Here is a 51,299-nt window from a genome sequence, read left to right as displayed (position 1 = left end):
AAGGGTGGTAGCTAGTCTCCAAATATGACCACTAAACAATTCCTCCATCCCCGTAAGCCAAAGAAAAGACATGGAGTCCATTTCCCCTTTACTTGAATCTGAGTAGGTAGCGCAACTTGGTTTTGTTTTTTTTGTTGTTGTTTTTTTTGTTTTTTTTTTGAGACGGAGTCTCGCTCTGTAGCCCAGGCTGGAAAACAGTGGCGCGATCTCGGCTCACTGCAAGCTCCGCCTCCTGGGTTCACGTCATTCTCCTGCCTCAGCCTCCCGAGTAGCTGGGACTACAGGCGCCCGCCACCGAGCCCGGCTAGTCTTTTTGTACTTTTAGTAGAGACGGGGTTTCACCGTGGTCTCAATCTCCTGACCTCGTGATCCGCCCGCGTCGGCATCCCAAAGTGCTGGGATTACAGGCATGAGCCACCGCACCCTGCTACGCAACTTGTTTTGACCAATCGAATGCCGAAGAAGTGCTGTTTGGAGACATCTGAGCACCGGCCATAAGAACGCTGGCAGGTCTGGCTTTATCCTTCTAGGAAGCTAGACAATGCACCTTGCTGTAATGAAGTGCCAGATTACTGCGTGGTAAGAGGCCACATAGAGAGGGACTCTGGAATGTTCCAGCCTCAGTTCAATGAGCAGCTGAAAGCAGTCACATAGAGCAACTCCAGTGTACACCACTACTCCACTGAGCCTGTCAGACTCCAGTGTTGGGCGGGGCACAGTAGCTCATGCCGTTAATCCCAGTGCTTTGGCAGGCCGAGGCGAGCGGATCGCTTGAGCCCAGGAGTTCGAGACCAGCCTGGCAAATATAGTGAAACCCCGTCTGTATTAAAAATACAAAATTGAAGCCAGGGCGCGGTGGCTCACGCTTGTAATCCCAGCACTTTGGGAGGCCGAGGCGGGCGGATCACGAGGTCAGGAGATCGAGACCATGGTGAAACCCCGTCTCTACTAAAAATACAAAAAAAATTAGCCGGGCGTGGTGGCGGGCGCCTGTAGTCCCAGCTACTCGGAGAGGCTGAGGCAGGAGAATGGCGTGAACCCGGGAGGCGGAGCTTGCAGTGAGCCGAGATCGCGCCACTGCACTCCAGCCTGGGCGACAGAGCGAGACTCCGTCTCAAAAAAAAAAAAAAAAAAAATTCAAAATTGTCCGGGGGCAGTGGCTCACGCCTGTAATCCCAGCACTTTGGGAGGCCGAGGCAGGTGGATCACGAGGTCAGGAGATCGAGACCACCCTGGCTAACACGGTGAAACCCCGTCTCTACTAAAAATACAAAAAAATTAGCTGGGCGTGGTGGTGGGCGCCTGCAGTCCCAGCTACTCAGGAGGCTGAGGCAGGAGAATGGCATGAACCCAGGAGGTGGAGCTTGCAGTGAGCAGAGATCAGGCCACTGCACTGCAGCCTGGGTGACAGAGCAAGACTCCGTCGCCAAAAAAAAAAAAAAAATTTAGCCCAGCGTGGTGGCGCACGCCTGTAGTCCCAGCTACTCAAGAGGCTGAGGCAGGAGAATCCCTTGAAGCCGGGAGGTAGAGGTTGTGGTGAGCCGGGATCGCACCAAGGCACTCCAGCCTGGGCAACAGAGCGAGACTCCATCTCAAAAAATAAAAATAAAAATAAAAATAAAAGCCGGGTGTGGTAGTTCATGGGTGTAATCCCAGCACTTTGGGAGGCTGAAGCAGGTAGATCAACTGAGGTCAGGAGTTCGAGACCAGCCTGTCCAACATAGGGAAACCCCATCTCTACTAAAAATACAAAAAAAAATTAGTGGCCAGGCGTGGTGGTTCATGCCTGTAATCCCTGCACTTTGGGATGCAGAGGTTGGCAGATCACTTGAGGTCAGGAATTCGAGACCACCCTGGCCAACATGGTGAAACCCCGTCTCTACTAAAAATACAAAAATTAGCTGGGCTTGGTGGTGGGAGCCTGTAGTCCCAGCAACTCAGGAGGCTGAGGAGGCAGAATTGTCTGAAGCCAGGAAGTGGAGGTTGCAGTGAGCTGAGATCATGCCACTGCACTTCAGCCTGGGAGACAGAGCAAGACTTTTTTTTTTCAGACCCAGTCTCACTCTGTCGCCCAGGCTGGAGTGCAGTGATGCAATCTCGGCTCACTGTAACCTCTGCTTCCCCGGGTTAAAGCCATTCTCCTGCCTCAGCCTCCCAAGTAGCTGGGATTACAGGCACCTGCCACTACACCTGGCTAATTTTTGTATTTAGTAGAGACAGGGTTTCACCATGTTGGCCAGGCTGGTCTCCAACTCTTGGCCTCAAGTGATCTGCCCACATCAGCCTCTCAAAGTGTTGGGATTACAGGCATGAGCCCGGCCAAGACTTCATCTTAAATATAAATAAACGAATAAGTAAATAAATAAAATGGCGGCTGAAATCTCAGGACAGCAAACCTGTGTCCCAGCAACACAGGCTTTATTTCTATTTCACTGGCTCCCCTGAGAGTCTCAGCAGAGCTCCTCATGGGCATTCAGCCTGTGGTGACTCCTGCTCATGGCAGGGGCTGGTGTGATGGGCAGCAACTCTGACAGAGCAGGGAATTGAGTGGCTAGTGGGGACTTCATGGTGGGTCACTGTGGCCCACGTCCACAGAGTGGCTGACCGAGGCCTCCTCTCCAGGCTCTGGGAGGCTCTGGACTCCATCCTCATCCTTGTCCTCATCCTGGTCCTCATCCTTGAACTCATCCTCATCTTCATCTTCAATCTCAGCTTTATCACGGCCCTCATTGTCCATGTCCTTGAACTTGGGGGGACTGGAGCCTATGCCGGTGCGGGCAGACACTGAGAGCTTCGGATCCAAAGGGCTGAGCTTCCCGGCTGGCTGGCAAGTTGGTGTAGAGGGAGCAGCAGGGCTCTGTGGCCTGGTCCTGGGCAGTGTGGGTGGCCGGTTCCTGCTGCACAGAGGGTGTCTCTGTGCTGCGGTGGGAGGTGCTGAGCCGGGAGGCCTGCCGGGCCCTTTTGGCCTCCTCCAGTTTACGCAGCAGGCAGCTCCGGTGGGTCTCCGAGGACAGGTGGATGCGGGAGCCTTTTCACCTTCTTTAAGCCCAGGGAAAGGTCCCTGAGCACGTGGGTGACGGGGAAGGAGAAGAAGCCCAGCTGCTTATTGAGGTCCTTTTCGAACTCGTACTTGCAGATGACCAAGGAGGCTGCCTGCTGGGTCAGGAAGTCGGTGAGCTCCTCATAAAGGCGGTTGGAGAAGTGAGACATGCTGGACTTCGATGAGATGGAGGGCAGCGGCTTCTTCTTCGTGAACCTGCTGCTGCTGCGGGGTTCTGCATAGCAGCAGGGGAGGGAAAGGGACACATGTCACACCTGCCAGCCCCATCCCTCTGTGACACCCCTTCCAGCCACTGTGCCCTCCTCAGAGCCCTGCCAGCCCTGCCCATCACAAACATGAATGGGTACTCTTAGTGTGACAAACACACTTGCCACACAAAGGGTACAGCCTTGCCACATCTGCTATGATGCTGCACTCAACTGCCCACTCTCATGCTCACTTCACCATCACACCTCCTACAACTGTTGGGCCTGGGGCAAGGGCAGGGACCTGTCACAGGGTAAGGCTAATCTGAGTCTTGACAACTGGATTTGGGCAGGGTCCTGCAGGCCTGTGCCCAGAGATGCCTGCAGGGGCCTTGATGGCTGAGGAAATGGTCGAGGGACCATGCTGGAGACCCACCAGTGTGAGTCTTGTACCTACGTCTTGTACACATCCTCCCTGGGCAACTTCCCCTCGGCAAAGTCCAGAGACTGGAGAGTCCTGCTTGAGGCAGCTGGATTCAAGGGAGCTAGACCTAGGAGGCAAGGCCCTGGCCGGGCTAGGGCTGCTGTCCACAAGGGACGGGACCTTCCACCCCCATGTAGGAGCGTCTCTAGATTCACATACAAACGTTAGAAAAAATACCCAGCATAAAAAATAGCCTTTATTTATCTGTGACAACACCTGGTAGTAGCTAGGCCAGGATTCATGGGCCCCCATCAGCTTGACCCCTGCCCAGGAGGTTTCCACAGTGCAGGGCAAGAGACCTTGACCTTGAGCACCTGCCAGTGACAGTGGCTGCTAGGAGTGATGGGTCAAGGAGCCCTTCTCCTGCAAACTCATGGCCGGTCCTACTTTCGAGGAGGTCACTTCTGGACACAGTGAGGTGGGAGATGAGGAGGCAACTGGGGAGAGTTCAGGGAGAAGGTAGCAGGAAGAGCCGGGGTAGGGGGAGGCAAGTGGAGGTGTGACAGGGCCCCTGAGGTGGCCCTGGCTGCAGGCCACCTCCACCACAATCCCGGGCACGGGCAGGGTGAGGTGCAGGCCCTCTGGCTGGAGCTCAGGGAAACAGGTGGGTTTTGTAATTTGGGATCTGAGTCAGGTGCCTCCTCCCTGGACTGGAGTGAGGGGCTGGGGACATTGGGCTTCTCCGTGGGTGTCACCTTGAGCTTGAATCTGGTGGCCACCTGGGCACTAGACATGGAGGGGGAGCCTCCTCTGTCCTTGAATTTTCTCTGAAGCGTCTTGGGGCTGGAGACTGTGGGGCGGGGGGAAGCGTGGGGCTGCCCGCCATTGGTGGGTTTAGCCGGCTCAGAGCCCAGAGGTGGCAGATTGCGGTCAACCTGCAGCTCTGAGGTGGGCTTCAAGCTGGTGGGGAACAGAGGACGGCCGTCGCGGCAGCGGGCGCCACGGAGCTTATCCACAGCCTGGCTGACCACGTTTTGCAGGGCGGGGAACAGGCGGTGGTCAGCCAGGAAGTTCAGCGTGCGATGGGGCTCACGGAGCGGACAGTAGCCAGGCAGGTCGAGGGACTCCAGCTGGCTCAGCAACGACTTGATCTCCTTATTGAACTCTCGCTTGCAGAAGACTGGCTCCTGTTCTCCAGGCCTCGGCTCTGATGCTTCAGGCACGCCAGAGCTTGAGCCCAGCAGCCCTGAGAACCAGGACAAGGGCTGCTCCTGGGTCCACTGAAAGCTGGTCTGGCTACCCAGCGAATCCCACAGCAGGGAGTCCCTCTGGGAGCAGGACTGACTGAGGCCTTTCTGCAGAAAGAGGGTGACTCTGAGAAGTGTTCAGGAGCAGCCAAGCCAGGGCTGACCCTGGCCCTGGGCTCTCCGTGGGAGTCCACCCCCCCCAGCCATGGCCCCAGCTCTCACCGCTTTTTTCTCCAGCTGTAGCAGCCGCTTGAGGTTCTTCTCCAGCAGGAGTTTGTCCCTCACAGGTGGCAATGAGCCTAAGCCTTGTGCACCTAGGTCACTGTCCCAGCTGTGGGAGCCCAGCCAGCCGGCCATGAGGCTGCTATGGCTGTTGGACATGGAGCTGGAGCTGGATGGGTAGTTGTTGGGGTGTCCAGTGCAGAGGGTCGGCCGTACACGGTGCTGGTGTACGGTGCTGAGGCTGGGCCGGGCATGTGCCCGCCGTCTACCACTTGGCACCTCCACTGGGTCCTGCACCTCCACAAGTGGCACCCCAGCCTCCGTCTTCATGGCAGCCATGCGCTCAGTCGCCTTCTCCACCACTGTCTCCAGGCTGTCCAGGACCTGGCTCTCAGTTAAGAAATCCAGAAAGTGGCCAAAGGGCTGAGTGTGCCTCTTGTTTCGGCGTTGGCCCTGGAGTGCTGAGCTGCCACATGTGGATGGTGGGTGTCGCACATGGCCCGGCCTGCAGGCTGGCCCCATTTCTGGGACCAGTGGCTTCTTGGGCAGCTGCACCTGAGCAGACAGGTATGTCACAGGGGGCAGGGGTGCCCTACAGGTGAAGGGTTCCCTGGGGTAACACTAGGACCTGGGTGGGAGTGAGTAGTGGAAGGAGCTGCATTTTGGAGTCTGGAAGCCCTGGGTTTGGACCCTGGCTCTGCCACCTACAGCCTGATGACAGTGTGCAAGATGGCCCCTCTTGAGGTCCAATGTCCTCATCTGCAAAGTGGAGGTCTATTCAGGGTCGCCCTGAAGCTTTCCTAACACCTACATTTCACACACACAAGTCCTGGCTAAGGAGTCTGCAAGCCTGGTTCTGCCCTGACACATGGCAGGATGAGCAATCATGAACCTCTCGGAGTCTCCCTCCAGCTTCTCATCTGTCCATGCAGCAGGCCATCCCTGTCTCCATGGCAGGGCTGCAAACAACATCTGAGGTCTTGAGTGCAGACAACACCTGAGGTCTTGAGTCCTGTGGTACCCGGGCCTGTTTCTCCAATTTGAGCCATAGGCACCTAGTCAACTCCATGCTCCCACTCTAGGGTCCCAGTCCACCCAAGCCCCTTCCGAGTCGCTGGAAGTCAGGAGGAAACAAGGAATGAAATTGAGTGTGACAGGGGCAAGCGGTGGGGGTCATAGGAGAAGTCAAGGCAATAAGGACTTCACTGAGAGGCCCAGAGAAGTCAATAGACAATGAGAAATGGGGGCTGTGGTCTTGGGAGCCAGCGTTGGTGAGGAACATCTTGTGGCCTCAAGAGTCAGGGCCCTGCTGGGCACACTTACCCGTGCACTGCACATGGAGTGGCTGGCCTCGTCGTCGGCCATGTAACCCGAGTGGTGGCGGCACCTGGCCATGTGGTCACCTGGCAGGTGACCGGGACTGCTGCCCACCTCTCTCTTCAGCTGCGCATTCCTCTCTGCGTGGGGTGGGGAGACAACCTGAGGGTCTCCAATAGGTCCACGCATCTGTGGCCCTGGAGTCTGCGGGGCCCTTGCTCCCGGCACCCCGCCTCCTTCATGCATCCAGCCCTTCCTCTGCTCCATGGCCCCCATGCGTCTGCAGGCAGGCAGTTTCCAGAGTCATCGGGGTGGAATCGCTGAGGACAATCCTGTCTCCGATCATCTTTGGATCTGCGTGTGCTCGACCCTCCCTCCTCCCAAACCCTGGGCAACCTGGCTTTCGCCCCAGCCCAGAATCAACAGACTCACCAGAAACACCGCCTTGCTCCACACAGGCCAGTACAGTCTGGGCCCTCACTGGAGCAGCTGCACAGTGCGAGGAAGTCGGCTGGCGGCCTCCACTTGCTTATTTGCATACCACATCCTCATTGGTTCTTACGGAGGAGCTCGTCCACTTCCCTCTCCGACACAATGGTTAGGGGCGGGGCCCACATTGGCCCCACCTCCAATTCTCTGGGCTCTGCCCTCCCACACTCGCCTGGGAGCCACAGGCTGAGGATGCTGGTGCCCACGCTCCCCGCTGCTGGGGACCCCCCACCCACCACCGAAGCTGGGGCTAGGCTCTTTGATCCGCTCCTGCCCCGAGGGGAGCCTAAAAGCCACGTATTCCACCGGTGACACAAGCACCTTCCTCGTGTCCTCCTTGGTCGCTGCGCAGCCTGGGCCTCCTGCTCCTGTTCGTTTCCAGGGGCCTCTGCCCTCTCCGCGGTGTGCACAGCCCCAGGTTCTGCCTTGAGACCTCTCCCCTCTGCAGTGGAAAGAGTGCCGGCTCTAAGTCACAGACCTAGCTTCAGTTCCTGGCTCTGCTCTTTCCTGCCAATGTGACTCAAACCTCTCTTAGCATTGGTCCCATACTGTAAATGGGCTTGAGTGTTCTTCCAGTATGGGAGTATGGGATTCAATAAAATCTCCCTACACGCACCCGGTACCCCAGTTGAGCCTTGTGTGTTCTTTTATTTATTTATTTATATTTATTTGGAGACGGAGTCTCACTCAGTCGCCCAGGCTGGAGTGCAGTGGCGCAATCTCGGCTCACTGCAAGGCTCCGCCTCCCGGGTTCACGCCATTCTCCTGCCTCAGCCTCCCGAGTAGCTGGGATTACAGGGGGCCCGCCACCACGCCCGGCTAATGTTTCTATTTTTAGTAGAGATGGGGTTTCACCGTGTTAGCCAGGATGGTTTCGATCTCCTGACCTTGTGATCTGCCCGCCTTGGCCTCCCAAAGTGCTGGGATTACAGGCCTGAGCCACCCGCGCCCAGCGGAGCCTTGTATGTTCTTACCTCCTTTTCCTCCTTCCTTTTCCCCTTTGCTCAGTAATACCTCACCATGGTGTCACTCTTCCAAAAAGCTTTTACTGTGAATTCTGCCACCCCCTACGCAATTCACAGTAAACCCATTCCAGACTCTACCATACCATGTTGCTACTTATTTTTCTATCAGATGGTGCTTCTTTGGGGCCAGAACTGAGGCAAGTCACCCTTAATTCTCTAATACTTTCAGTGTCTGGCACCAAGTAGGTGCTCAATAAATGTCAGTCTCCTCTCTTCCCATCTGCAGACCCTCGGGACCTCTGACCTTTCCAAGATCAGCTTCCAGTGGGAGAATGGTGGTTTGGTTGAGGTCTGACAATTCACCCAGTCACTATAACACAACAGTCCTTATGCCAAGAGCATGGTTGAAGGACTGTATGAGGCTTTCAATTCTCACATGCCTCATGAAATATTGTTCCTCTCAAGCTTTGCTCTGTCCTCTCAGCTCTGGCTACCCACTAGGTCAGGGACAGAGAGGACATAGCAGGCCTGGGTGCTGGCCCATGCTGTGAGGTTCAGTCTTAGCTCCACTTACTCCTGGCAGGACCACCACTTTCGCTCTCTGAACCCTAGTTTCCTCATCTGTGAAACAGGAATGACATTACCAATTTCATAGCCCGGACACAAATACCACACTTTCCATGGAAAAAATCAAGACTGCAATTGCAGTGGAAACTGGGGCCTGCCAACCATAATGACTATTTATACAGTCATGGGTAAGGGAAAGCTTTTCTGGACAAAGAGAAAACAGTGAAGTTATGAATGTAAAAGCTGTAGCCTGGGCAAGAGAGCTCAAGATGGAAACAGGAGATAATGTTTTCTCAAATGAAGCATTAGTGTATATGCTTTCTTTCATTTTCTTAGTGTCAAGAGCTCAAGAAAAAAAATCAACAAATTAAGGAAAATGCCTGCTCTTAGAAAAATCTGCAAAAGATCAATAGGCAATTTGAAAAGAATAAAAATAGCTAATATATGAAATTTTCGTTCGCACTGCTATCTAAGAAACTACTAGAAATGTGACCATTGATGTAATCATCTTTATGTTCTCAAACAACACACAAAAAAGTTGGGTTGGGGAGAAAGGGAGTTGGGTGTGTTTATTTGCTTAGAGAAAAACACCGGAAGGACACGACCCAGAAGTTTACAATGGCAGTCTCTGGAAGGGTAGGAGATTCTTTTTTTTTTTTTTTTTTTTTTGAGACGGAGTCTCGCTCTATCGCCCAGTCTAGAGTGCAGTGGTGCGATCTCGGCTCACCACAACCTCCGCCTCCCGGGTTCAAGCCATGCTCCTGCCTCAGCCTCCCGAGTAGCTGGGATTACAGGGGCGTGCCACCACTCCCGGCTAATTTTTGTATTTTTAGTAGAGACGGGGTTTCCCCATGTTGGCCAGGCTGGTCTTGAACTCCTGACCTCGTGATCCACCTGCCTCGGCCTCCCAAAGTGTTGGGATTACAGGCGTGAGCCACTGCGCCCGGCTTCCTTTTGGTATTTTACATATTAAATATCACTTTTGCAGTCAAGGTTCCGCGTTGCAATGAATCCATCACTGGGTCTGGTTAGAGAGGGAGCAGTTGCCGGGTCCTTGCAGGGGCACGCCGGACCGCTAGGTGCGAGAACAAAGGCGAAGTGCAGCCGCACCTGGGCGTGAGCGTCGGGGCGGGGCCTGGGCAGCGGTCTGGGGGCGGGGCCTGTCTGCCGGCCCACTCCCCTGGGAGCGCGAGCGGTGGACCCAAGCGGCCATGTCCCGCCCTCGCATGCGCCTGGTGGTCACCGCGGGACGACTTTGGTTACTGCCCGCGACGCGATGAGGGTATCGTGGAGGCCTTTCTTGCCGGGGCCGTGACCAGCGTGTCCCTGCTGGTCAACGGTGCGGCCACGGAGAGCGCGGCGGAGCTGGCCCGCAGGTGAGGGAAGGGCCCCTAGCAGGGCGGCGATCGGCTTGAGGCGCGCGGCTCCGCGGCCGCTAGTGCTCCAGCTCGCGCTCCGCCCTCAGGCACAGCATCCCCACGGGCCTCCACGCCAACCTGTCCGAGGGCCGCCCCGTGGGTCCGGCCCGCCGTGGCGCCTCGTCGCTGCTCGGCCCGGAAGGCTTCTTCCTTGGCAAGATGGGATTCCGGGAGGCCGGTGGCGGCCGGAGACGTGGATTTGCCTCAGGTGCGGAGCCGCAGCTACAGGAGGATGCTCGTGAGGACCCCAGAGCTCCGCCCGGAGGTACTGTGAGGCCGTTAGGAGCTGGCGGTGGATGGCTTCCTCATTTCAAAAACACTGGAGCCGTCACACGGAGCACGAGGAGGGTATCCTTGGCAGCTACTCCCGGTCGCTCAAGGTGTCTCTCGCTCGCCCTCTAGGTGCGGGAGGAGCTCGAGGCCCAACTAAGCTGCTTTCGGGAGCTGCTGGGCAGGGCCCCCACGCACGTGGACGGGCAACCAGCACGTGCACTGCTCCCAGGTGCGTGGTTAGTGATCCCAGTTTGGAGGGCGTTACTCCCAGGCGGGGCTGGGGTGTAGGGGAAGTTCGATGCCCCAGGTGAAGGGACGTGCTCCTCCCTGACCCGCTCCGCCCGCAGGCGTGTGCCAGGTGTTCGCCGAGGTGCTGCAGGCCTATGGGTGCGCTTTACGCGACTGCCGCTGGAGCGCGGTGTGGCTGACTGCACTTGGCGGAGGCCCCCGCGCGCGCCTTCGCCTGCGCCGTGGAGCGCGACGCCCGGGCCGCCGTGGGCCCCTTCTCCCGCCACGGCCTGCGGTGAGGCTCCCCGCCCCGTCTCCTACCATAGCTGCCTCCGTCCCTCCGCACTGGCTGTTCACCTGGCTAGCCGTGTCCATTTCTCAACCCGGAAGCGAGTCTGCCGTCGACCGCTGCCGCCACCCTAGTTACCCCTCCCGCCCCGCGTCCCTTCCTAGACTACCTAGCCTTGGCCGTGGCCGGCCTGGTCCACCGCTGATGTCCCGCCCCCCACAGGTGGACAGACGCCTTCGTGGGTCTGAGCACTTGCGGCCGGCACATGTCCGCTCACCGCGTGTCCGGGGCACTGGCGCGGGTCCTGGAAGGTACCTAGCGGGCCACACCCTGACAGCCGAGCTGATGGCGCACCCGGCTACCCCAGTGTGCCTCCCACCGGCGGCTGCCGGTGAAGGCCCCGACGCTTCTCTTGCTCTGGGGAGCGGCTGCATGAGCTGCGCGTCCCACCGCGCCCACGCTGCGGCCCAGCTTACCCAGGATGGCGTGCAGCTTTGCGCCCTCGACGACCTGGACTTCAAGAGGCCAGGGGAGGAGGTCCCCTGTGAGGCCACTCTGGAGCCCTTCCTGGAACCGTCCCTACTCTGACCCCCTACAGACAACTAAGCACTAATCCCCTTAGTACCAAGAAAGGGGAGCCAGGATTAGTCCTGGCCCAGCCCAGAGCGGGCCCTGGAGCAGGATCTGTTGACTTCCCTGGGTAGGACACTGCCACCTCTGGGCCCAGGTACTCATGGCTCCAAATGGCATCTAGAGTTGAGCAGCCTTCTTGGCTGCAGGTAGGCCCAGCCTGTGGCAGCGGGCTAGGGCCTGCAGAGCATTTGGTGCCCCTCCATGTTGCAGTGCAAACACCTTCACCACTAGGGCAGTGGGGAGAGATGGCTATATTAATAAAATACGTGTGTCTTTCAACTTGGGTGGTTTATCAGCTGTGCCCAGGAGACCCTCACAGAAACAAGCACGGACAAAGAGAAGCTCCCTCTTGGCTCAAACCACTCCAGGAAATGGCCCATTCTCCATTCCGGTTTTTTTCATGCTGCGGTTTTCTTTATTCCTTTTTAGGGTGGGAGTGGGAGATTGTCCTCACCAGCCTGCTTTTGAAGAGGCATAATACTGTAATCTCAGTATTGATTTAAGAAGTCACCTGTAGGCCGAGTGTGGTGGCTCACACCCGTAATCCCAGCACTTTGGGAGGCTGAGGCGGAGGATCACCTGAGTCAGGAGTGCGAGACCAGTCTGACCAATATGGAGAAACCCCATCTCTACTAAAAATACAAAATTAGCTGGGCATTGGTGGTGCAGGTCTGTAATCCAGCTACTCGAGAGGCTGAGGCAGGAGAATCGCTTGAACCCAGGAGGCGGAGGTTGTGGTGAGCCGAGATCACGCCCCTGCACTCCAACCTGGGCAACAAGAGCGAAATTCCGTCTCGAAAAAAAAAAAAACATCATCTGTTTAGATTTAAGCCATTCTAGGGGATAGGTGTGAGGAGACCCTGCAACCCTGTAGGAATACATTTAAATTTTCTAGGAGGAGCAGTCTTTCCAGGAAATGGGATACCAGGGTTCCTAACTTGACCTGGCAATGTAGGGATGCCCTGTGGACTGGGGCCCCATGTGGCTTAGGTGAAAGCTCCTGAGGTGCAGGAGCAGATGGGGAGGGCAGTGGAGTCCTCTGGAGCGCAGTCCTTCTGCACCACTCCGCAGGATGGAAAGGCAGATGGAATACCATGTGGTCCTTGTCTCATTTCATGAAATAGCATCTATGAGGCAGGCACCGATGTCCCCATTTTACAGGGGTAGAGGCAGGAGTGGCAGAGCAGGGCTTTGAAACTACTCATTCATTTATTTAACGTGCACTGGGCTCTAGCCTGGGCCAAACATGGAATCAGGGGCCAAGAGAGCTCTCACCCAGCCTAGGCAGCTTAGACAGACGTGTGGCTTTCTGAAGGGTGAGTGTGGGATGTCACTCCTCCTTCCTGCTTCTACCCACCCATGCCCCATCCCTTGACTGTGGCTTCAGTCCCTTTTTCTGGCTCCACACTCATCTTCCATCTTGACCTTCACTAGACTTGGACTCTCCCATCTGCAGCACTTTAACTGCTTTCTTGCAACCATGCCTGTGAGCTGGAATCACTGTACAGTTGCTCCTCCTGCTGCCTAGCCTCCACCTCCTCGCCTCAGCCTGCTGAGATCTGGCCACACTCCTGCAGGCTGCTGGCTAAGGCTGGGAGAGGGGTGGCCTGAAGTTAGCTGGGGGTACAGATGTAGCTCCCTTGAGGGGCTTCTGTTATGGAAGTGTTCTGAGAGGAGGAGGCAGCTGGTTGTGCAGCTCTAGGCTCAGGAGAGGTGTGGGTGGGCAGGAGAGACCTGGAGGTCTGCACAGATGCTAGATGAGTGGCTACTGTCACCCAGGCTGGAGTACAGTGGCACAATCACGTCTCTGCAGTTCTCCACCTCCCCAGGCTCAGGTGATCATCCCACCTTGGCCTCCTGAGGAGCTGGGAACACAGGCATGCCTGGTTCATTTTGTATTTTTTGTAGAGATGGGGTTTTGGCATGTTGCCCATGTTGGTCTCAAACTCCTGGGCTCAAGAGATCTGGTCGCCTTGGCCTTTCCTAAAGTGTTGGAATTACAGGCGTCAGCCACAGCACCCGGCTGACCATGAGCATTTGAGTGAAGTGAAGCCAGGCACAGTGGCTCACACGTATCATCCCAGCACTTTGGGAGGCTGAAGTGGGAGGATCACTTGAGCTCTGGAGTTCGAGACCAGCCTGGACAACATAGTAAGACCTCATTTCTGTTATTTAAAAAAGAAAAAATAATGGCTGGGCATAGTGGCTCATGCCTGTAATCCCAGCACTTTGGGAGGCTGAGTCAGGAGGAAGGCTTGAGGCTAGCAGATCGAGACCAGACTGTGTAACATGCCAAAACCCTGTCTCTATAAAAAATACAAAAATTAGCCGGGTGTAGTGACACGAGCCTGTCGTTCCATCTGCTCAGGAGGCAGAGATAGGAGGATTGATTGAGCCTGGGAGGTAGAGGCTGCAGGGAGCAGTGATCGTGCCACTGCACTCTAGCCTGGGTGACAGAGTGAGCCCGACTCAAAAAAAAAAAAAAAAAAGTGAAGTGAGGGGGCATAGACTGGTAGGATAATCAGGCCCACCTGATTATAATGAGGCCCACCTCACGAGGTCAAAGTGATAAGGACCTGTTGGTGTGGTGACTGGTGGCCCACAGGGGTTGTGGGGGCAGCAAGTGTCTTAGCCAAGTGGTTATCCACCCACTCAGCATTGGTGTCTGGAGGGTCCACTCTCTGTGCTAGGCCAGGGCTGGAGCTGAAATGGCCTGGTCTGCAAGGAGCTCCCAGTCTGGTATATACAGGGACAGTCATCCAGTGTCATCCAGTGACACACAGAGGAAGATGTAGGAGAAACCCGCAGCAACATGTGGAGCCACAGGGGGGTTTCTGAACTTGGCCAGCACTGGGTGTAGAATGCTCTCTGGAAGTGACTTCCTTCCCAAGGCCTCAGTTATGGCCTCTGCACGGTGGTCCTTTCCACTCTGATCCTCTGAGGCCTCCAGGGTTCCATAGGAGCCCTCTGTGAACAAGAACACTTTCTAATAATCTGGGAAATGGCCACTTACCAGGCATGGCCCGGGCTAGGCACTGCACTGCACTGGGAGCAATGGTACCCTCAGCTCCCCTCTGTTCTGGGTTGGTGCCCTTCCCCCATGCCATACCGGGAAGCAGAGAGAGAAGGAAGAGCTAAGCAGGACAGGGTGGGAAATGCTGAGAGCAGCTCTGGCTTCTTTTAGGGCTGGGTTAGATGGCACCAAATGAAAGGAGAAGCAGCAAGGGGCAGCAGGTGACAGAAGTCAGGCTGCAGCGGGTACAGGAGTGATGAAATGGATGCTTATTTCAAGCTGAACAATTAATAGTGAACAAGGCCAAAAATGGTGGCTGGTGGCTGTAGGGAAGAGGAAGTTGACAGAGGGGCTTAAAGGTCTCTGGCTTTGGGGAGGGTGGTAACTGGCTGTTTCTGGGCTCAGAGGGACCCTGTGGGAGGAAATGTGCCAAGTGGTGGAATGCAACAGGCTCTGCAGTCAGAATGTGAACAAAAACAGGCCAGGAGTCTTGGTTGTCTTTAAAAGCAGGGATAAAGATGCCACAGGGCTCTCCTGAGACTCAAGAGGGTAAAGTGCTAGGTATGTTAAAGGCTCGTAAAATGACACCCCAGGAAGCTTCCTTCCCCAAGACCTGCAGATCCAGCTGAACAGTGCAGGCCTGGTCTCAGCTGGTGTCAAATTCCAGGCAGGGAAGGCCTGGCCAAAAAAGTCCCGGGCCTGGCTGAGCCCTTGCTGAGTTAGCACCACTACCGCAGCACCCTGGCAGCAGGCCGTACTGGGGACTCAAAGAGTGTTTCTGGCTGGCACCATTCATGGACATGGCCCAGCTCCATCCTCAGGCATACCCTTATTAATTCTGTGACCTCTTGGGACCCCAGATTTGCCTCTTCTAAACATGCATTGTAACACTCCCAGGGGGCTCCAGGATGACCCACGCATGTAAGTGATGCACCCACACGTTAGTCCCTGTCCCCTCAAGGAGACGCCCAAGAGCGCCCTCTGCAGGCCCCGACTGTCTGGAGTCTCTGGCTTTCTTGTTGATTATACCTCATCTCCTTCCCTCTAGGGAGGCAGGAACACCTCTATGTGGAGAGGCTGGGAATGGGGAGAGAGATCAGAAGCCCCAGGACCTGGGCCCCAGCGAGCCCTCCCATCTCCAAGAGCATAGGCCCTTGGCACTGCCCACTCCCAGGAAGGAAGAAACCCACACGACTAACCAGTGTCTGAGAGCATTTTATTAAGGGCAGCAGAACGGGATCGCAGCATCTTAGAAAGCCTATTCTCTGCCGTGGTGGGGAGTAGGGAGCAGAGGGAAGGACCCGGCACACTTCAAGAAACCAGGCGGGTGTGAATTCCTGAGTGAGCTTGGGCAGCGGTGGGTGGCTGCTCCACAGCTCGCCCCTCCTCCAGAGGACCCAGCTTTTTGGCTTTGGAGCAGCCAGGGCTGTTCGCCAGCTTGCTCAGAGCCTACCCTGAAGGCATGGCTGGCAGGAGCAAGCCGCCCAGGCCCGAAGAAGAGACACCCACTGGCTCGAAAGCCAGGCCTCTGCTGATGGGGCCAACCCTGGGGTGCCAGTGCCAGGGCTGAGAGTCCCTGAGGGGCTGCCGGCACACAGGTATCCTCCCGTGGTGAGCAGAGCGCAGTGAGGGGGTGACAGGCAGGCAGAGCTACGTTGGCAGAAATACGAAGCAATGGGACAGTTTCCAAGAATGGCAACATTTCTGGATCCAGAGAAGCAACAAGAACAAATGGTGGCTTGTTTGGATAGCTTCTGACAGAATTTGGCATTTTATTACAAACTGGAGTGTGAGTGAAATAAAATCCATCATCACTTTTCTGCTAATGAAGACAGATGTGGAAACGCCAGCCCAGTGCCCTTGCCATCCTGGGCACAAGGGAGTCTCCAGAAACCTGCCTTTGGCGTACCTAGACAAAAGAAGCTGAGTTCACGTACACACCGCAGGGGCCACGCGCCTGAACAATGTTAGGCTGCCGAACCTGCCCATCACTCCCCACTTCTGCACAGACCAGACCAAGCTGTCTTACATGCCTGTAGGCCCCGGAAAGATCTCAAGTTATAGAATTAAAATTAAAACAAAAAGCAAAGTTTAAGTCATCTTCTCCACAGGATCTAGTCCCCCCCAAGAGCCAAGAAGGGAAGCCGCCAGTGGCAGAAGCGGGGTTGGTGACACATGGCATTTGGATCGTCGGCTTCCTTGGGGTGTCAGAGCAACATGGATTCTCTACTAGTGCGGGGACAATCCCATTTGCCTTGAAAAGACATTAATATTCAAATCTTTACAAGTTTATCTGATGATAAATTCTAAGGTCAATTTTTATTTCTACAAAAAAAGGCAGTCAAAACAATATAAAACACATTGAAAGGATATTACTGAGTGAGCTTCAAGTGGAGCTTGACTCTGCAAAGGCTGTGAGTCCAAAGGGAGAGGAAGTCCGTCTTGTTCCCGGGCTGGGCTGGCTGCTCTGGAGGAAGGGGTCAGCAGGGGCCCAGGCGACCCCAGACTGGTGCTTTAAATAGCCGAGTCCTGCTAATTCCAATCCTACAAAAGGTCAAAGTGTGCCGAGGGAGGGCTGTGGCAGGGCCGCTGCACGGAGAAGTGGAGAGCAAGCTCCGTGGCACATTCGGATGAAGCGTGGTGACAGATGAGCTGGGAATTTCAAATGGACATTCTGGCTGTAGCTTTGCCTGAAAGGACCAGCAGATCTTCTACAATGGCTGCAGGGAGAAGTGCCAACCTGGGACCTCAGGAGCCTTTCTGGCGAGATTCATCACACACAGTGTGCACAGCATCCTCCTGACTAGCAGGCTCCCCATTTCGGGGCCACCACAGACCTGTGATTATAGGGTTTCTCTGTGCAGGCCAGGCCAGAGGTCAGTTACACACACTGACATCAGGGCTTGCCCAATTAACTGATGTTACTGTGGTAACATCAGCTGGAGTTTCACACAAGAACTGAGGAGGACTGGAGGAGGGGTGTGGCTGTTTGTTTTTAAATTTTTTAAAAGGATGTTATAAACTGGAGTCAGGAGAATTTAAACCAACTCCCACACTGGGCAACAGTCCCACACATGCTAAGAAAAGCCACCAGGACCGCCAGGGCAGTCTCTTCTCCTTTGTGGAGGCAGGCCTGGGGTCTGGGGAAGTAAGTAAGTGAAAAATAAACTCGGTGCCAGAAAGTGGGAGTGGCAAGGGTAGGGAAGAAAGGGAACCACAACCTTTTTTTTCCTTTTTTTTTAAACCTTATGGGTTAAATGTAACTTGAAGATTTTGGATAAAATTGGACAAGAAAAGAAACACCATTCTTTTGAAGTAGATTGAAGCAGTGATTTTTAAAACAAAGAGAGCAGAACTAGAACATCTTAAATTTTTAATCCTTTCTTTACAGGTTACCTAGACCACTTTTGATTAAGAAAACTGTAGAAAGTTAGTAACTGCCACAAGCGAACGCCAGGCGGTGGCACGTGTCAATTTCCACAGAGTCCTGCTTTGCGGGGTGTCTGAATGCACTGCACGGGGTCTCTGCTCACACTTGCTGGAACCAATCATGGCAGATTTTAGTCCACAGGTCGCTTTTCCCCATATTTCTTTGTAAACTCTTCAGCATTCTTACAGAATTTTTTACGGTCCTTAGAGTATTCTTCAGCTAGGTCAGCCCGAAGCGGGTGCTCGGGCTGGGGGTCATTCACCAGTGCTATGAGGGACTGGATTACTGCCAAGAGAAGGACAAGGCATGGGGGGTTAACACAGTCTCAGAAATGGCACCACTAATCCCGGGAACAAAACTCCGGCTTTACCACTGGTTTACAGCTAATGTGCTTTTAAGCCAAAGCTGCCTCCTATTTATCCAAAATTCTGACAGCCAGAAAACTCATCTTTCCTCTGTGATTAGGAGACCTTGATGGACAACAAATAGCTAACACTACGGTGAATAATTGTTCACAGTGATGTGCTTCCGCCTCCAGGAAGCCTTCCTGACCTGACACCTGGGGAGGTCTTAGCCCTCAGTCACTCCCAGCCCTTTTTTCTTGGCAGGGGGTTGGGGAGGAGGGACAGGGGCTCACTCTGTCACCCAGGCTGGAGTGCAGTGGCACCATCTTGGCTCACTGCAGCCTCAACCTCCTGGGTTGACCTCAAGCAATCCTCCAGCCTCAGTCCCCTGAGTAGCTGGGACTACAGTCGTGCACCACCATGCCCGGCTAATCCAGTCCTCTTGTGCGCTCTGGAGATAGGAGGCCTAGTATTGAATTGCTCACTCTCACACATGCACACAGGGTCACTTTCTTCAGGGCAGGACTGGGTAGAACTTCCCTGCATCAGCCCAGCACCCAGCACCATGCTCGGCTCAGGGAAGTTTCGGTTAAGGTGACTGAGTGGCCACTAGAGAGAAGGGTATGTGACGGCGCTGCATTTGTCAATGCGCAACGACCCAACTCTGGAAGACCCTTAGGAGTTTCTGAACCCTCTAGAAAGGGTCACTGGGGCCAGCCAATGGGAAGCTGACAACTGCCATCGCATCACATTGTCAAGACCACAGGCAGATGTCACGCTGATGGCTCTGATGGGTGCCACAGTACTCCCCCTAGGTGCTGTAGCCCAGACGTGCCCCAGGGTGGAAGGACAGTGTAGAATCAGAAGCAGTTGCTCCCACACCTCCTCACATACTTTGCCACAGTTGCCCCCTGACCCTGTCAGGACCAGCACCCTCAGAATGTTCCCACTGTAAAACGGTGCCCCTCTTCTCCGAACTGCTGATGCCACAAATTCCTTTTTATTTTTTTTAGACAGTCTTGCCGTCACTCAGGCTGGAGTGCAGTGGCTCAATCATACTTTACTGCATGGTACCCTCAAACTCCTGGGTGTAAGTGATCCTCCTGCCTCAGCTTCCTGAGTAGCTGAGACTACAAGCACATGCCATCACGCCCAGCTTTTTTTTTTTTAACCCAGGCTAGAGTACAGTGGTGCAATCACAGCTCACTGCAGTCTGATCTCCTGGGCTCAAAAAATCCTCCCACCTTGGCCTTGAGAGTAGCTGGGATTACAGGTGTTAGCCACCGCTCCTGGCCTAGTTTTTTGTAGAGATGGGGTCTCACTATGTTGCCCAGGCTGGTCGCAAACTCCTCGGCTCGAGTGATCCTCCCGCCTCATCCTCCCAAAAGTGCTAGGATGACAGGCATGAAGCCACTGCACCTGGTCAGCTCCTTTATTGAGGGCTCATATTGTTCATTCAGCATTACAAGAAATGGATTAAAATGCTGATGCTAGCCAGGCAGATCACCTGAGGTCAGGAGCTCAAGACCAGCCTGGGCAACATGGTGAAACCCCGTCTCTACTAAAAATACAAAAATTAGCCAGGCATGGTGACCCATGCCTGTAGTCCCAGCTACTCAGGAGGCTGAGGCAGGAGAATCGCTTGAACCCGGGAGACGGCAGTTGCAGTGAGCCGAGATCGTGCCACTGCACTCTAGCCTAGGTGACAGAGTGAGACTCTGTCTCAAAAATAAATATATAAAACAAAATACTGATGCTGGCTGAGTCATATGCAAAGGCATAATCGTTCAACAGCACACACTAAGTGAGGGCCACAGCACAAAGTACTCCTGGCCTGGTGTCCAAAGCCCACCTGCCTAACCTCTGCTTCTTACTGTGCCTGGTGAGAACGGGAAAGAGAGAGCTCCTGTGACCACAGCGGGTAGAGGTGACGCAGTGGGGCAGAGGCGAGGAGGGCATGGTGCATGCAACGCTAACAGGTTCCACGTTTGTTGGGGCTGGGGGGTGGCTGGGCAAGGAGGGTGGACTGTGAACAGCAAGCAGGGGCAAGGGGCCTGGAAAGCTCTCTGCAGGCCAGGGTGGCCTCTAATTCAGTCTCCAAGCCTCCTCGGGGGTAGATGGTATCACCTCCCTGTACAAGCCACCTGTACCTCTAGAGGCAGTAGGCCCTGGAGGTATATTTTTATTTAATAAACGAAGCCCACCCTTGGCTGACTGGCCACAGTGTATTTCAGTGCACACCACCCTCGGTGTGAGACTGCTCCCTTTTCCTAGCTGTTCTTGACTTCAGGGTTGTTAATTGAGCCACAGTCGCCTAAGAGCACAAATAGGTGGCTCCCCTTCCTTTCCCATAATTAGAAATGGCCCTGTAACAGGAGAATTACCATCGCATTAGCATTTTAGAAACCTCCCTGGGCTAAGGACAGGCTGAGTACTTCGTTAGGGGCAAGCTCAGGAGTTTTCACCTCACTCTCTGATATGAATACTTAGGCTCTCTACTTCTCACTATCATCACCTTGGTAACTAATGCAGAGGTTGGTGGCTCACACCTGTATTCCCAGCACTTTGGGAGGCCAAGGAGGAAGGATCACTTGAGGCCAGGAGTCTGAGACCAGCCTGGGCAACATAGCAAGACCTGGCCTCTATAAAAAATAAAAAATAAAATTAGCTGGTCGTGGTGGTACATGCCTGTAGTCCCAACTCCTTGGGAGGCTGAGGTGGGATGACTGCTTGAGCCCACAATATTGAGGCTGTAGTGAGCTGTGATTGTGCCACTATACTCAGCCTGAGCGACAGAGCCAGACCCTATCGCAAAAAAAAGTAATAATAATAAATATATATATATTTTTTGAGACGGAGTCTCACTCTGTCGTCCAGGCTGAGTATAGTGGCACAATCACAGCTCACAATCTCGGCTCACTGCAAGCCCCGCCTCCCAGGTTCACGCCATTCTCCTGCCTCAGCCTCCCGGGTAGCTGGGATTACAGGCACCTGCCACCATGCCCAGCTAATTTTCTGTAATTTTTTAGTAAAAACAGGGTTTCACCGTGTTAGCCAGGATGGTCTCGATCTCCTGACCTCGTGATCCACCCGCCTCGGCCTCCCAAAGTGCTAGGATTACAGGCGTGAGCCAGGGCGCCTGGCAAAATAAAAATTAAAAGGCCTATTTCTCAGAAGATGCCATTTGTCTATTTCATTATTTTTTATAGTTTCACTAATTTGATCAAGTCTGAATTTTTTTTAATTGAGATGGAGTCTCACTCTGTCACCCTGGCTGGAGTGCAGTGGCACAATCTCAGTTCACTGAAACCTCCACCTCCTGGGTTCAAGCGATTCTCCTGCCTCAACCTCCTGAGTAGCTGGGACTACAGGCATCCACCACCACGCCTGGCTAATTCTTTGTATTTTTAGTAAAGATGGGGTTTCACCGTGTTACCCAGGATGGTCTTGATCTCCTGACTCATGATCCGCCCACCTCGTCCTCCCAAAGTGCTGGGATTACAGGCATGAGCCACCATGCCCGGCCTCAAGTCTGAGTATTTTTAAATTTACTTAGTAGTTCTGATAAGTATTTCATTCTTTCTCTGTTCCCTTGGGTGCATTTCTGGCTCCTTATCTAAACGATAATAAACTTCAGCTGAGCTGAACTTGTTTTGCTAGTAAGAACACTTGACAGATAATGTCTGCTTTACAAACTACAACTGTGGCCCTCTATCAACATTTTTCATATATAGGACAGCATATTAAATTATATTTTATAAACCATCCAGCCCTGGGTTCTTGGTCTCTTCTGTGACCCAAATGCTCCTCAGAAGTATTTTTTTTTCTGCAAAATGTAGGGGCTTAAAAACATACAACAGGCTGGGCGCAGCAGCTCACACACTTGTAATCCTAGCACTTTGGGAAGCCGAAGTGGGCAGATTGTCTGAGCTCAGGAGTTCAAGACCAGCCTGGGCAATACGGTGAAACCTTGTCTGTACTAAAATACAAAAAACTAGCCAGGCGTGGTGGCGTGTGCCTGTAGTCCCAGCTACTCGGGAGGCTGAGGGAGGAGAACTGCTTGAATCCAGGAGGCGGAGGTTGCAATGAGCCAAGATTATGCCACTGCACTCCAGCCTGGGTGACAAAGTGAGACTCTGTCCCCACAACAACAACAACAAAAAAAAACAAAAAAAACCCACACAACAAATTAGCCAATTTTACCTTTTACTCTCACTATATTATCATCAGAGAATAAAGCCTATAATATTTCCTTCCTTTTGTTTTCTTTTTTTTTTTTTTTTAAGACGGAGTTTCGCTCTGTCGCCCGGGCTGGAGTGCAGTGGCAGCAGCTGGAACTACAGGTGCCCGCAACCATGCCCGGCTAATTTTTTGTGTTTTTAGTAGAGACGGGGTTTCACCATGTTAGCCAGGATGGTCTCGATCTCCTGACCTTGTGATCTGCCCGCCTCAGCCTCCCAAAGTGCTGGGATTACAGATGTGAGCCACCGCGCCTGGCCCTTTTGTTCTTAGTAACAGTTTCTCTGCAATAGCGGATGTAAGCAATATTTGTGATTTCCCCTCCTTTTCATAAAAATCCAGGGATCTTCATTGTCAAAGAATAAAATGTCAATGTACCTTCAACCCAAGAAGATACGCAATGTTGTAGCCTTGCATGGAATGTGCTTAAAAAAAAAGGTTTTTGTTTTTTTTTGTTTTTTTTTTTACCTCCCAAGTAGCTGGGATTACAGGTGCCTCACCACGCCCGGCTAATTTTTTTTTTTTTTGGAGATAGTCTCGCTCCGTCACCCAGGCTGGAGTGCAGTAGCGTGATCTCAGCTCACTGCAGCCTCCGCCTCTCCGGTTCAAGTGATTCTCCTGCCTCAGCCTCCTGAGTAGCTGGGACTACAGGCGCCCGCCACCATGCCCAGCTAATTTTTTTGTATTTTTAGTAGGGACGGGGTTTCACTATGTTGGCCAGCATGGTCTGGATCTCTTGACCTTGTGATCCGCCCACCTCGGCCTCCCAAAGTGCTGGGATTACAGGCGTGACCCACCATGCCCAGCCTGGAATATTTTCATCCCCCCAAAAGAAAACCCACTCTCAGTAGTCACTTCCTATTCTCCTCCTCCTAGACCCTGACAATCACTAATCTACTTTGTCTCAATGGATCCACCCTAGTCTGAGCATCCCATATACAGCTGAATTTTATCTGTAGTGCTTATGTTCTATAAACTTGCCATGAACATTGAATTAATGATACTGAATCATTGCTCCTAAGGGAAACAGAGGTTTAGGTTCAAACAAGCCTCTGCTCACATTTTTCCCAGCTGATTAATATATAACTTTATGTGTGTTTAAAGACATCTTATTTAATAGGCAATATTGACTCAGTAGCACTATAACTCATGCCCAAATAAAGCTTATCTCACACATGTGTTTTCTCCAAAAGGCATATCATGACCTTCCTGTGCTCAGGAATACTAGAAAGCACTTCAGCACCACGTTTGGGGCCAAAACAAAATCACCAACAAAAAGCACAAAATCCAAGAAGTGTGGCATTAGACAGCCCACTTGCTTCAGTTGAGAGCTGAAACAAGAAGGCAGGGCATCGCACTGTTCAACCATACAACCTCAGCTGGAACACGTGCATGAGTACTTCAAATTTTTTGCTGCTCTGCACATGCACACATCTGTGATAGACCACAAGTGCCAAGAGTATTGATTTTGGGGCTACAAAAAACTTTAGTGAGTAGGCAAATTCGCAAACACAGACTCTATGAACAATGAGGCTCAACTACAAATGGAATCATACAATATGTGGCCTTCCATGGATGGTTCTTTCATTTAGCGTATTTTCAAGGTTTATGTACCATAAGACAGTACTTCATTGCTTTTTATGGCTAAATAATATTTCATTGTAGAGATACACCACTTTTTTGTTGTTTGTTTTGTTTTGTTTTGAGACAGAGTTTGGCTCTTGTTGCCCAGGCTGGAGTGCAATGGCGCAATCTTGGCTCACTGCAACCTCCGCCTCCCAGGTTCAAGCGATTCTCCTGCTTCAGCCTCCCAAGTAGCTGGGATTACAGGCGCCCGCCACCACGCCCAGCTAATTTTTTTGTATTTTTAGTAGAGACAGGGTTTCACCATGTTGGCCAGGCTGGTCTTGAACTCCTGACCTCAGGTGATCCGCCCGCCTCAGCCTCCCAAAGTGCTGGGATTACAGGCGTGAGCCACCACGCCCCGCTCACATTTTGTTTATTCACTCACCAACTGATGGACATTTGGGCTCTTTCCACTTCTTATCCATTGTGAATAATGGTGCTATGAACATCTGTGTACAAGTTTTTATTAGGCATACGTTTTCATTTCTCTTGGGTAGATATAGCTAAGAGTGGAATTGCTGGGTCATATGAGCATCTTTTCATATTACTATTTCTTCCATTATGCTTACTTTTCTGTACTTGTGGATGGCTAAAGTGAGCTAGAGGTTGTGAATTGAGGAGGTCAAAGAACTTCAAGGCTGGATCTGGGAGAAGCCATAATTGGGAATGCTGAATTTTCTAAGGACAACGGCAGGAGACAAAAATCATGAGCAGGTGCTCTGGGGACAAAGGAAGAGCGCTGGAAGATTACAGCAGGAGGGTGGCACAAGTGGCTTTCTCTCTTTCTTTTCTTTTGTTTTTTTTTTTTTTTTTTTTTTTTGGTACAGACGGGGTTTCACCATGTTGCTCAGGCTGGTCTCAAACTCCTTGGCTCAAGCAATCTGCCTGCCCCAGCCTCCCAAAATGCTGGGATTACCGGCATGAGCCACTGTGCCCGGCCTCAAGTGACACTTTCACTTCCCATATTTAGGAAACAAATGAAGGAATGGTGAGGCATTTAAAAAGGCAGGCTTTGCAGGACAGTGGCAGCTGAACTGCAGTCAGGAAATAGCACCAGAAAAACAGGGACACCCAACATATGAAGAATCAGGCAGGTGGGAGAAGGAATGGCATGTCCAGAAGAGCTGCCATTTGGGAAAAGCAGGCCCAAGTGGGCCTGAGGAGGCAGCAAGGGGACTCAGCATCCTTGCCTGCCTGTCCCACCTCTGCCATCATGTCTCCCATCCTGCATACTCCTCCCATCAAGAGCTGAAGTCTATTTTCCCTCTGTACTTTCCTCACCAAAAGAATCCACAGAAGTGACACTGTACCAGTTCTGTGCCTTCACCCTGGAACCCTGAGACCACCATGCTATGAAGGGGTCCAATCTAGCCTTGTGGAAAATAAGAGAACACAAAGAGAACCGAAGTGCCTTAGCTAATACCATTTCTGCACATGTGCACTATGCCTACCAGCACTTCCCAGCCAAGTTGAGTTCCCACCTCAATACAGCTGCATGAGTGACCCCAGGAACGAACGGTCAGCTGTAGAACCATGTAGCTGAGCCCAGCCAACCTCTAGAGTAAAAACTAATAAACTGGTGTTACTTTAAGCCACAAAGTTTTGATAGGGGTTATAATGCAGTAATAGATAACAAACATGGGAATGTGGCCGTCAAGTGCCAGGAACAACATTCTTGATGTATGTGAGGATGGAGATCAAGGCCATGCCACAATCTACATAATAATGTTCTAGGAAGGAATCCTCAACTGTCCTAAATCACAAAATAGCAATTCCGGTTCTGTCCATCATGGCACACAGAATAGCTCCTGTACCAAAATTTTTACCTTAAAAATCTCAAGTCAACAGTACTTTTCACAAAAAAATTAAAAGCTGCCCCTAAGTTATTTGGCTCTTGGGGGAGGGGGGGAAAGCAGCCACAGTCTGAAAAAGCAGAGCATTTTGGCAGTGCACCTGGATAGGAAGGTAAAAAGTGAATAATCCTGCCACAGCCTTCTATGCAGCAGCCCCATGAGAGGTGGCAAAGCACGTGCATCCATCTCCTGAGAGCCTCCCTGGCCCTAGCCCCACCCTCTCAGTCTACAGGTAAGGGAGGAGTCCCAGAACTCTTTGTAGCCAGAACCTGAGGTGCAGGGCTTTCCTGGGCAACCTGGCCTGGAAGGACTGCCACTCCCCAGGCACAGTGGGTTAACAGACATGACTCAGCAAGGACTCCAAGAATTATTGAACACTCTTGATCAAATGCAGCTACAGGCTTTTGACAGTGCTAGGAATCTGTATAGAAAAAAACCAGGCTCGCCGGGCATGGTGGCTCACGCCTGTAATCCCAGCACTTTGGGAGGCAGAGGCGGGTGGATCACCTAAGGTCAGGAGTTCGAGACCAGCGTGGTCAATGTGGTGAAACCCTGTCTCTACTACAAATACAAAAATTAGCCGAGCGTGGTGGCTGTAATCCCAGCTACTAGGGAGGCTGAGGCAGGAGAATTGCTTGAACCCGGGATGCGGAGGTTGCAGTGAGCTGCGATGGCACCACTGCACTCCAGCCTGGGTGACTCCGTCTCAAAAAAAAGAAAAGAAAAGAAAAAATCGGCTGGGTGCAATGGCTTACGCCTGTAATCCCAGCACTTTGGGAGGCCGAGGCGGGCGGATCACGAGGTCAGGAGATCGAGACCATCCTAGCTAACACGGTGAAACCCCGTCTCTACTAAAAATACAAAAAATTAGCCAGGCGTGGTGGCAGGTGCCTGTAGTCCCAGCTACTCGGGAGGCTGAGGCAGGAGAATGGTGCAACTCGGGAGGCGGAGGTTGCAGTGAGCAGAGATCATGCCACTGCACTCCAGCCTGGTGACAGAGCGAGACTCCGTTTCAAAAAAAAAAAAAAAAAAAAAAGAAAAGAAAAAAAAAACCAGGCCATGGGCACTGAAAAGAACTGTGTCGAGCTTTTATAAACATCAGCTTGTATACAAACAAGGACCAAGCCCACTAGAGACTGTTCTGCCCTGACTGAATGTTTAGCACCCACTCCTTTCTTCTACTCAGTGTGGGAGTCTAATGGGCACCTTTCATGGTGATTATTTCCAACAAGTGAGGCTTGATTTTTCTTGTGAAAGGCTTTGAACTCCACCTTCCAGGGCTTTTCTCAGTCACTGAAACATGGGACCTCCTCAATCCCTGTGCAGGTCAAAAGTTCAGCTGAGTTATTCCCACAGGGACTGGTGGGACCTCAGCCATACTTTGCGTGCACCTGGTAAGGTAGGAGTTCTCTGGACTCTGTCTTATCTGGCATCAGAAAGGACCCACGAGCCCCTACCCCAGAGCAGCACCCCCCAAAGAAACCCTCCACTTGCAGCCTCTCAAGTGCCAGCTTCATCCGCTCTAATCTAAACAGACTTTATACTGGTTTAGGTACTTAAAAGGAAGCCACCAAAATATGAGATTAGGACTTCAAAAGAAAGTCTGGAATTAAATGAAAACCAGACACAGTCCATAACAAACTAATCACTTCTAGGGGACAAAAGGGAGGACAACCACAATACTGATTCAAATATTCTTCCCAGAAGAATGAGCATGTTTATGTTCACACAGCCACACACAGACACGTGCACCACGCACAGCCACATCCAACTCCAGGGAATCCCAGGCCCACTAAAGCCAACCACGTGCCTTCATCTGGGAATACTGCCCTTACATCTGCCTCTGTCCCTCCCCTCACATCACCCGAGCCACTAGGCTCTAGCTCATGCCCTTTGTACAGCCTAGAAGGCCCTCTCCAACCTCCTTTCCTCCTTCAAGTCTGAGTTCAGGCACTAACTACTACAAGAGGCCACCTTAAATCCCACTCTCCCTTCCCTTGTAGGCAGCCCCACAGTCCTTCATCCAGTGCCTGCACCCCTCTGCACCAGCAGCAAGCCGCTAGGCTTGTCTGTCCATGTGTATTCCCACTGTGGACGGCAGCCCAGGGCTGAGCACTGGAAAGGCCTCCTCAATCCCTGTACAGGTCAAAAGTTCAGCTGAGATGAGCCATTCCCACAAGGTCCGACAGGGCCTCAGCTACATTTTATGTGTACCTGAAAGATTCTCTGGATTCTGTCTGATCTGGTATCAGAAGCCCCCACCCCAGAGCAACACCCCCAAAGACCCCTCCGAGGAAGACACAGGCACATGTCTTACCTTGGTCGGTTTTGGTTGCTGGCTTCCAGTTTTCAGCACTAATTACTGGCAGACAGACCTGCCCCTTTTCATCGATGTTCGGGTGATAGATCTTTGTTTTAAATGTGATCTTCGGTGGTTTGAATGGGTACTCTGCTGGAAAGTTGATTTCGATTCTGAAGGCCCCCTTATCATATGGAGGGTTGTCCTGGAAGGAAAGGGAGATCAAAATGAACACACCATGGTTCATAAACCTATGGCCAAGATAGGAATGTTTCAATTGCTTATCTGAAAAATCAATTTATTTCAAGGGATTCAAGTATCAACTGAAGCCCTGCCACCTTCAGGACAACCCAGCCACCCATTAGTATTTCTAGAGCAAGATATCTGCTAAACTGAGAAAGGGCTTGAGATTGATGTCCTGGTCTCTTCATACTTTTTTAAAAAATAGAGTTTACTTTACTCTTTACTATACACCTTTAGGTATAAAGCAAAACTGAGAGGAAAGGACAGAGAATTCCTAAATACCCCTGCCCTAAACACACACAGCTTTTCCCACTATCAGCACCCCTCACCAGAGGGGCAAATTTGTTACCATCAATGAACCTTTTACCTTAACACATCATTACCACTCAGCTTCCCTAGTTTATGTTAGGGCTCACACTTGGTGTTGCATATTCTATAGGTTTTGTGTGGTTATCAGACATGATAGCTGGAATCATGCAATATGTAGCTGCTATGTCTGAATGTATCTCCCCAAAAATCTTATGTTGAAACCTAATCACCAATGTGATGGTATTAGGAGTTGGGGCCATTGGGAAGTGATTAGGTCATGATGGGATCGGTGTCCTTACCAAAGAGGCCCCTGAGAACTGCCTTGCCCTTTCCATCATATAAAGACACAGTGAAAAGGCACCATCTATAAACCACGAAGCAGGCCCTCAACTGCCACTGAATCTGCTGGCACCTTGATCTTCAGACTTCCCAGCCTCAATAAGTGAGAAATAAATTTGCTGTTAGAAGCTATTTGTCTTTATTATCATTATTATTATTATTATTTTGAGAGTCTGTTGCCCAGGCTAGAGTGCAATGGCATGATCTTGGCTCACCGCAACCTCCGCCTCCTGGGTTCAAGCAATTCTCCTGCCTCAGCCTCCCAAGTAGCTGGGATTACAGGCACCCGCCTCAATGCCCAGCTAATTTTGTATCTTTAGTAGAGATGCGGTTTCACCATGTTGGCCAGGCTGGTCTTGAACTCCTGACCTCAAGTGATCTGCCTGCCTCGGCTTCCCAAAATGCAGGGTTTATAAGCGTGAGCCACTGTGCCCAGCCGTTACTTGTTTTTCTCCCCTTCATATTTACTTATTTATTTTTGTCAGGGTCTTGCTCTGTTGCCCACTGGATAGTGGCACGATCTTGGCTCATTGCAACCTTGACTTCACAGGCTCAAGCAATCCTCCACCTCAGCCTCCTAAGTAGCTGAGACTACAGATAGGCACCACCACCCCCAGCTAATTTTTTTGTATTTTTGTAGAGACCAGGTTTTGCTATGTTGTCCAGGCTGGTCTCAAACTCCTGGGCTCAAGAGATCTGCCTGTCTCAGCCTCCCAAAGTGCTAGGATTACAGGTGTGAGCCACTGCAACCAGCCTCATTTCTTCTTAGTGTTGAATGTCATTTGTCTAGATATACCACAACTTATTTATCCATTAACCCACTCAAGGACATCTTGGTTGCTTTCAAACCTTAGCAATTAATGAATAAAGCTGTTACAAGCATCTGTGAGGATAAAAGTTTTCAATTCATTTGGCTAAATACCAAGGAATGTAATTGCTGGGTCCAATGGTAAGACGTATGTTTAGTTTTGTAAGAAACTGCCGGCCGGGCGCAGTGGCTCACACCTGTAATCCCAGCACTTTGGGAGGCCGAGGCGGATGGATCAGGAGGTCAGGAGATTGAGACCATCCTGGCTGACACAGTGAAACCCTGTCTCTACTAAAAATACAAAAAAAAATTAGCTGGATGTGGTGATGGGCGCCTGTAGTCTCAGCTACTTGGGAGGCTGAGGCAGGAGAATGGCGTGAACCCGGGAAGCGGAGCTTGCAGTGAGCCGAGATTGCGCCACTGCAGTCTGGCCTGGACGAAAGAGCGAGGCTCCGACTCAAAAAAAAAAAAAAAAAAAAAAGAAACTGCCAAACTGGGCCAGAAGCAGTGACTCATGTCTGTAATCCAAGCACTTTGGGAGGCCAAGGAGGGAGGATCACTTGAGGCTGGGAGTTCAAGACCAGTTTGTGAAACATAACAAGACTCCGTCTCTCCAAAAAAAAAAAAAAAAAAAAAATTAAATATATTAGCCTGGGCCAGGCTCAGTGGCTCACACCTGTAATCCCAGCACTTTGGGAGGCTAAGCTGGGTAGATCACTTGAGGTCAGGAGTTCAAGACCAGCCTGGCCAACATGGTAAAACTCTGTCTCTACTAAAAATACAAAAAAATTAGCAGACCGTAGTGGTGCACGTCTGTAGTCCAGCTACTTGGGAGGCTGAGGTAGGAGAATCGCTTAAACCCAGGAGGCAGAGATTGCAGTGAACTGAGGCTGTGCCACTACACTCCAGCCTGGGTGACAGAGCAAGATTCCGTCTCAAAAAATAATAATAAAATAAATATATTGGCCTGGCATGGTGGCGTGTGCCTGTAGTCTCAGCCACTTGAAAGGCTAAGAAGGGTGGACTTCTTAAGCCCAGGAGTTTGAGAATGCAGTGAGCTGTGATCACGCTTCTGCACTCCATTTTGGGCAAGAGTCAGACTCAATTTCTTGTTAAAAAGATTTTATGAATAAATAAATGAAAGAAACTGCCTAACTTGTCTTCCAAAGTGGCTGCACCATTTTGCATTACCACCAGGAAAGAGTGAGAGTTCCTGTTGCTCTACGTCCTCAGCAGCATTTGGCAGTGTTCTGGATTTTGGTCATTCTAAGAGGTGCACGGTGTTACTTATTGTTGTTTTCTTATTATAGAGTTTTAAGTGTTCTTTGTCCTTTAGACAGTTCTTTATCAGATTATGTTTTTGCAAATATCTCTTGATCTTCTCTGAAGATAAAAGTAGAGTTGTACCAGAGGTGTTACAACCCAACCAGAATACACTGTGAGTACTAGATGTCCAAATAACGGCCTTGAAGCCAAGTCCTGGCCAGCTCAATCCTCCCAGGGTGGAAGCAGTAGTCAGTTCAATGGCTGGACCCTGGGGACCTGAGCTGGTCACTCAACAGGTGATCACCAGGCAGGGCCAGCACCATGCCCTAGCCCCTTGCCCCTAGAACCACCCAAAACCACCTTTGGGGTCTGGACACTCTGATGGCCCCAGAGCCTGAGAGATGACCCAGCAAAGAGCCTTTTGGTCTCTCCCCAACCCTATCTATCTCCAGAGCTGGGGAAGCCCTTCCCATTGTACTCCCTTTTCCCTCACCCAGGTCTGCCATGGCACACCCAACCCAAAGAAAGCCAAGCTTCACCGAGAGCCCAAAAACAATCTTTTTTTTTTTTTTTTTTTTAAGACGGAGTCTCGCTCTGTCGCCCAGGCTGGAGTGCAGTGGCACGATCTCAGCTCACTGCAACCTCTGCCTCCCTGGTTCATGCAATTCTCCCACCTTAGCCTCCTAAGTAGCTGGGATTACAGGTACCCGCTATCCTGCCCGATTAATTTTTTTTTTTTGGTATTTTTAGTAGAGATGGGGTTTCACCATGTTAGCCAGGCTGGTTTTGAACTCCTGACCTCAAGTGATCCGCCGGCCTCGGCCTCCCAAAGTGTTGGGATTACAGGAGTGAACTACCGCACCTGGCCCCAGGAACAATCTTGACAGTGCCACACCCCAGCCCCGTATCTTCAAGCCGTGGCCTAAGTACGCACTCCAGTAAACAGAGCTCCTCTGCTGGGGAGCAAGGCTGGCATGCACCAGTTCTCCCCATTCTCCTACATTCAAGCCCTGCCCTGGGAGGGGAGGCATGGAGCAAGGGCCTTAAAGGATGGATAAGATGACATAAGGCTGAGGAGCGGGAGAGGCCTCCCAGGCAGAGAGGACTAAAGCCTAGATGGCAGGGACTTGGAAGGAATAGCACAGAGCAAGACAGAAGGCTGCGGGCAGGCAGTGTGGCCCCAGGGCTACTGAAGCCACACATCCAGGTCTGAACCACCCTGAGCAGCTGAAACCACTGTCAGCATATTCATCTGTGGGGAGTCACCCAGGATGGAGTGCAGAGGTGCAATCACGGTTCACTGCAGCCTTGACTTCCCGGGCTCTAGCAATCCTCCCACCTCAGCCTCCCAAGTAGCTGGGACTACAGGCATATGCCACCACACTCAGCTAATTTTTTATTTCTTATAGTGATGGGGTCTCACTATATTGTCCAGGCTGGCCTCCAACTCCTGAGCTCAAGTGATCCTCCCACCTCAGCCTCCCAAAGTGCTGGAGTGCTGGGATTATAGGAGTGATGCACCATACCCAGCCAGCTTTTAGTTTTCAAGAGGAGAATTAAATGGTGGTGGTGGGGGGGGGGAGTAAGTAAACATCATTGTCATTTACACTGCTTGAGCCGTGTAAAAATAGCTTTCCCTCACTGGATGTGGTGGCACACATGTAGTACAAACTAGCTGGGAGGCTGAGCCAGGAGAATCACTTGAACCTGAGAGGCAGAGGTTGCAGTGAGCCTCACTCCAGCCTGGCACAGAGTAAGACACACACACACACACACACACACACACACACACACACACATACAACACACACACACACGCCTTCCTGCATGACTTTTGGTTGGTGAAATCTGCTAAAGGTCTTCACTGATTGTCCAGGACTGACCAACCTCCCCTGTTCCCCACCGCGGGCCAGGTCCTGTCTGAGGAGCTGGGGTCAAGCATGAACGAGGCCATCTGGCCCCAAGTTAGCAGGTCTAGCCTCAGACTCTGCCTCTTCCTAGCTTAAAGAGTCTGAGAATGTTCCCGTACATCTGTAAAATGGGAGTAGCAGCAGCCTGTACCCAGAGTTCATGATGAGAGATAAGGACTATAAAGTCCTACATGCCTGACACATGGGCAAAGCTCAAGAGAAGCAGATTTGGCTGGGTGCAGTGGCTCATGCCTGTAATCCCAACACTTTGGGAGGCTAAGGCAGGAGGATCACAAGAGCCCAGGAGTTTGAGGCTGCAGTGAGCCATGATCGCACCTCTACACTCTAGCCTGGGTGACAGAATGAGACCGTCTCAAAAAAGCCAAAAACAGACTGGGCGCAGTGGCTCATGCCTGTATCCCAGCACTTTGGGAGGCTGAAGTGTACAGATCACTCGAGGCCAGGAGTTTGAGACAAGCCTGGCCAACATGTGAAACCCCATTTCTACTAAAAATACAAAAATTAGCCAGGTGTGGTGGCACATGCCTGTAATCCCAGCTACTTGGGAGGCTGAGGCAGGAGAATCACTTGAACCTGGGAGGCAGAGGTTGTGGTGAGCTGAGATCGTGCCATTGCACTCCAGTCTGCGCAACGAAAATGAAAATTGGCCGGACGCGGTGGCTCACGCTTGTAATCCCAGCACTTTGGGAGGCCAAGGCGGGCGAATCACGAGGTCAGGAGATCGAGACCACGGTGAAACCCCGTCTCTACTAAAAACACAAAAAATTAGCCGGGCGTGGTGGCGGGTGCCTGTAGTCCCAGCTACTCGGAGAGGCTGAAGCAGGAGAATGGCGTGAACCCGGGAGGCGGAGCTTACAGTGAGCTGAGATTGCGCCACTGCACTCCAGCCTGGGCGACAGAGCGAGACTCTGTCTCAAAAAAAAAAAAAAAAAAAAAAAAGAAAGTGAAAATCTGTCTCAAAAAAGAAAAAAAACCCCATCTATACTAAAAAAAGGCCGAGGCGGGTGGATTACGAGGTCAGGAGATCGAGACCATCCCGGCTAACACGGTGAAACCCCTGTCTCTACTAAAAATACAAAAAATTAGCTGGGCATGGTGGCACGTACCTGTAATCACATCTACTCAGGAGGCTGAGGCATGAGAACTGGTTGAACCCAGGAGGCACCGGCTGCAGTGAGCCAAGATCACACTGCTGCAGTGAGCCAAGATTGCACCACTGCACTCCTGCCTAGGCGATAGAGCAAGGCGTTGTCTCAAAAAAAACAAAACAAAACAAAAACAAATCCTTCTGTAGAGACAGGATCTCACTTTGTTGCTAAAAATTTTTTTAAATTAGCTGTGCGTGCTGCTGGTGCACACCTGTAGTCCCAGCCACTCAGAAGGCTGAGGTAGGAGGACTGCTTGAGGCTATAGTTTTAAGTTGTTAGTTGTTAAGGCTGTAGCGAGCCATGATCACACTACTGCCTTCCGGCCTGGGAAAGAGAGTGAGATCTTGCCTCTTTTTTCTTCCAAAAAGACAAAGGAAAAAAAAAAGCAGTTCTGTTGCTACACGAGGCAGGCCAGGCCTCTCACCACCCAGGGAACTTGGCCAAACTCATCTGAACTTCTCTGGGCCTCCTTCCTAGTCTGGGGATCTGTGGATGGTCAAAGGAGTGGCTCAGGTGTGCACAAGTCACACAAACTGTGTGCCTGTCCCAGAGATTTTTGGTGAAAGAGGTGTGCAAAAATTAAAACATAAGATACACCTTCCAGGTAAAGGCCTACAGCTCTAAGTGAATTTCAAAATTAAGAGCTAAACTTGCCCTTTGGGAAGTCCACTCAGAAATAACAGGGATGTTAATGAAAACATGGTTTTGTTGTAAAAAATATATATATTATACAACACTGCAGAAAATTTGCCTCCAACTTAAGCTGCAACATTTCAATGTCAAATAAACCAAAGATTTTAGCATTATCTAATTATTTAGAGATGGAGTCTCACACTTGCCCAGGCTGGAGTGCAATGGGATCTCGGCTAACTGCAACCTCCGCCTCCCGGGTTCAAACAATTCTCCTGTCTCAGCCTCCCAAGTAGCTGGGATTACAGGCGCAGGCTGCCACATCCAGCTAATTTTTTGCATTTTAGTAGAGACGGGGTTTCACTGTGTTGCCCAGGCTGGTCTTGAACTCCTGAGCTCAGAAAATCCACCCATGTCAGCCTCCCAAAGTGCTAGGATTACAGGCATGAGCCACCACGCCCGGCTGATTTCAGCATTATCTTCACATGAACACGACTAGTGTTTTTCTGTTATGCCTGCCTTTATTTGACCCTCTTGTGCTCCCTAAGCTCATACTGCTGTATTGAGGAAATCATCTGAGATGTAAATTAATTCCTTATGATAATTTTACACACTCTAAACTAGTTCACAGACTTAAACTCCAGCACTTTGGAAGGCCAAGGTGGGAGGATCGCTTGAGCTCAGGAGTTTGAAGCTGCAGTGAGCTATGATTACACCACTGCATTCCAGCCTAGGCAAGAAAGTAAGACCCTGTCTCAAAAAAAAAAAAAAAAAAAAAAAAAAAAAAATCAAAAACACCTTTTCGATCCATGTCTAAATTCTAGGACAGACTTTTTATCCACTTGTCTTGTTTTTTTTTGAGACGGAGTCTGGCTCTGTCGCCCAGGCTGGAGTGCAGTGGCATGATCTTGGCTCACTGCAAGCTCCGCCTCTCATGCCATTCTCCTGCCTCAGCCTCCCGAGTAGCTGGGACTACAGGTGCCCACCACCCTGCCCGGCTAATTTTTTGTATTTTTAGTAGGTTAGTAGAGACGGGGTTTCACCGTGTTAACCAGGATAGTCTCGATCTCCTGACCTCATGATCCACCCACCTCAGCCTCCCAAAGTGCTGGGATTACAGGCATGAGCCACCACGACCAGCCCACTTGTCTTTTTTTTTTTTTTTTTTTTAGACAGAGTCTCGCTCTGTCACCCAGGCTGGAGTGCAGTGGCACGATCTCGGCTCACTGCAGCCTCCGCCTCCTGAGTTCAAGCAATTCTCCTGTCTCACCCTCCCAAGTAGCTGGGACTACAGGCATGCACCACAACTCCCAGCTAATTTTTTTTGTACTTTTACTAGAGACAGGGTTTCACCATGTTGGCCAGGCTGGTCTCGAACTCCTGACCTCAGGTGATCTGCCTGCCTCAGCCTCCCAAAGTGCTGGGATTACAGGTGTGAGCCACCGCGCCCAACCCACTTGCTATTTATAAAGAAAGAAAGATGCCGGTTTTAAAGTAGATTTTCTTTTATATATAGTATGGCTAACATTTTCCTGTATTTGCTTCTAGTTACTAAATGCATGCATGTAAATAAGAGTTGATCATTTCAACCTGGAAACCAATTTAAAAAAATCTGACCAAAGTTTCTCAAGTACTTAGATGCCAGGTGCTTTTCCATGCCATCTCCAGCCCATATTCCACCCCTCCTGGTCCCCTAACACCAGCCCTGGGAAGCCAGTGCTGCCATCACTACCATTTGGAAATGGAGCAAGTGAAGTACGATTGGGTGATTGGCCTGAGACCTCCCCTAAACTCAGCCTTCCTGTCCCAGAACACAACCCCCCACATCTGCAGGTATCCATCTGGGCCCATCCTCATCACCTTTGTGGGACACGGGGACGAGGGGAACTGGCCTTTTTCTCGAGTCTTCCACCAACATCCAATAAATTGGCAGGACACCTTTTTAGGTTGCAAGTAGGGTAAAAATCTCAGATCCTTCACAGCTCTTGATATCAACCTCCCATGGCACAAAGCCATTTTGTGGCAGCTAAGACTAAGAAGAAGCTCTTTGCCATATGGCACCGAACCATCTGGGGTCTTTCACCCACTTGTCCTAGCTCTAACCCTGTGGTCAAATCTAATCTTCCTTTCCCATGGCAACCTTTCAAGAATCCTAAAACCCCATTCCACTTCATGTTTTCCCTTCCCAAGTAAAGACCAAGAGTCCTTCATGCCACAGAAGTCACAGTCTCATGTCACTGCTGTGAAGCAGTGAAGACCACCATGCAGCTCTCTGGCAGCCACAGCGGAAGTCAAGGTGTCTTCTGGTTGTCTGACTCGGACTGCTGCTACATGGCACGTCCTTGTGATGTGTTCCTAGCTGGCTGTAGGACACCACAGACAGGACTCATGGCTGACCTGAAGAGCTAGATCCTAGTTTGGATCTAACTAGCATGCTGCTCCTTCTTCATGCCAGGCTTCAGATGGACTGAAGGGTCCTGTGCACTGTTGTCACTTCTGTCTAGCTTGGTGGTGACTCCACAGCAGCGTCCTTTCCCTGTGGCTAACCTTTTTCACCCAGTGAACTAACAAAGCTGAAGCTTTCCCTGCCACAGGGATGTCTACTCAGACCAGCCCTGCGGGCTGCCTATCCCTACACAGTCCAGTCCCCTGTTAAGAGAGAACAAGGAGACGCAGCCTGCCCTGCTTGGAGTGCCCCAGGCTGGTTGTTGGTTTTTTTTTTTTTTTTTTTTTTTTGAGATTGAGTCTCACTGTCACTGAGGCTGGAGTGCAGTGGCGCAATCTCGGCTCACTGCAAGCTCCACCTCCTGGGTTCATGCCATTCTCCTGCCTCAACCTCCCAAGTAGCTGGGACTACAGGCACCCGCCACCATGCCCGGCTAATTTTTCTGTATTTTTAGTAGAGACGGGGTTTCACTGTGTTAGCCAGGATGGTCTCGATCTCCCGACCTCGTGATCCGCCTGCCTCGGCCTTCCAAAGTGCTGGGATTACAGGCGTGAGCCACTGTGCCCGGCCCTGCCCCAGGCTGGTTTCTATGCTCTCAAGTCTTCATGATCCACTCTGGAACCTTGTCAAGAGCTGAGTTAGAACAGGCACAGTGGCTTATACCTATAATCCCAGCACTTTGGGTTGCTGAGGTGAGTGGATCACTTGAAGTCAGGAGTTCGAGACCAGCCTGACCAACATGGTGAAATCGCATCTCTACTAAAAATACAAAAAAATTAGCCAGGCGTAGTGGTACACGCCTGTAATCCCAGCTACTTAGGAGGCTGAGGCAGGAGAATCGCTTGAACCCGGGAGACAGAGGTTGCAGTGAGCTGAGATCACACCACTGCACTCCAGCCTGGGGGACGAGAGAGACTCTGTCTCAAAAACAAAAAAACAAAAAAACCTGAGAGTTAAGTTTAGGAGGTTAAGTTCTTGTGACTTCTGAACATGGAATATGTCCTTACTCCACGTTCGAAAGTCACAAGAACTTAACTTTGTAAATTGCCTTTAAGTATTGATTGATTGATTGATTGATTTTTCTTTGAAAGAGTCTCGCTCTGTCAGCCAGGCTGGAGTGCAATGACACGATCTCGGCTCACTGCAACCTCCACCTCCTGGGTTCAAGAAATTCTCCTGACTCAGCCTCACAAGTAGCTGGGATTACAGGCACCTGCCAGCACACCCAGCTAATTTTTTGTATTTTTAGTAGAGATAGGGTTTAATCATGTTGGCCAGGCTGGTCACAAACTCCTGGCCTCAGGTGATCCACCCTCCTCGGCCCCACAAAGTGCTGGGATTACAGGTGTGAGCCACCATGCCCTGCCTTGCCTTTAAGTATTTATTGTCTCTTCTGAAAACAGGCTTTTTGGTTATTTGAATCACAAAATCTGCCACATGAGATTCATCTTTTTCTAATATTGGTTTCTGAAGATGACTTCTTTGTACTGTTTTCAACAATTTGGTTTTGGGGATTTTTCATAATACAGTTCTTTGGCAACAAATATTTCTTTTTTTTTTTTTTTTTGAGATGGAGTCTCACTCTGTCGCCCAGGCTGGAGTGCAGTGGCGCAATCTCAGCTCACTGCGGCCTCTGCCTCCTGGGTTCAAGTAATTCTCCTGTCTCAGCCTCTCTAGTATCTGGGATTATAGGTGCCTGCCGCCACACCTGGCTAATTTTTATATTTTTAGTAGAGATGGGGTTTGCCATGTTGGCCAGGCTGGTCTTGAACTCCCGACCTCAAGTGATCCACCGCCCCTGGCCTCCCAAAGTGCTGGGATTACAGGCATGAGCCACTGCACCTGGCCGGCAACAAATACTCCAACAGTAAAGAGTTCAATCATATTCCCTTTGGAAGTAAATATTACTAGGAGTAAGTTTTTTTTTTTTTTTTTTTTTTTTTTGAGATGGAGTTTTGCTCTTGTTGCCCAGGCTGGAGCACAATGGCACGATCTCGGCTCACCGCAACCTCCACCTCCCGGGTTCAAGCGATTCTCCTGGCTGAGCCTCCCAAATTGCTGGGATTACAGGCGCCTACCAACAGGTCCGGCTAATTTTTTGTATTTTTAGTAGAGACGGGGTTTTGCCATGTTGGCCAGGCTGGTCTCAAACTCCTGACCTCAGGTGATCCACTTGCCTCGCCCTCCCAAAGTGCTGGGATTACTGGCATGAGCCACCACGCCTGGCCAGGAATAAGTATTTTAGAACTGGTTTTCCAATCTTTCATGACTTCATAATGTTCATAAACTACCTTCTGAATTATATGTACAATTAAAATCACAATCTCCATTAACCGAATTTGACGAAGACCTTTCCTTCCTTTGAGCTCAAATAGCCATGAGTACTTCTCATACATAATTCACTTTTCTCCCAAGAATGGAAAAAATACAACACTCACACCAAAAATAGAAGTGAAAAAAACAAAACAAACAAAAAACCCCACCAGACATCCCATTCCCCAGGATGCCATCAGGCCTCTGCTGCACAGCCCGAGAATATTCTCTGTGCATACATGGTGCTCTCAAAGGCCTTAATTTCTATACATCTATGCAAACTACACGTATGTCCTCACACTGCCTATATTTTTTCATAGTTTCTGCTCACACTGCCTTCCACTATGCAGTCCAGATGTTGTCACCCTCCCACCCACCACTGCCCCTCTTCTGTTTGGTCTTAAGTGCCTTGCAGGTGGAGCCACACTCAGTGCTTAAGAGACCATGGATTCCAAGAGGGTGGCTTCTCTGCGGCCTCTGTCCATAGAACCTTGTGTCTGGCTGTGATAGGAGCTCAACAGCCCATCAACGTAGGGGGATACTCTTTCTCCCAAAAACAACTCCAGTGTGCCCTCAGAAAACAGGGGTGCCCTCACTGGTCTCAACCATTACAGCTACAGGAGATGGAAGTAGGGGAGGGAGAAGGCAGAGTAGCACAATTAGCAGGAAGCAGAAAAGAACTGACAATTACAGGCAAGCGCTGAGCCCAGGGAGGCAGGATGCAGCTCCCATCAAAGGCCAGAGGGGCAATGCAGAAAGGAGGAATGAGGCATCTGGAGGGTGTGGATTTTAGGAGCAACGTGCTGTGCAAATAAGCTTGCAGAAAGAAGGTGAGAGATCTAACTACAAATGTAACTGCAAAATGGTGAAAGAGGCCAGGAGTTCAAGACCAGGCTGGCCAACATGGCGAAACCCCGTTTCTACCAAAAATACAAAAAAATTAGCCGGGGTAGTGGTGCATGCCTGTAGCCCCAGCTGCCAGGGAGGCTGAGGCACAAGATTGCTTGAACCCAGGAAGTAGAGGCTGTAGTGAGCCGAGATCACACCACTGCACTGCAGCCTGGGAGACAGAGTGACTCTGTCTCAAAAAAAAAAAAACCAGGAAATGGAACTAGGTGGGTGGGGGCATGGTGGCTCATGCTTGTAATTCCATCACTTTGGGAGGCTGAGGCAGGAGGATCGCTTGAGCCCAGGAGTTTGAGACCAGCCTGGGCAACACAGGGAGAACCCATTTTTTATTATTATTATTATTTTAATAAAATAGAGATGGGGTCCCGCTATATTGCCCAAGCTGGTTTTGAACTCCTAGGCTCAAGCATCCTTCTACCCCAGCCTCCCAACGTGCTGGGAATATAGGTGTGAGCCACTGCACCCAGCCCCCATCTCTATTTAAAAAAAAAAAAAAAAGCCGGGTGCAGTGGCTCACGCCTGTAATCCCAGCACTTTGGGAGGCCGAGGTGGGCGGATCACGAGGTCAGGAGATCGAGACCATCCAGGCTAACACAATGAAACCCCGTCTCTATTAAAAATACAAAAAATTAGCCAGGCGAGGTGGCAGGCGCCTGTAGTCCCAGCTACGCGGGAGGCTGAGGCAGGAGAATGGCGTGAACCCGGGGGGCGGAGCCTGCAGTGAGCTGAGATCGCGCCACTGCACTCCAGCCTGGGTGAAAGAGCGAGACTCCTCCTCAAAAAAAAAAAAAAAAAAGGGAAAGGGAAAGGGAGAAGGAAAGGGAACTAGAAATCAGTAACAGAACTAGAAAACTCACAATTATGGGGAAATTAAACGTACTCTCTAACAAGCAATAGGTCAAAGAAGAAATCACAAGGGAAATTAGAAAATATCCTCGGAAACAAAAATGACATACCAAAACTTAAGTTATGCAGCAAAAGTAGTGCTCAAAGGGAATCTACAGCTTTAAATACCTACATTGAAAAAGCAAGTCTGAAATCAATAATATAACTGGATACTTTAAGGAACAAAGAAAGGAGTAACACAAGAAAGAAGTAAATAGTAAGCACAGAGGAGATAAATGAAAGTAAAACACGCTTGTAATCCCAGCACTTTGGGAGGCCGAGGTGGGTGGATCACGAGGTCAGGAGATCGAGACCACGGTGAAACCCCGTCTCTACTAAAAATACAAAAAATTAGCCGGGCGTGGTGGCGGGCGCCTGTAGTCCCAGCTACTAGGAGAGGCTGAGGCAGGAGAATGGCGTGAACCTGGGAGGCAGAGCTTGCAGTGAGCCGAGATTGCGCCACTGCACTCCAGCCTGGGTGACAGAGCAAGACTCCGTCTCAAAAAAAAAAAAAAAAAAAAAAGAGAAAGTAAAACACACACAAATACATATTAATGAAACCATCCTTGAATAGATCAACAAAACTGAAAAAACTTTGGCTAGACTAATAAAAGGAAAAAGAGAAAGACTCATATTATTGAAATAAGAAATGAGGCCGGGCATGTTGGCTCATGCCTGTAATCCCAGCACTTTGGGAGGCTGAGCTACGAGGATCACTTGAGTCTAGGAGTTCAAAACCAGCCTGCGTGGTATGGCAAAACCCCATCTCTACAAAAAAAAAAAAATTAGCTGGGCATGGTGGCTCATGCCTTCAATACTAGCTACTCTGGAGGCTGAAGTGGGAGGATCGCTTGAGCCTGGGAGGTTGAGGCTGTGGTGAGCCATGATCATGCCACTGTACTCCAGCCTGGGCAACAGAACAGGACCCTGTCTCAAAAAAAAAAAAAAAAAAAAAAAATCTACATATAAATGGATCAAAGATCCAAATTTAAGAGCTAAAACTATAAAACTCTTAGAAGAAAACTTAGGAAAATTTGCATGACCTTGGATTTGGCAACAGTGTCTTAAAAATCAAACCAAAGTACAGGCAACAAAATTAAAAATAGATAAATTGGACTTCTTTATTAAAAATTTAAGGCCAGGTGTGATGGCTCACATCTGTAAATCCCAGAGCTTTTAGAGGCCAAGCCAGGAGAACCACTTGAGCCCAGGAGTTCAAGACTAGCCTGGGCAACACAGCAAGACTCCATCTCTACAGAAAAAAAACAATTAAAATTAGCTGGTGTCGCAACATGTGCCTATAGTGCCAGCTACTTGGGAAGACTGCTTGAGCCCAGGAGTCTGGGGCTGCAGAGAGTCATTACTGAGCCACTGCACTCCAGCCTCTGCACTCCGGCCTGGATGACAGAGCAAGACCCCTTCTCTAAAAATAAAAATTAAATTAAAAAATTTAAAACGTTAGTGCATCAGGCCAGGCACAGTGGCTCATGCCTGTAATCCCAGCACTTTGGGAGGCTGAGGCGGATATCACTTGAGGTCAGGAGTTCGAGACCAGCCTGGCCAACATGGTAAAACCCTGTCTCTACCAAAACATACAAAAATTAGCCGGGGGTGGTGGTGCACACCTGTAGTCCCAGCTACTCGGGAGGCTGAGGTGGGAGAATCACTTGAACCTGGGAGGCAGAGGTTGCAGTGAGACGAGATCATGCTTCTGTACTCTGGCCTGGGCAACAGAGTGAGACCCTGTCTCAAAAAAAAACCAAAAAACAAAAAACACACCACGCAAAAACACGTTCTACATCCTTAGTATGAAGAAAATAGAAATCAAAACCACAATGAGACGGCACTACATACCAACTAGAATGGCTATAACGTAAAAAGAAAAAAAAGTAAAATAACAAATGTTAGCAAGGATGTGCACGAACTGGAACCTTTGTAGTGGAAATTTAAGACGTTACAGGATGGGCACAATGGCTTACGCCTATAATCCCAGCACTTTGAGAGGCTGAGGTGGGCGGATCACCTGAGGTCGACAGTTCGAGACCAGCCTGACCAACATGGAGAAACCCAGTCTCTACTAAAAGTACAAAAATTAGCCAAAATTGCTTGAACCCGGGACATGGAGGTTGCAGAGAGCCGAGATCACATCACTGCACTCCCCAGCCTGGGCAACAGAGCAAGGCTCTGTCTCAAAAGCAAAAACAAAAATTAGCTGGGCATGGTGGTGCACACCTGCAATCCCAGCTGAACCAAAATCACACCACTGCACTCCAGCCTGGGTGACAGAGTAAGACTGTCTCAAAAAATAAAATAAAATGGAATAAAATAAAAAGAAATTGGCTGGGTGTGGTGGCACACACCTGTAGTCCTGGCTACTCAGGAGGATCACTTGAGCCCAGAAATTCAAGGCTGCAATGGGCCATGATCACACCACTGCACCCTAGCCTGGGTGACAGCACAAAACCTTGCCTCAAAAAACCAAAACATTATTATGAAGTTATGAAATGGTTTATTAAAAACTGCATGAAGGCCGGGCGTGGTGGCTCACACTTGTAATCCCAGCACTTTGGGAGACTGAGGTGGGCAGATCACAAGGTCAAGAGACTGAGACCATCCTGGCCAACATGGTGAAACCCCGTCTTTACTAAAAATACAAAAATTAGCTGGGTGTGGTGGCACGCACCTGTAGTCCCAGCTACTTGGGAGGCTGAGGCAGGAGAATCGCTTGAACCCGGGAGGTGGAGGTTGCAGTGAGCCGAGATCATGCCACTGCATAGCGACAGAGCGAGACTCCAACTCAATTAAAAAGAAAAAAAAAGAAACTGCATGAAAAAAGGCTGAGAGGAAGTATGCTGAAGGTTAAGAGTGAACACATTCACTGGGCTAGAAGCTTCAAGAAGGTTCACCACCACACCTCTAGTTCCTAAAGGGCAGTACCCAAAATGTAACTGAATTTCTTGATGATGTGATTATGGGTAATATTTTCTTCCTTAGACGTTACCTTAGCATCTTAGATGAAAAAATTACAGAAAAACAAATGTTTCAAGGGAATAGACCTGAGTTGCGCTGGCAACAATGAAGTCTCTAGGAAGTACCTCCCCAGCCTTCCCTCCCACCTGCCCTCCTCTGTGCACTACGACCAGGGCAATCACTAGGTGGCTACCCAAGGACAGCACCCTCCACTAAGGACCAGGGCTGGGCTGCCACGCCTTCATCGGCCTGGCTCTACTTTCACCCCAACTCAGCAGACCTCAGGTGAGTTTGTATAGTAGATTCCCATGCTGGCCCAGCCCGTCCAATGCAGGAAGACCTAAGGCCCAGGTTGGGGTATAAGTGTGGACCCTGGGGATGTCAGATGTCAAGAATGCCTTAACTGCTCTGGAGAAGGAAGAAGACTTCGCTGAAACATTCCTCATACAAACCCAGAGGCCCTGGAAGAAAGCAAGGGAGAGGACCGAGAAGAAGTGGTATACACAGGGACAACAGCAGCCCTGGCTGTTGCTTACTGTCTCCAAGGTGAAACTTTGGCCTGGATAGCTCCCCAGAGCCTCAGCCCAAGCACAATGGGATTCTACCAGCCAGCCTCCACCTTTGCCCTAGTAAGATCTTAGCCCACTGCTCCATAGCCCCTGCCAGCGTGAAACCAGAGGGAGGCCTTTGCATGAGTTGGGGCAGAGCATGCCCAGCAGCAATCTACCCTTGGAGCCGGCTAGCAGGCTCTCAGGCCACTAAATTCTCAGGGCCAGACTGTCCAAGCCTTACCACTTAAAACCATTCCATTCATTTTTATCATTTTCCAAAGAGCCACAGATTAACTGTTCATTTCTTTGCTCAGTAGACTACACAATCTCAATTAGAAAAGGGACAAGAGGTCAGATGGTCCTGGCCATCTTCAGGTCCCTAGAGTAGGCAAGGGCTGCACTCACAGGCCAACCCCTCCCATGCAGAGGTGTCTCTGCCACCCACACCCTTTGCCCTGAGCCCTAACACCATCAAGCCTAAAGAAATCTAGGCCGGGCACGGTGGCTCACACCTGTAATCCCAGCACTTTGGGAGGCCGAGACGGGCGGATCATGAGGTCAGGAGATCGAGACCATCTTGGCTAACACGGTGAAACCCCGTTTCTACTAAAAATACAAAAAATTAGCCGGGAGTGTTGGCGGGCGCCTGAGGTCCCAGCTACTCGGGAGGCTGAGGCAGGAGAATGGCATGAACCTGGGAGGCGGAGCTTGCAGTGAGCTGAGATGGCGCCACTGCACTCCAACCTGGGGGACACAGCGAGACTCCGTCTCAAAAAAAAAAAAAGAAATCTAAAGGATTCATCTTCAAAATCAGACTGGAAGCTCCCAGATTTAAACATTCTGAGCATACTAAATCATTACAAAGCATATCTTTCCTTAGTTATCCAAATGATTATGGAAATAAACTACAAATCCAATAACTGCTGATCAAATTCAGGGACTTAAAAAAAAAAAAAGCATTACCTTATAACCAGCATCAAGAAGAAAGCATCTACAGGAGGAAGCATGCTCCATGCTCACCTTATAACCAGCATCAGGAAGAAAGCATCTACAGGAAGAAAGCATCTACAGGAGGAAGCATCTACAGGAGGAAGCATCTACAGGAGGAAGCATGCTCCATGCTCTGCTTTGGCAAAGCAGCCAATCCATCCATGAGAACAAATTATATACAGGACAGGGGCAGGTACAGGGCAAGGGCCAGAGGCTCAGATGTGCAAAGTGGGAAAGAAAAGGAAGAGAGAAGGTGAGTGGATGAGGAAGAACAGGAAAGGAGGGCACTCACGCAGGACAAGGGTGTGAGCTGGGGTAGCTGAAGGCTACACAACAACCAAGTGAGGCCGCCTGGTAGACAGATGGTGCAGCTTCCAGGGAGAAGGCAGGAATGGAGACAGGTGTGGGAATCCTTCATGTCCGGCATAATCACCTATGATGCTGAAAGTAGTAGGGTCCCCAGACACAAAACAGAACAGGAGAACAGCAGGAGATCAACAAGAGTCATGTTAAGAGTGAGGAGGAAGGAGTCGCAGAACAGGAGCGAGTGGCAGGCTGGTCACAGGACTGGGGGCTGGAACGCTGCCCGTGCTCCAAAAGCTCAGGAGGCAAGCAAGGGCCATGATGGTAGCACTGCCGAGCTAGAGGTGGGGGCAGCCTGTGGGCTGGGTGTAAACATGGTTTCAGGAGAATGAGAGGAAGGGGGATTGCAAACAGGAGTTAATTATAAGACAACCTCTTGAAGGGGAGAGGCTCAAAGGATGCAGAAAAGAGTAGGCACTAAGAGGGTGCTAAGGTCCAGGGAAAGCCATTGTTAGGAGGGGCTTGAGCCCATCAGAAGGCAGAAGTCTCTGAGATGGGGGAGCTGGGCTGTGGGGGCAGACACTGGAGGCATAAGCCCCAGAAAAGACATGGGGTAAGGGGAACGTGGGCAATTAGGAAAAGGGACTTGAGACAAATGGAAGGCACAGGTTGGAGGGGACCAGGAATAAAGCCCGAAATACAGGTATCCAAAAGGTTAGAGACATGAATGCAAAACCAAGAGAGAAAGCAAAATATCTAGAGGGGAATGCTTGTCCCTTCCTGAGGAGCTCAGAGAAGAAAGTCCTGCTGATCCATCAGACCAGGCGCGGGGAAGCCAGGAAAGAGCAGGAGCACAGACACACTCCTTTTCTCTGTGTCCACAGATCTGCAAAGCTCAGGACCCCCTGAATTTGACAAAACCAATGCCAAGATGTGACTCTACTCAGGACCCAAGGCTACACTCCCTACCTTATCACCCTAGAGCGACAGCCACTTCTGTGCATCTGCTGGCTGCCTAGACTAAGAGCCTACTAAGGAGCAGAAAAACAAGCCCAACAGCACACACATCACCTTAAAGAATAATCTGGTAGGAAGTGGAAGTGTTCAATACTCACAGGAACAATAAGCCCTTGCCAAGTCAATAAATTAGCTTCATCAACCTGGATGTTACGGAAGTTTTTCATCCCACATTTGCGGATTTCTTCAAGCTCCTGTTGATTGACAAAGCATAAAGGGGTGTCAAATAGGGGAAAGCACCACATATTAAGATCCCTCCTGATGCCCATAAATTAAACCAAGTGCCAACAATGCCAATGACAAAATTGGAGAGCGAGGACTAAACTGTGCTTGGAGTGGTTAAGGAGGCATGGAGCTGCCATGGCGGTCCCCTCTGCAAGGTCGTTGTCTCTACCCATGCCCCAGACGAAGACAAGCCCCCACCTCAGTGAACCCCCCTGAATAGGACAGGGGGAGCCATGCTTCTGCGGACGTACCACCTCCTCTTTGGGTTGGTCACCATGGCTGTTTAAATCCCTCAGCACCCTGCCTAGGGCAGACATGTGGCAGGAGCTATACTGAGGTGCTGTACACCTGACACCTTCCAATCAAGATTCATTAAGCACTGATTATGCATCAGATGCTGAGAAGCTAAAGATGAATAAAACTGGGGACTGGGAACAAACCAGACACAAATGCATATCCGGTTTTCTACCCAGTGCTATAAGTGTGATTTCAGAAGGACTCCACCTCAACATGGGCACATAGCAAAGAGAACCATCCAGTCTGGACTGGGGTGGGAGTGGGGGGGTGGGGACGGGAAACCTTCACTGAGCCTGTTTCCTCAGCTGCAAAACAGACCCAGAGTGCAGAAAAGGAAAGGGAAGCCATGTTGTGGGCAACAGGACTCCTTGCAAGTATGTGGGGTTATTGTTGTATAAACAGTCAATGCAGCAAGTGCCATTTCACCCAGAAAGCACAACTTTAACGACTTCAGGGTCCCTGCCTGAGATGTCTTCAGAACTGTCTGTCACCTGTTTTTCAGCTGTGCACCAGCCTGACATTTCCCATTGCCTCCAACACCTCAGTGAATGCCTGGCAAGCGCTATAACCCAAACCACCCAGCCATGCCCTCCCGCCAGAACACCAGCCTCGCCAACATTCCTCCACTCTGACACATGGAGTGCCACTCTACCCGTCTCAGCCTGGCCCTCTCATCCAGTGGCACAAAAGCCCGCCTCCAGACCTGTCAGGCACCTTCTCTTCTGCAGCCCGAGCACCATCCAGCTGAGCCCTGCCTCCTTTGCCAGGCTGCTTCCTCTGGCCCAGCTCCAGCACCCTCCAGAACCTCTTTATATGGTACTTCAACTCACAGTGGCATGGGGGCTCCCTATCAGCCCCCACATCAAGCCTAAAAGATCCTTGCACCTCATACTTCCATCACACAGTGGTAGTTTAAAAGGCACCCTGAGGCTAACACAGGCAGGGAAGGAAACAATTTGCAAGGAAGGGGGAACCGGAGCCCAGGTTACTGGTTCTGAGTAGGAAGATGTGCTGGGCGCCCGGCCCAGAGCAGCAGAGAGGGACAGCGCAGTGAATGAACACACGGAAGAGGTGGGAACACACTGGTGTTTCATAGCAGGCAACAGGCACAAGTTTCCCCCCACAGGGTGCTCCTGCCTGTCACCCTCATCTGCCCACCACAATCACCTGGACTTGGACCCAGCCCCAGAAATTCTGGTCCAGCAAGTGTGGTGGAGCTTGAACACAGGGATTTCTCACAGGCTGTGCCTGTGGTGAGAGAAGAGGCACTTCTGGGAGCAATGACGGATCCATTTCTCCCTGAGGAGGCATTAGTGGGCATGGGCTTGCAACCTGCCTGCAGTGAGGAATGGGGTGGCCTGGCCCCTCTCCACCTCATGAGGCCCCTCTTTCCCTGGCATAAGGAGGTACGGAACCTGAGGGACCACTCCAACCTGCCAACTGCCACCTGGTCCTCCTGCTCACAGGACTCATAAGAAATGTTCCCTGGGGATTATGAAGCCTGGGCAGACTCAGAAAAGGGAAGAGATCTCACGCCCATACTGCCATCTCCTTCCACTCTCCAAATAGAATGTAAGCTCAACGAGGGCAGGGATCAGGAAGCCCTGGTCCTGCCAGGGCCTGGCTCACAGTGGTGCTCAAACATGTGCTTAATGACCAGGTTGGTGGGTGTGGATGTCCGCGGACGCTGGGGCTTTGGGAGGAAAAAAAGAATCTGGGGTGGGAGGATTTCTATAAATATAGTTCCAATGCTGTTTGGCTTTTTTGACCTTGGCTCAAGATACTAGAGTAAGATTCTTGGCTAAGGAACAGGATATACCATGCATGTCCTTAAGGCTGGAGTCCTAGCAAACAAAATGTTTTAAACCAAATACAGATAGGAAAAAATATGCCAGACAGAACTTTGAAACTAGACAACTAAAAAAAGAAGGAACAACAGTGAGATATCCTAACATTCATGGGAGAAACAAATTTTAAATCATCTGTAAATATACTTTATATACTTTATGGTTTCAGAATCCACACTCCAACACTATAAAGTATGGGTGATGGCTGGGTGCGCTGGCTCACGCCTGTAATCCTAACACTTTGGGAAAGCCAAGGTGGGTGGATCACCTGAGGTCAGGAGTTCGAGACAAGCCTGGCCAACATGGCGAAACCCCATCGCTACTAAAGTACAAAAATTAGCCAGGTGTGGTGGTGGGCGCTTGTAATCCCAGCTACTCGGGAGGCTGAGGCAGGAGAATCACTTGAACCCGGGAGGCAGAGGTTGCAGTGAACTAAGATCGCACCACTGCACTCCAGCTTGGGTGACAAGAGCGAAACTCTGTCTCAAAAAAATAAAAAAAAAGTAGGGATGGTAAACACAATGTAAATTTCACAAGAATTACAAAAATATGGCAAGATGGAACTCAACTGTAACATGAGAGTGAAAAACTGTATCTTGCTCAAGAAAAAGGAAAGGAAGCAGTCAGTGAGGAGCACTAAGGGCAGGGGTGCAGAAAGAACACTTACTGGTGCTTTGGTATCAAGGAGATCCAGGGGATCCACAGACAAAGATAAAAGCAATACTGCCATGGGAGTGAGCCACACACCTGGCCAGAAAGAAGAATGGGCAACCCTGAGGATGCTAATGACAGCAGGGTTGGGAAGCTCAGAGAATCCAAAGTAGGATTATCAGATGAACTCCCAACTTACCTTGCCGTCAAGTTAAGCTCTCCAAAGACAGAAGAGGCAACCTCCTTTACATAATTCTAACCAACAAGGAAGAACTGATTATAAGGCAGAAGTGAGAGAAACAGGCAAACAAACAAACAGGCCCTGACATCTTCAGAGAATGATGAACATCCCATAGTAGAAAGTTTCGCAACAGGGTGTTGCCGGCATCCAGATACGACTCTGCACTTAAGCCTCCCAAGCTCTTACCCTGAGACAGATGCCAGGCACTGTGATCAACCCACCCCAATTTCCCAACGTCCTCTACAGCTTCCACTGAGAACCACGGGCACTATGAGTGGCCAGGATGCTAAAAGACCTGCATTGCACAAGACGGTCCTGTGGACAGAAACTATTTAGCCAAAATGCCAATCATGCCGGGTGCAGTGGCTCACGCCTGTAATCTCAGCACTTCGGGAGGCCAAGGGGGCGGATCATGAGGTCAGGAGATCAAGACCATCCTGGCTAACACGGTGAAATCCTGTCTCTACTAAAAATACAAAAAATTAGCGGGCGTGGTGGCAGGCACCTGTAGTCCCAGCTACTAGGGAGGCTGACGCAGGAGAAAGGTGTGAACCTGGGAGGCGGAGCTTGCAGTCAGCCGAGATTGCGCCACTGCACTTCAGCCTGGGTGACAGAGCAAGACTCCGTCTCAAAAAAAAAAAAAAAAAAAAAAAAAAAAAATTCCAATCATGCCACCACTGAGGAAAACAACTTCAAGAAGATAAATTCAGGCCAGGCACAGTGGTTCACACCTGTAAACCCAGCATTGTGGGAGGCCAAGGCGGGCGGACTGCTTGAGCCCAGGAATTCAAGACCAGCCTGGCCAACATGGCAAAACACTGTCTCTACTAAAAAAAAATACAGCCCGGGCGCAGTGGC

The 51,299-nt window shown here is 50.7% G+C and overlaps 3 protein-coding genes across 3 annotated transcripts; 1 reads left to right on the top strand and 2 right to left on the bottom strand.

Moving 5' to 3' along the window:
- Nucleotides 1-2,397: 2,397 nt before the first annotated feature.
- Nucleotides 2,398-7,125, bottom strand: LOC100599561 (coiled-coil domain-containing protein 116). Its single transcript, XM_030808854.1, is given in 7 exon segments — nt 2,398-2,812; nt 2,814-3,032; nt 3,034-3,275; nt 3,700-3,797; nt 4,133-5,025; nt 5,140-5,694; nt 6,463-7,125. Coding segments are annotated over 7 exon segments (2,526 nt in total). The 5' UTR covers nt 6,733-7,125; the 3' UTR covers nt 2,398-2,563.
- A 2,563-nt stretch (nt 7,126-9,688) lies between these two features.
- LOC100603638 (YdjC chitooligosaccharide deacetylase homolog) lies at nt 9,689-11,312 on the top strand. The gene is given in 12 exon segments (XM_030808855.1): nt 9,689-9,724; nt 9,726-9,853; nt 9,943-10,072; nt 10,074-10,103; nt 10,298-10,397; nt 10,516-10,554; nt 10,557-10,604; nt 10,607-10,691; nt 10,908-10,999; nt 11,002-11,040; nt 11,043-11,142; nt 11,144-11,312. Coding segments are annotated over 12 exon segments (957 nt in total). The 3' UTR covers nt 11,274-11,312.
- Nucleotides 11,313-15,530: 4,218 nt separating this feature from the next.
- On the bottom strand, nt 15,531-47,374 carry LOC100598782 (ubiquitin-conjugating enzyme E2 L3; the record flags this gene model as incomplete). The annotated part of the gene is made up of 3 exons (XM_030808853.1): nt 15,531-18,046; nt 28,141-28,327; nt 47,279-47,374. Coding segments are annotated over 3 exons (438 nt in total), but the record flags the coding sequence as incomplete, so codon positions are not given.
- Nucleotides 47,375-51,299: the final 3,925 nt, after the last annotated feature.

This window comes from Nomascus leucogenys, unplaced genomic scaffold (genome assembly GCF_006542625.1).
Source record: "Nomascus leucogenys isolate Asia unplaced genomic scaffold, Asia_NLE_v1 001162F_51256_qpd_obj, whole genome shotgun sequence".
In the NCBI taxonomy this organism is placed as follows: Eukaryota; Metazoa; Chordata; class Mammalia; order Primates; family Hylobatidae; genus Nomascus; species Nomascus leucogenys.
The sequence above is the reverse complement of the archived record's forward strand: the minus strand, read 5'-3'. Positions and strand labels throughout refer to the sequence as shown.